This window comes from Fragaria vesca, linkage group LG2 (genome assembly GCF_000184155.1).
Source record: "Fragaria vesca subsp. vesca linkage group LG2, FraVesHawaii_1.0, whole genome shotgun sequence".
Classification (NCBI taxonomy): Eukaryota; Viridiplantae; Streptophyta; class Magnoliopsida; order Rosales; family Rosaceae; genus Fragaria; species Fragaria vesca.
The window spans coordinates 8,673,062-8,735,413 of NC_020492.1; the positions used below are offsets into that span (position 1 = coordinate 8,673,062).

At 39.1% G+C, this 62,352-nt stretch overlaps 8 protein-coding genes and 1 pseudogene across 9 annotated transcripts; 4 read left to right on the forward strand and 5 right to left on the reverse strand.

Annotated features, from left to right (window-relative positions):
* The first annotated feature begins 3,776 nt into the window (after positions 1–3,776).
* LOC101298081 lies at positions 3,777–5,082 on the forward strand. Its single transcript, XM_004290090.1, has 4 exons — positions 3,777–3,902; positions 4,008–4,229; positions 4,442–4,609; positions 4,773–5,082. The coding sequence occupies exons 1-4, from the start codon at positions 3,894–3,896 to the stop codon at positions 4,824–4,826; spliced, it is 453 nt and encodes a 150-aa protein (XP_004290138.1). The 5' UTR covers positions 3,777–3,893; the 3' UTR covers positions 4,827–5,082.
* A 1,631-nt stretch (positions 5,083–6,713) lies between these two features.
* LOC101295779 lies at positions 6,714–8,706 on the forward strand. The gene is made up of 2 exons (XM_004292289.1): positions 6,714–6,936; positions 8,388–8,706. The coding sequence occupies exons 1-2, from the start codon at positions 6,869–6,871 to the stop codon at positions 8,704–8,706; spliced, it is 387 nt and encodes a 128-aa protein (XP_004292337.1). The 5' UTR covers positions 6,714–6,868.
* Positions 8,707–21,046: 12,340 nt separating this feature from the next.
* On the forward strand, positions 21,047–28,508 carry LOC101298381 (HAUS augmin-like complex subunit 3-like). Its single transcript, XM_004290091.1, has 18 exons — positions 21,047–21,222; positions 21,304–21,340; positions 21,418–21,521; positions 21,905–22,100; positions 22,445–22,511; positions 22,727–22,830; positions 23,448–23,532; positions 24,110–24,164; positions 24,788–24,919; positions 25,029–25,098; positions 25,543–25,600; positions 25,714–25,769; positions 25,997–26,149; positions 26,383–26,494; positions 26,605–26,746; positions 27,489–27,564; positions 27,791–27,886; positions 28,126–28,508. Exons 1-18 carry the CDS (start codon positions 21,047–21,049, stop codon positions 28,255–28,257), a joined length of 1,851 nt encoding a protein of 616 aa, XP_004290139.1. The 3' UTR covers positions 28,258–28,508.
* Positions 28,509–31,040: 2,532 nt separating this feature from the next.
* Positions 31,041–35,029, reverse strand: LOC101298666. The gene is made up of 5 exons (XM_004290092.1): positions 34,702–35,029; positions 34,399–34,559; positions 34,264–34,294; positions 31,983–32,082; positions 31,041–31,458 (listed from the first exon to the last, which is right to left on the reverse strand). Exons 1-5 carry the CDS (start codon positions 35,005–35,007, stop codon positions 31,352–31,354), a joined length of 705 nt encoding a protein of 234 aa, XP_004290140.1. The 5' UTR covers positions 35,008–35,029; the 3' UTR covers positions 31,041–31,351.
* A 157-nt stretch (positions 35,030–35,186) lies between these two features.
* On the forward strand, positions 35,187–38,181 carry LOC101298955 (UPF0361 protein C3orf37 homolog). Of its 2 annotated transcripts, none has more exons than XM_004290093.1 (8): positions 35,187–35,281; positions 35,397–35,556; positions 35,676–35,761; positions 36,223–36,335; positions 36,523–36,588; positions 36,847–36,956; positions 37,032–37,097; positions 37,662–38,181. In XM_004290093.1, exons 1-8 carry the CDS (start codon positions 35,187–35,189, stop codon positions 38,064–38,066), a joined length of 1,101 nt encoding a protein of 366 aa, XP_004290141.1. In that variant the 3' UTR covers positions 38,067–38,181. The 2 variants fall into 2 exon arrangements, with proteins under 2 accessions (XP_004290141.1, XP_004290142.1); XM_004290094.1 differs by having other exon boundaries at positions 35,273–35,281; positions 36,490–36,588.
* A 1,403-nt stretch (positions 38,182–39,584) lies between these two features.
* LOC101299433 (F-box/WD-40 repeat-containing protein At3g52030-like) lies at positions 39,585–40,981 on the reverse strand. Its single transcript, XM_004290095.1, has one exon. The coding sequence runs from the start codon at positions 40,938–40,940 to the stop codon at positions 39,852–39,854; it is 1,089 nt and encodes a 362-aa protein (XP_004290143.1). The 5' UTR covers positions 40,941–40,981; the 3' UTR covers positions 39,585–39,851.
* A 1,445-nt stretch (positions 40,982–42,426) lies between these two features.
* On the reverse strand, positions 42,427–44,410 carry LOC101296065 (F-box/WD-40 repeat-containing protein At3g52030-like). The gene has a single exon (XM_004292290.1). The coding sequence runs from the start codon at positions 44,408–44,410 to the stop codon at positions 43,034–43,036; it is 1,377 nt and encodes a 458-aa protein (XP_004292338.1). The 3' UTR covers positions 42,427–43,033.
* Positions 44,411–45,200: 790 nt separating this feature from the next.
* Positions 45,201–47,683, reverse strand: LOC101296350 (annotated as a pseudogene).
* Positions 47,684–58,999: 11,316 nt separating this feature from the next.
* Positions 59,000–60,574, reverse strand: LOC101299723 (dCTP pyrophosphatase 1-like). Its single transcript, XM_004290096.1, has 2 exons — positions 60,247–60,574; positions 59,000–59,604 (listed from the first exon to the last, which is right to left on the reverse strand). Exons 1-2 carry the CDS (start codon positions 60,367–60,369, stop codon positions 59,290–59,292), a joined length of 438 nt encoding a protein of 145 aa, XP_004290144.1. The 5' UTR covers positions 60,370–60,574; the 3' UTR covers positions 59,000–59,289.
* Positions 60,575–62,352: the final 1,778 nt, after the last annotated feature.

The following is a 62,352-nucleotide window of genomic DNA, read 5'->3' on the forward strand; positions in this document are numbered from 1 at the left end:
TAGAGTGCGGCTATTGGGACCTTCAAATTTGCTCACTTGACCTCCTTTTGTTATGAGTTATTGAATGACAATTATCTCCTCTTATGTAATGATTATTAAGGACAATAATCATACAAAAAGAAATATATTTATTCTCTATAGACTTTTCAATTCGATGTTTAATTGATTGTATTCTTTATTATTTTCCTTATGTATTTTTAATTTCTAATTTACTATTTTCTAAATTTTATTACATATTATATATTTAATTAGAGCTAAAAGTATGATCAAAATCGACCGTGTGACATAAAATTTTCTACTATCATACATGTTAAAAGCATATATATACCAGGTGAAGGAATATATATGCAAAAATAAATCGATAATGAAAAATTAAATAACTATTGAAATAATTTCATGATATACATAAAATAGAGGGGAAAAAAGAACACACATAGTATACAATTGTTATCCTTGATCGTTGTTCGTTGTTTAGCAAGCACAAGTAAAATAGAAAAAGAAAAGCTAATTTATGTTAGAATATTTTCTTGTTGGTATATATAAGTTTTTTTTATCAGATAAACAACTAATATGCTACAATGAGTCTACTGTGAGTCGAACTCACGACCTCTCATTTATAAGGAGAGACGGTACTTGGCTGGTAAATATAAGTTTTTGAAACCCAATATTTTGTGTTATTTTATTTTTAAGGGAAAAATTGACGTCATTGGAAAAAATTTCTTATAAATTGATCAAATAATGGAGGTTTGGTGACATTCTATGGGAAATAAAAAAATAAATATCAAGAAATTGACGTCGTGAAAGAGGTTTGAACGAAAAAAAATCAAGGAACAGAGGTCTCGATGATAGCATACAAAAAGAAAAAAAATTAAAGAATGAGAGGTCTAGAGAATAAATAAGAAGTATAATGAGTAAATTATCAAGATATATGTGAATAACATACGTAAGGTTATTTTAGGAATTTGAAAGGAGGTCTAGTGAGCAAATGTTTGTAGTTAAAATTTAAAAGGAGGTGTAAAGAGCATAAGAGGTATACTGAGTAAATTTGAAGGTCCCGATAGCCGCACTCATATATATAATAATAAGAAAATAGACGTGGTATGTTAATAACAAAAATGGATGTGTTAATAGGAATACCAAAAAAGAAAAACCAAAACCAGACAAAAGACCTAAGCAAAATAATTAGAGCTGGTTGCATTAAACTAAAGATCAAGACGCACACTGCCCCTGGCCGGCCGTACGATTGCGGGCAGGACAACAAAGAAATATTGGATAAGGAATTTTTTCTCGACCAGCTCCCGAATCCAATACATGCATATCTCAACATGTCTCTCGAGTCTTAAAAGAGATAAGGATATTATTTGTCAATCGAACTTGGTCGGTAGAGCTATAAAGATATGAAATTTGTGAACACTTATACACAACTGCTCCAATGTATAGAGACCGAAGTCCATATATATGAGCATCACGTATACATATAGCGACTGATATTCACTCTCTAACTTGTTAGATTCTTGTTAATTACTTCGCAACTGTGGCTTGCATGAGGTGTTATAAAATCTGCTTCACCACCACCAATTTGATAGAATCCATCGAGTATTTCTTGCTCTACAAGATTAACCACATTTTGATCTTGTCCTCGAAAAATCTTCTTCATGTTGAGCAGTCCGATGAACAAATCAACTTCTTTTGTCTTTTGTAAGTTGCACACTCGAGGCAAATAAAGCCAAATATAAGACCAAGTAAGAGCTACAACTAATATATGAGAGAAAATGCTGTTAATTTCTTGCAAATGATGCCAACTAGGGATGGAAGACGGGGAGAGTGATGCAAATAGATAGTTGCATTTCTGTTTCAAACACTTTATAGTTTATAATTACAAATAAGCTGACTCTTAGGAGTAATATGCTTTTGATGATGATTGATTATTACTCTTTATTTCAAAATGAAATGTAGGTCCTAGATGATCATCATATGCCTTTGTGATCTCCCAATATACACAATATTATGCAATATTTTGGTTCATCTTGTGCTGCTTTGTGTTTTTCTAATAATATCAGAATCTAAAAATTTCAAAGGAAACTTGAATTGAGGATATCCTTTGGGATTCTAGGTTTCACTACCTTTCCCATGCATCAGAAATCCAGTATACCATTTTCTTATGCTTGAGGATGTTCAAAGAATGTGCTAAGGTTTTGAGTACCCAGCTTAGGTAAACAAAGATTCAGGTGTTGGGATATATGCCCATTTCCATTTGTGTAGGACCTCATATTTCTTTTTCTTTTCATGCAAAACAAAATTGCATTATGCATACAACAAACTTAAGAAGGTAAAAAAGAATCACTGTGACCCAATGGACAAGCAATGAGGTTCTTTTCCTCAATTCCAATACCTACAGAGACAGAGACTATACATGCAGTCTTCTAAACCTAATACTGAGCCATGTTGAATTGGTCAAATTGGCCTATACAGCTATTCAATGGGGTACCAAACTCCATCTAATGCATTCATTGATAAAGATTCATACAGAATTCGAAATTATAAATGCTTCTGGGTTCTGGTAGATGATGGTTTAAATGGAATTTGAAAACACAGAACAGAGAAGGGAGCAAGAAAGCATTTTACTTTCAATTCTTAGACCAGTACTGCCAAAACTACTTTCTTTGAGATAGAGGATTCAGGTATCTAAGAGAAGGGCCCTCTCTGCATATATCTCCTTTTGCTCTACTCTGGTGATTCTTGTAGGGTACGTTAACAGGTTGGCCAGAATCTCCATGAATGAAGAAAGTGGAGTTACCTAAGCTCCTTCACTCTTTGAAAAAATGAACAAAACCCATCAGCCAGATCAAGAGCAAAAACTGATTAGAGCAGTCAAAATCATATACAACCAAAACCATGAAAGTCCAAATTTTGGTTGAGACCAGAGCTTAAAAAGCCTGATATAAGCCACACCCTTTGACCTATACAACCTCTTTCCGATGCTGTTTGATTCATTTTCTTCTTATTCTATGCAAATAAAATTCATTATCCTCAGCAACCTTGTCTTCTGCTGCAAGTTTGAAACTTTAACCCAACTGCAATATCAACATGCTGCTGATGCTCACTGCTTAATGTGTTTGACCTCATAGCAAAGAAAAATAAAAACTGACAACCTACTATGACTTGTCTTAAATCAACTGTATAATTTCGATTTAATTACTCATGCTTTTAACTTTGCACAGAGCACCAAGCCTCTCGCTTCTGGGTACGCGTGTGGGGGGTGAAAAAGAAAGCAAAATGGCAAATGTGCCAAAGGCCCAAGCTCACATGCTTTGCTGTGAGATATTGAAGAACACAACCACACACACTTACCCTAGTATGGAAATTTAAAGAAAGCTAGGCCAATGGCAAAGACCCTTTTCCAGGCTTTGGAATATACAATATCTGATGTTAGGTCACAGCAGAGACAAGCTAGGCGAAGCAAAATTTAAGGCCCTGAAAAAAGCTAAAGAGCCAGAATTTCAAAAAGAAACCAAAAGCTACTTCTACAGTAGACAGTAGTCCTACTCTTTGCAATTCCCTTCTCCTGCCTTACCTCTCTGTCTCTCTGTCTGCTCTCACTGAGGCTTCGTTATCTATAGGGTATTCACTTTTCTTTCTTTTTTCACCGATACCATACCTAATTTTTATTGCCTTGCTTTGGATCCCCATACCCCGCCATTGCTTTTACTATCCACACTCCTCTCTCTCCACCCATTTCTTCTATATATAGGCTATATAAACCCACGCTCACATTCACCAACAGAAAAAGAAAAGAGTGAAGAAAGAAACAAAGCAAAGAAAGCAAAGAGAAAGAAGACACTTTGAAGCACCCTTTGAGGTTCTGAGGTCAATTCTCTGCAAGTTCAAGCTCAATGGATCAAGTAAGTTTGTTCTTTCACACAAACACTTTGATGGGTTTGTAAATTGTGTTTATCTCAGATGTTTATGGGATGTGATTTTTAACTTGTGGTGTTTTGTGAATATAGGGCTACTTCAGGAGGAGTCATCAAGTTCCTGCTTTTGGGAGCTGGGATTGGAACCAAGACCTTCCTTTCACTCAGTGCTTTGAGTCTGCACGACAAGCTGGGTTTCTGCGCTACACTACTTACTCTGATGAACATGATCAGGATAGGGATTTGTATGTCACCGGGGATTTGTACCAGAACGACATCGTCACTCCCGCCATGATCGTTGTTCCTCGCAGAAGGGTAAACCAAATTTGAATCCTTTTTCCTATGAAGCACTTTCATTTTCCAAAGTATGCAAAAATAGCCCAAAATGTTGGTTCTTTTTAGAAATGTAACCTCCCGGGTTAATTTTTAGGTCCAAATTCGGGTAATTTTTGGAAATTAACCATGGATTGAGCTATATTTGGGATGAGAATTTAGTGTTGATGAGTGCTTTTTGGTGACTAATGCAGAACAAGATGCGTCAACCGCAAGTGAAAGTAGCAAAAGAGGAGAGTTGGGTCATGGGTGATGTGAAGGAGCCACCAAGCCCACCTCCAAGGTCCAGGCCCAATCCCAAGCCTGTGGATGAAGATTTATACAAAATCTCACCAGAACTACTCTATGCTAAAGCCAAGAAGGTAACGTGATGTGACAAAAGTTACAGACTTACAGTACCTCCTCCAATAATCAAATTGCTTTTTACCCTTTTGTTTACCGCTGCTGCCTGTTCTTTTTGACCTTTGCCCTACTAAAAAGTTAAAGTTTCTACTTTTGATATGTTTTCTTCTTCCACTTTTGCAGAAGAGAGGGTTGGGTTTCTTTTCAAGCTGCTTGCTGCCAACATGTGTTGCATGAATCAATGAGCAAGTTTATGTGAGACTTAGTGAATATAAGACTTAATATGAGGAAAAAGTAAACTTGATATGTGTTCAACTTTGAGATTGTGAGCATATGTAATATATTTTGGTCCCAAAATTCCTATAATCCTTCATGTGGATTGTGAGGAGAGACTAGTTCATATTATTAGGCTTCTTAGCTTCTCTTTTGGCAATGGATTGGAAATGTATAACTTTATAAATCTATGGATCTTTATATTCATCAATGTGATTGGAAAGGAGATGCTAGCTTGCTAGGTTTTGTAAATGGAAAAAGAGTACTTGTGTGTTGGGATATAATTTGAATATTCATCAATTACATGCATGTCTTCAAAAGAAAAGATATAATCAAAAGTGGGGTATGTGGATTTTTCCTTGTCATGATAAAAGGAAAAGGAAAAAAAAAGAAAAGAGGAAAAAGAGGGCACTATAGAAATACCTAGATAAGTTGTTGGTTACTTTTTATGTGGGAAATTGAACATGACCTAACATAATTTGATAGTGAGATTCTTTATTTGATGGACTGAGATAGACATGGTTTTTGTAATTATGGTTGCTTTACAATCCTCCCTTTTCTTTCTTTCTCTAAAGTAGACTGCTTGTGGGGTGAGAGAGATATATATGAAGTGAAAGAAATTGATGTATGTGTTCAAACTCTGAAAGCACATCTGCTGATCTGCATATATCTGAATTTGTGGAAGGAAAGGAAAAACAGGGAAAAATTCATGTTTCCTTTCGCAGCCAATAAAGAGAAAACCTTTAATTCTGTAGGACTTGACAACACTCGAACAAATTCTACCTTAGAATAGGAAGAACCATGTAGAGGATAAAGTAATGTGACATATGATTATATGAGAGCCTAAACCGGAGAGTCAGTCAAGTGAGAGAGTGACTTTTGCCACTCTTGAGAAAAGAAGGTAAATGAAAAAGCTTGTTAACAAATTCATCTACAGGATTATTTCTTAGTTAATTTACAGCAACCTCGTTGTAATTAGTGTAGGAAAGGTGTGAAGGTTATTGAATTATCTTTGTATATGACAATTTATAATGTACCAAAAATATATAGGATGTTTTGAATTTAAGTATTTAACAATGATCTACTTTTTTCTATCAAACATGATGAATGATCGTTACGTTTACTGTACCGCAAGAGTTAAAATCCTTTAACCCATCACCCTACCCACCACACTATTACATGTGTCTATGATATTTGAGCTCATAACCTAAGGCTAGCTAACGGCTACTAACGACCACGAGAGTTATTTATATCGATTCTTATGCTTTTAACGTTTTAAAATAGGAAATGAAGTAAACTCAAAACTTCATCGATCTCTACAAATAATATGAAAGCATCCAATATGTTAAAAACCTTCAGAATTACTCATTTCTGTTCTTTACAAGAATCTACCCAAAAAAAATACGGTGATAAGCTTCAAAAGATTACTGCACTTGCGGAAGATCGAACCATCCGACCTACTATCCAGCTAGCTAATACCACGGCTGCACACGAAGCCCTTTTATCGCGGTGAGTCATTGGGCCAAGTCATCAAGACTAGTCATCACTGCGGCTTTCACTTCAGCATATCCGATCCCTGACTCCCAGGTGGAGTTGTATATTGAGATACAAGTGTTACGTCTCTGTGCGTTGCATGCATGAACGCGTTGCTCTCTCATTGGATCTTCTCCATCTTTCTCTGCAGAGTTTCTCTCATCCTCTATATGATTGATATTGCAGCACATCTCTATCTTTCTCCAATTCAATCATCCTAGCTAGTTCAGACATATCCATTAAACAAACAAAAACCTATCTCTACCAGGAGTTAGAGCGCCACAGTCGACCTAGAACCCTTATGTGTTCGTTATATACAGAGAGAGAGAGAGAGAGGTGCCGTCTTCAACAAATTAAGATATATATCATTTGCAGATCTGTCTTTGAATTCGTTCTTGGATTAATTTGAAGGAAGTTCTGGTCTATCCCACCATCCAAATCATCAAGTCGATCGATCGATATATGCAATAACAATGCCGACTGAGGTACACCACCAGCTGCCTGATCATCATGACTCCAGACCTATGAGTACTACTCTTTGGTACGTACGTTTAGTTGTTATTCTTATGATTGTGATCTTGATTGGTATTGGCATCTATGATTTTGCTCTATCATCTGAATTGGATTGGATTCTGATAAGGCTTTTCGTTAAGTGTCCTTGAAATCAAAGAGCATGGACTGCCCTGTGTCAATCTCTAATTAGAACCTAGAAATTAAGGATCGAACTCATTAAGAAGTATTATATATCTATACTTATAGTGGGAACTCTGTAGGCAAAACACTAACTGATGGGACACTAAATTTATTCAGTCTTTTCCAGCACTTGTGTTAGTTGTTCTGTGCTACTCAAGTCTTTAGTTGACAAGGCATGATAGCTAGACATATATAGCTGTTTCAACAGCTGTTGTTTCACAACGAATCCTTTGCTTCTAATTTCATTCGGGTCCATATACATATATAGAGGTCATATTTGTTAAACAGCAACAAGCGTGGCCCGTGAATCACATTGTACCGATATTGTCCTAACTTAACCACCTTTAAGGTGTTGGGTTTTAATCACAAAAAGCCTCGGTACAATTGGATAAGATTCATCCACATATAAGTTATATTTTATTTGTCACTTTTTTGATATGGGATCTCTTCTTCTCCAATACTTCTAATACGCCCCCTCACGTGCAACCTGACTCAAGGTCCGCACGTGGAATGAATCGGAACAGAACGAACCAAGGGACACTTGGTGACAATCCAATCGGAACATTCCGATGGTGAGATAAGAAGCCGAAACCGAGCGAGAGAATAGAATCTCGGACCGGATGAGAGAATGAAACCAAATCGGGCCCATGAGAATTGGAGAAGTAATTGGAGAGAGACCCGCTCTGATACCATGTTAAACAGCGACAATCGTGGCCCGTGGATCACATTGTACCGATACTGTCCCAACTTAACCATCTTTAAGGTGTTGGGTTTTAATTACAAAAGGTCTCAGTACAATTGGATAAGATCCATCCACATATAAGTTATATTTTATTTGTCACTTTTCTGATATGAGATCTATTCCTCTCTAATACTTCTAATAATATTTACATGTCTTTGGCAATTATCTTCCAGTAACCAAGATCAAGTTTTTGGTAAAGGTACGTTAACGTTGTCAATGTTCTCAGTGACAGTTTGATCATGCTATCAGTTTATTCTCCCCAAACATGATCACTATAGCCAAAATCTTGACCTTGGTCCTCAAAATGAGATTACCACGTGGCATACGAATTCACATGCATTTTCATCATCATGTGAACAAAATAACTGTGTCAAGTATTTCTTGCCTAAATTGAGTAACAATTGTTGATCTATTAATGTATTCTGCGATCTAAATTAGTGTATTCTGCATATGATCTATTAATTTGGAAATGTACCATGGTTCTACACCATACGATCGATGCGAGAGGTGTTTTAATGGAATACTGCTTACATTGTATTTATACACATCATTTCCAGGCTTGACAAAATGAAGGGTCTGTCTCATCAAGAAGATGAATTGGCCAAGTCAATACAGAAGAAGATTGTAAGGGAGAATTCGATAGCAAAGAAACCTGCTTCGAATCAAAAGAAGAGTTGCATATGCGCTCCAACCAACCATGAAGGTTCATTTAGGTGCCACCTACATCGAGTCAGAATAGAAGGACAACGTAAGTCGAACATCGATGTGAAGAATGCTCTTGATACTGATGGTAAACAGCCTAGGCTATCCAGATTCAGTAGGGATGCATCTGTTAGAGCATGCCATGACAACCTACCTTTAACGCACGATAACTGAGCAAGTTATGAAACGTTCTTTGGCTCTCTTCCATATATAGTTGAAACTGACAATAATAGTCTCAGACACGTTTTGCAAATAGTACGTACATCTTGAAGTTTTATTTTGTGTTTGTTCCGTTTGGCTCTAATTAAAGGACGTTTGTCAAGAGAATAATAGTCTCCGAAACGTTTTGCAAATGGGTGTAATTACGTACTGTTTGAAGTTTTTGGCCTAGCTTACGGTAATCGACTGATTGTACGTCATGCCCCATTATACTGATTGAACAGGACGTCTCAAAGTTTGAAGAAGAGAGAAACAAGAACTCAATAATTCGCAATAGTTTCCATACAAAAATTTATATAGTTATTAATATAGATGAGATTAACCCAATAACCACCTCCATTAAGACTATACCCTTAGGAACTACCTTGCTAGCCAATCTCTCTGTCCTGGAATAGATACAGACTATGTACGTCAATGCTTGAAACAACTAAGCTAGCAAACATATCAGATACAACTGTGGAGACCACTCAAAACACTTGGTTTCATTTTATTGGAGTACATAATGGTTTGCACACTTGGTTTCATCGGAGTACATAATGATTTGGGGGGCACACATGTGATTGCTTGAGCCCGTTCATCGACGGGCTCATATGCCAAAACACCATCATATATTTTTAGTTTACAACAATCAGTTAGATGATTCACTAATTTTCCTCCAATATCTAATTTTTGTTTTGTTTTGGAGAATATCCTCCAATATCTAATTATTCAAAATCAACTATTGTATGATAATTAGTTTGCATTCTAGAAATGCAACTACATAACCTTTACGGCATTTCCACTTTAATCCCCAATTCTGAATTCTTATACAATCTCATATACACACATATAAATGTAATATGAATGATGTTGAATGATTCATGTGGAATTCTACCCCTCATACATGGCCACAATGCATTTACATTTCAACTCAAAAAAGGTGTGAGGCGTCGTCAATCGTTGATGTATGAACTTATCATACATTTTAAAGGAACTGTCAAAATTGCCCAAATTCTCAGGAATTTTTTTTAACTTCTTTCCTCACATTTTCTTAATGGTGATTTAATCTTTTAAACGGTACACTGAGTTTACACGAAATATAAAACAACGAAGTAAACATAGAAATATGTACTCGAAACATTGATTTTTCTATTAGGTATTTTTCTGGTTGATCATAGTATCGAACTGTAAAAGCAGAACTTGTAGTCATCAAGTGAAAACCATGCAACCAAGAGTGAGAAAAAATTGAGTAGTAATGACAGTAAGCTAATTAATTATTGGTCAAAATGTCCCTTAGAGCAAATATACCCATTTTGGATAGGTTAGACTAATTTTCAACCCGGGTTAATACAATATTCATCCAAATCAGAGTGGCCTAGCCGGGGTCGGAGAGGGGAGCGGTTAGATCGTCGTCGCTAGTTCCAGGTATGGTGAGGGAGGCGTTGAGCCCAGAGGTGCCCCCATATAAAGAGGCAGGATTTGAAACCCTAATTTGTGTTTAGGGTCGATTGAACGTTTGACTGAGAAAATGTGCTTGGTTCTTGGGCCAGCTGCTATTAGGTCAAATGAAGTTGTTGGGTCAGATGGTTCTTGGGCTAGCTGGTCTTAGGTCATATTGTCATGGACTGAGTTTGAGTGAAGTAAGTCCATGACACAAGTCCAAGTCCATCATGCACGGTCCAAGCCTAAAGAGAAGCACTTTGGTATTCAAGAACATGGTGGACCTATCTAGAGAATTCTAGAACACTTTAGAATTCCCTAGCTTAGATATTTTCTTGTAGATACTTTGAGTACATTCTAGAACATGTAATTATAGCCATAGGATCAAATGAATCCTAGCCATCCATTGAGGAGGTCATCTATTGAGGAGGTGCTAGGCTATAAATTGGTGGTGCAGGCTCTTAGCCAATCCATCCTGGAAAGTCTTGTAAGTGTTCTCAACTCAATACAAAGTTCCTTTCTCCCACATTGTCTAAGTGTTTGTTTTGCTAAGTCTTGCACACTTAGTATACTTCTAGCATTCTTGCTCTCTTGTGTTGCTCTTGTTTCCGTTGCGTGAAGGTGAGGCTGACTTAGAGAGTTCGAGGAGGTGAACAACTTTAAGGCCGCACGGTTGGTAGAGAGGCGAAGTTCTCATCCCGTGACAAGCGGTATCAGAGCCTAGTTGCTCGCGCACAACACAAAGAGAAGGAAGATGTCCAGAGAAAGAGGTTCGAGAAGCATGACAAGTCCGCAAGCAAGACTTGGGAAGTGAAGTGCTACTTATGCGACGGCCCTCACATGATGTGCGACTACCCTCAAAAGAAAGCACTCAAAGCCATGACCTTGCAAGAGCCTAGGATCGAGGCGGAGGAAGATGATGCAGTAAGGATGGGATGCATCCGGCTGCTCAATGCCGTGAAGGCTAGCGTCCCTCAACCAAGGCGATAAGAGGAAGGTGGATCGCTTTACATCGATGTCAAGGTAAAAGACACGATGATTCGTGCCTTGGTGGATTGCGGAGCAACTCATAACTTCATGACGTCGGAAGAAGCAAGGAAGCTTGGCCTCCGAGTCACGAAGGAGTCGGGCAGTGTGAAGACGGTGAATACATTTGCCACACCCATTGTTGGGGTAGCAAGCGATGTGGAGGTTCACATCGGCGCTTGGAAGGGGAAAATTGATTTCACCATGGTCAAGATGGGGATGACTATGGCGTGGTAATCGGCCTTGAATTTATGGACAAGGTACGAGCATTTCCCATTCCATTCTATAACATCTTTTGCATTGTCGCGGATGGAGAATTGCCTTGCGTGGTGCCCGTGGTGAGGCAAGCAAGGGAGAAGACAAAGGTTCTATCAGCCATGCAACTCGCCAAAGCTTGGAAAAAGGGCGAGCCTACTTTCCTAGCAACCTTCAAGATGGACGAAGAGGTTGGAGGAAAGTCCGAACCTTTGCCAAAGGCAATAGAGGCAATCCTTGAGGAGTTTGGAGATGTAATGCCCAAGGAGTTGCCGAAGAGGCCACCACCAAGGAGGGAGGTGGATCATGCCATTGAGTTGGAACCCGGAGCAAAGCCACCATCAAGGTCTCCCTATAGAATGGCGCCACCCGAGCTAGAGGAGCTACGGAAGCAACTTAAGGAATTGCTTGATGCCGACTACATTCAACCGTCCAAGAGTCCATACGGCGCCCCCGTCTTGTTCCAAAAGAAGAAGGAAGGCTCATTAAGGATGTGCATCGACTACCGGGCGCATAACAAGATCACCATCAAGAACAAGTATCCCATCCCTTTGATTGCCGACCTTTTTGATCAATTGGGAGGAGCAAGATATTTCACCAACCTAGATCTTCGCTCGGGATACTATCAAGTAAGGATTACACCTGGAGATGAACCGAAGACCGCGTGTGTAACAAGGTACGGATCGTTCGAGTTTTTAGTCATACCATTCGGTCTCACCAATGCCCCGACAACTTTTTGCACCTTAATGAACAAGGTATTTCATCCTTACCTTGATAAGTTCATAGTAGTTTATATCGATGACATTGTGGTCTATAGCAAAACTTTGGAGGAACATGTCGAGCACCTTCGCATAGTGTTCCAAACCCTTAAGGAGAACGAATTCTATGTGAAGAAGGAGAAATGTTCCTTTGCCAAGGAGGAAGTGGATTTCCTAGGCCACAAAATCGAAGATGGAAGACTCTTGATGGAGGAACCCGTGCTAAGGCTACCGGACCTTAGCAAGCCATTTGAGGTACACACCGATGCATCAGACTTTGCCATTGGTGGTGTACTTATGCAAGAGGGACATCCGATAGCATTTGAAAGACGCAAGCTCAATGACACCGAGAGACGATACTCGGTGCATAAGAAGGAGATGAATGCCGTAGTTCATTGCTTGCGCACTTGGAGGCATTACTTGCTTGGTTCCCATTTCATAGTCTGAACCGACAATGTCGCCACAAGCTACTTTCAAACGTAGCAAAAGCTTACCCTTAAGCAAGCGAGATGGCAAGAGTTCCTTGCCGAGTTCAACTATAAGTTGGAATACAAGCAAGGCAAAGAGAACGTGGTAGCGGATGCCCTAAGTCGGAAAGCCGAGCTAGCACCCGTTGTGCTTACACCTCAAAGCAATCTCATGGGAAGAATCAATGAGGGACTATCCCATGACTCTCAAGCCAAGAACTTGGTGGAACTTGTCAAGAGTGGAACGACAAGGTGATTTTGGCTCGAGGACGAGTTGCTTTACACAACAGGGAAGCGGCTCTATGTTCCGAAATGGGACAACTTGAGGAAGGAGATATTGAAGGAATGCCATGACTCAAAGTGGGTGGGACACCCCGGCACTCATCGCACTTTGGCATTGCTTAGCGACACTTACTATTGGCCACATATGCGGGACGATGTGGATGCGTATGTGAAGACTTGCTTTGTGTGCCAACAAGACAAGGTGGAGCAAAAGCATCCGGGAAGGTTGTTGGAACCCCTTCCCATTCCATCAAGACTGTGGGAAAGTTTAAGTATGGACTTCATCACCAATTTACCCAAGTCCGATGGTTGTGGATCCATCTTCATTGTGGTAGATCGATTCGCCAAGTATGCCACCTTCATCCCGACACCCGTGGAGTGTACCGCGGAGGTAGCGGCATGTTTATTCCTCAAGCATGTGATGAAGTATTGGGGAGTTCCAAGGAGCATAATTAGCGATCGAGATGCTCGATTCACCGGAAGGTTTTGGACTGAACTCTTCAATTTACTAGGGGCAAAGTTAAACTTCTCTACGGCCTTTCATCCGCAAACCGATGGGCAAACGGAGCGCGTGAATGCCTTGTTGGAGTTATACTTAAGGCAATACGTGAGTGCCAACCAAAAGGATTGGGCAAAGTTGCTTGATGTCGCCCAATTCTCTTATAACTTGCAATGATCCGAGTCGACAAGAGCAAGTCCGTTCGAGCTAGCAACCGGACAACAACCCTTGACTCCAAGCACGTTGGTGACCGGCTACACAGGGAGTAGCCTTGCTACATATAAAACAGCCAAGGAGTGGCAGCAAGCCAATGAGCTCACTCGTTCGCAACTAGAGAAGGCTTCAAAGAAGATGAAGAAGTATGCGGACCGGCAAAGGTGACACTTGGAGTTCCAAACTGGCGACTTAGTGTTCGTGAAAGTTATTCCAACACAACACAAGGCGAACAAGGGACTTGACAAGAGTTTGCTATGGAAGTATGAAAGTCCATTTCCGATCCTCAAGAAAGTAGGCAAAGCGGCATATCTAGTGGAACTACCTTCTAACACCAAGCTTCATCCGGTGTTTCATGTAAGTCACTTCAAGCCTTATCATGAAGATGCCGAAGCACCCGAACGAGGTAAGTCCCAACGAGCTCCCGCTTATATGATCACTTCATTTGACAAAGAAGTGGATAGTATTGAAGCCAAGCGCGAGGTGCGGAAGAAGCGGATACCGAGGTATATCGAATACTTTGTCAAATGGAAGGGGCTGCCCGCGTCCGAGGCTAGTTGGGAGAAAGAGGAGTCCTTGTGGCAATTCAAGGACAAGATTGCCGAGTTCGAGCAAGAGGAGCTCGCAAGGGCGACGAGGACGTCGCCGACTTGAGTGGGGGAGAATGTCATGGACTGAGTTTGAGTGAAGTCCATGACACAAGTCCAAGTCCATCATGCACGGTCCAAGCCTAAGGAGAAGCACTTTGGTATTCAAGAACATGGTGGACCTATCTAGAGAATTCTAGAACACTTTAGAATTCCCTAGCTTAGATATTTTCTTGTAGATACTTTGAGTACACTCTAGAACATGTAATTATAGCCATAGGATCAAATGAATCATAGCCATCCATTGAGGAGGTGCTAGGCTATAAATAGGTGGTGAAGGCTCTTAGCCAATCCATCCTGGAAAGTCTTGTAAGTGTTCTCAACTCAATACAAAGTTCCTTTCTCCCACATTGTCCAAGTGTTTGCTTTGCTAAGTCTTGCACACTTAGTATACTTCTAGCATTCTTGCTCTCTTGTGTTGCTCTTGTTTCCGTTGCGTGAAGGCGAGGCTGACTTAGAGAGTTCGAGGAGGTGAACAACTCTAAGGCCGCACGGTTGGTAGAGAGGTGAAGTTCTCATCCCGTGACAATATGCCTCTAACCTGGGTTTCTTGGGCCGGAAGGCTGAGGAAGGATGGGCTGTAAATAGGCTGGTTGGAGATGAAACTAAGGGACATTCTTTGAAGCGCTCTCAGGAGGAAATTTCGGCCACGCTATTGGCGGCTTGTAAGGACTATGGCAAGAGAGCTATTAAGCTTACTGAAAAAGCTTTGGGGCTCCTTAAACCTCTTATGAAGAAAAAGGGTAAGCGTATTGGAGCGAAGACCACAAAACCAAAGGTGTATGGTGAGGGGTGACTCCAACTTTGATCTACATTGTGAGCATTCTAGCCCTAATGTTAAGGGCAAAGACAAAATTTAATTTTTGACTGTATAGCCTAGTATTGTGCTCTATGTTGTAGTATATAGGATCCTGAATAAGTAAGCATGATTCGTTAAGTGAGTAGTTATGTCCAACATTCCATTGTAAGTTTTCCTTACTACTTCTTGTATATATGTATATGGTAGCGGAAATACTTGTAATGACTACTCTGGGTCTGATTATTGTCTCAATATAAAATCATGTGGTTTGCCTTAAAATAAATAAATATATTCATCGATCATTTGATAGACATTACAACTTCCAACATGAGAGTTGTTCGACTTTGAAGGTCCTAGAGGGAAGGGGGGGGGGGTGTTGAATAGGCCCTTACAAATTTTTTGCTCTATAATTAGGCTATCTTGGCTGCTATGAGAGTTAGTTGTAAATATACATATGTACTTTAAATTAAAGATATAACACCAGTACGTTTTTTACTTGCAGAAACTCTACACCCAAAGAGAAAAACGGCGTGCCTCTAACTCATGAGGGACAAACTTTTCCACTATTATAAACACACTTCTTTACAAGACTCACAATTCAAAGAATGACACAACGCCTAGCCATACTGCCTAGTCTACCTACTATCACTCAATTGAACTTGCTCTCTTGTCTCTCGAGTGTTTTACACATAACACTATTCTAAGCTTCAAAGCAGATCGTAATTAACACCTTTAGCTAATTCTCTACGACAACTTACTTCAAACTTCAAACTAGAACTTAGCTAATGTCTTAGCTAATTCTCTATGAAGCTTCACCAGGTTGTTGCATCACCTAGATAGCTTTCAAGGTATGCATGAAAATGATATGAGTTTGAAAAACGATTTTTGTTTAGCTCTAAGATTGACAATCACAAAGAATACTTAGAGCAAAAGAGTAAGTAGCAAAATGTTAGACTCAACATGAAGAAAATACAAATGACAAATTTCACAACCAAAGAGTATGAAGAGCATAGCTCCATATATATAGGTAAAATACCATCCATAAGAGGGTAGACACATCTACCAAATCAACAAAGCTTCTTTTGGACTATAGTGTTTGTCTCATCAAAAGTAGGACATATAAGATCAAAAGAATCCATCACGCCTAAAGACAAAGCAAGGAGAAACTTTTCTATATGGGAATGAAGCCAAAAGAAAGAGCAAATGATTTTGAAAAACTTAATCAATTTTAGCAAATGATAAAGATCACAAAACCCACTTGCTCTAAGAGGACACTTAGGCCAGCTGATAGGTTGGGCGGTGCATCACATGGGTCAGCTGCTGACTTGGTTTGTATATCACAAAGTCCAGTTGGACTCATGAGGCTCTATTCATGTGGTCACGGGTTGGCTTAACAACACAAACCAAGACTGACTTAGAGCTCAAGAACAACGACAAAAGTTTTGCTAAAAGGATTCGAAATTCAAACACTCAAAAACTGAAGCAAATACATTTAAATATGCACAAAGTCTGACTCAGCGATTAGGACAGATACAAGCTGGGGTATCAGCCAATCTAGGATGGCAAGCAGACAGGGACAAAGCCAGAATTTTAAAACTGATTAGGCTATTTAGACTTATCGTTTCTTAAACAAAAATTATTTATGACTGAAACGTTTGTATCGTTTGGGTTGATATAGAGAAAGCGTACGTAGCACATCCAAGAAATGACATCATATGATTGGAATATCACTCATATTAGTGATTTAAAATCTATGATCAATACTTAAGGTGGGATAGAAAATATGGGATGAAGTTTAAGAGTAATTAAGCATACATATATATACATATTAGTTAATTTGAAAATTTATGTCTGGGCTATAGCCCTTTTAGCGCTCAAGGAAGCTTAGTCCTTGCAAACAGAGCTGCCATCCTCGATGAAGTATATGTGATGCACATGCATGAACTACCTGAGGCACTTGAGAACGGTTAGGTCTTCATTCTTCACTTGAGCTATAATTATGCATTCAGTATATGAAGTGTCATTTGTCCTCTGTGTTTTTGACTATAAGGGATAGCCAACAATCCTTATACCAACACACTTGTTCAGTCTGTCATACATTTAGGTCTTCCATGGTTGAAAGGATCATGTAGGAAGGAAAAGATGAACCATTACATCTAAATGCTTCACGATGTAGATGTAGATCCATTTAAAGTTTCGATTAATAACTTAAAATCACCTTTCACCTTAACATAATGCAATATCATATAAAGAGCTTGAAAGCCATAACAAAGAAGTAACAAACATGAGCTTGAAAGTCGAGACACTCTGTTTAGGATTTGTTTTGCTTAATTTTTTTTTTTAGATTTCATTGTGTTTTGTAAATAATGAAAAGAGGTCCATGACAATAGTTTTTGGAAGCAAACTCAAGGTTGTTTTTATCTTTTTTTTGAATCAAATTGTCAACTCTTTATTAAAGAAAAAAAGCTATCAAGAATTACGAAAAATAAAACTCTGCTTGTTGTAGGGAACAAGCATGAGCTGCTAGAATGTGTGCAACAGTATTGGCTTTGTGACTTACATAACTCACACGCCACACACCATCTTCCTTCATTCTTGCCCAAACGTCCTCATATAGCCTACCTAACACAGAAGTGTTAGGCATACTATCTTCAGAAAGTTGTCTGCACACTTCTTGTGCGTCAGTATCCACCCACACCGAGAAGAAGACATGACTGAGAACAAAATCCACTGCCAATTTACATTACATGCTAGGAGTTCGGCATGTTCAGTTGAGATGAAGCCTGTAAGAGGCCCTGCACCACCTGCACTGATATTACCTGAAGAGTCTCTAATGACGAAACTCGCACCTCCCCTTCTTGTGACATGATTGAAAGCTCCATCAATATTCACCTTCCATACCCCACTTAGAGGAGCCCTCCATTTGACATGCTGAATTCTACTTGGTCTGTTTGGAGTAGATTGATTCCCACGAAACTCCAATAATCTTGCAGCAATGGAAATACTTAGATCAATGGCTCTCATGGATTTTTGATTCCATACCCTTTCGTTTCTCTCCTTCCACACACTCAAGAGAGAATAAAGTAGGTCACCAAAATTTTCAGTTGACATATTCATTAAGCATTGGATGAGCCATTCCAAAGTAGAATTATGTATCTCACCCCATCGATTGCACATATGATCCAAGACAAGATTAGTATGTATCACACTCCGAGTAAATACACAGTCCCTACATAGGTGAATTGTCGACTCACCAGCAACATTACAAAGAACACATGTAGTCGACTCCAATACAACTCTCGAAACTCTTCGATGTCAACGAGCCAAGAGAAGAAAGTATATCAATATAAAGTCTCCAAGCATGTACTCTTGCCTTATTTGGTATCTTTGTTTTCCAAAGTTTCTTCCAGAACTTACTATCCACAACTTGAGATATAGGAGAGTAACTAGAAGAATTATGAAATACATACCTGTAAGTTGAACGAATTGAAAACTTTCCATCTTTTTCCCACCTCCAACATAATCGGTCGCTGACAAGTCTACTGCTACGAGGAATTCTCAAGATAGATTCTGCCTCATTCACCAGAAATAATCTGTGAATTTTGCCCTCATCCTATCTATTATTCTGCAAAATCAACTCACTCACCACAACAGCTTCTGTCTCAGCTCTACTGCCACATGTAGGTTTACCAATTTCTGGGATCCAATGATCTGAGAAAATACTAATATCTGCACCATTACCAACCTGCCAATGAGAATTCTCTCTTAACACATATCACGTCCTAAAAATGCTTCTCTAAGAAAATGAAGGAGAGCTATGTTCAGTTGCTTCCCAAAAAGAACAATCTGGAAAGTAGCGAGCCTTGTAGATACAGCTATGAGAGAATGAGGATCAGACAATATTCTCCATGCCTATTTAGAGAGCATAGCAATGTTGAAATTCGATAAGCTTCTGAACCCTAATCCACCAGCTTTTCTCGGATTGCACATCATATCCCACTTCTTCCGGTGTATCTTATTATGATCCAAAGTGCTTCCCCATCAGAAACGTGCACACATTTGTTCCAAATCATCACAAAGCCCTATGTTAACCGGAAACACTCATAGCATAAGTAGGTAATATTTGTGCTACAACTCGAATCAAAATGTCCTTACCAGCACCACTAAGATATTTTCCTTGCCAACCAGCTAGCTTAGCTTCTAATCTTTCCTTTATATACCCGAAAGATTCTAATTTCTTCCTCCCTACATAGGTCAGTAATCCGAAATACCGTTCATGCGTCTCAACAACCTGCATTCCAAGCTTCCTTGACAAAGTATCATGCCTCTCCTCTGCAACATTCTTACTAAATGCTACTGAACTTTTTGCCATATTATCACCTGGCTTGTAGCTCTGCTATAGGTATCAATAACTTCTTGGATCGTAACACATGCTTGAACCGAAGCTTCAACATACAACATACTATTGTCTGCAAATAGCAGATGATTTACAAGAGGTGCATTGTCACATACCTCCACTCCAGGTAGAGAACCCTCAAGCAGCCTAGCTTGTAGCAATGCTGAAAATCCTTCTGCTCTCAATAGAAAAAATAAGGAGACAAAAGGTCTCCTTGTCTCAATCCTTGGGTGGAGATAAGTAACCCCGTGGACGCTCTCTAACCAGAAAAGAGTACCTGATAGTAGTCACACATTGCATAACAAGATTAATCCAGTTGTGGGAGAAGTCGAATTGCTTCATTACCCTCTCCTAAAAGTCCCACTCCATCCTATCGATCATAAGCCTTGCTATGATCCAGTTTCAATGCCATATAACCAACTCTACCTTCACATATGTTATGAATAAATTGTGCTACCTCATTGGCAACTAAAATATTATCTATAATTAACCTCCCATGATTGCCCAGGAACAAACGCACTTTGATAAAGAGAGATAATTGAGGGGAGAATCACCTTCAACCGGTTTGCCAGAGTCTTTGCACAAATTTTGTAAAGCACATTGCACAGTGCACAGTGCAATTGGTCTCAGATCAACCATTTTCTCCGGGTTATCAACTTTCATAATCAAGCACACATGATTATAATTGATTTGTTTCAGTATCTACTTGGTTTTAAGTTTTTTTTTTGAACAGCTAGCTGCAGTCACCTCAGGTCCAATTGTATCCCAGTAACGTTGGAAAAACAAAAGAGGCATACCAACGTTGAATAGTTCCTACACAACTGCTTGTTCATATCATCGGTCACACACGATTGTATTGCTACCAACTTTGTCTCTACTGCATCATAATCAATCACTAAAGCCTGAAACATTTTTGAGAAATAATCGGTTACCACTTCCTCCATTCCTGCATCATCGTCTTTCCAATTTCCATCATTATCAAAAAGGCCTTGTAAAGCCTTCTTCCTTCTCCTGCTTTCGGCTTTCTTATGAAAGAAACCAGTATTTCAGTCACCCTCTTTTAACCATTGCACACGAGATCTTTATTTCCAAAACAATTCCTCCTAATGCACTCAAGGTTGATTTTAGAAACAAACTTAAGTTGTATTTACTTTTTAAAACTCAAGGTCTTAACATCACTTTTATAAGTAATATTTATCAGATGTGAAACAGTTTTAATTCACATCTTGTCATTTCGACAACACATTGTTAACATTTTTTTTTTGGAAAGTCGCATCAAATCCCAAATAAACTCTGCAAAGAGCATTTCCAAATAAACTGGCGAAGGTAACAATAAACAATAAAAGTAAAACATCACTCGAAAAGAAACAAAAACAAAGCAAAGAAGGTAAAAAGTCAATACACTAGCCGGCGCCAAAACACTGCAAATTACAACCCCATTACCTTTCCCCTATCTATCTCTATCAGTCGCCAATTTGAAATTCGAAAAAAAAACCAACCGAGATCTGAGAGAAGAGAGAGACTCCGATCGGAAATGAGCGGAGCCACACTGTGCGCGCTGCTGTGCGAATTGGGGTACGAAGGCGCCGACGCATTGGACCCTGACAGCTTCGAATGGCCTTTCCAATACGACGACGCTCGACCTATCCTCGATTGGGTCTGCTCCAGCCTCCGCCCTTCTAACGTTCTCTCCCTCACTGAGCTCTCCCGGTAACCTCTCTTCTCTCTCCAACCTTCTATTCTAATCGTCTGCTCGAATTTCAAGAATTTGATATGAAATTTGTGGTTCAGGTACGAGCAGTTTTTACAGGAGGGGAAGCTATTAGAGGTAAAATTCGGACTTTTGTTTAGTTTGATTGAGCTTCCGAGTATGATGCATTGGTTGGTGTGTGTTTAAATTTGCAGGGAGAAGATTTGGACTTTGCTTATGACAGCATTTCGGCGTTTTCTTCCAGCCGAGATAACCAGGAGGCGGTTTTCGCAGCCGAAGAGGGACTCAAAGATATTAGGTAATTTGTTTCTATTCTCTATTTTTTGATACTAGAGGATTGGAATGATTTCGTTAAACTTGGTTACATTTCTTGGTTACTAGTGTAACATAAGAATGGTTATTAAACTAGGATCAGCAGTGACGAGGCTCAGTTGCTTGTTTGCATGTTTTAGCATCAGAATGTATCATATTTTGGAAGTTCGCATCATCTAGAGTTTTGTTTGGGTTTGGTTCTTTCTTCATTGCAATTTGAAAACCTGGTTTTAGGTTTGTGAAGATGATATATCTTCTCAGATGTACCAGTGATTAGTTCCTTAGTTCCATTTGAAGCTGTAACTTTTTCGGCTACTGATGCAATGTGTTATCCTGATCCCATTACTTATGCTCTTCTTTTATTCTTAGGGATGCAACTCTGGCATATAAATCTGAATCTCTGCAGTTGCAGAAGCAGCTTAGACATCTGCAGTCTCAATTTGACATGCTTACTGGTCAAGCTTCTTCTTTGATCCAAGGTAGACGGGCTCGAGTTGCTGCAACATCTACTATTAATGGACATCTTACAACCATAGATGACACCCTTTCTGCAAAAAATATGCAGGTATGTATAGAAGGCTCCTTAACTAGAGTAGCTTTATTTGTTCCATATATACTGTCACACGTGATCAATCTTGAGACAGATCTGGCTAATGTACACATTGGTTTGACACACATTATGGAAAATCTGCTACTATAATTTCTTCATGTCTTAGTAGTTTGTTTCCTTAGGTTTGGTTTTCAATACACAGACAACAAGTAGGTGGCTTAAACATCAATACAAATCAACAAAAGTATTAATTTGATGTGTGCAAAGTTTTATTTTTTATTTTACTGACAGACAAGTACTCATCTGTGTATGTTTTTACTAGATTCCTGAAGTTACTTAAATGTGTTACTGTGATTTAGATGAATGCAGTTCTCGGAAGGATTGCATCTACAGCACAGGAATTGGCTCATTATCACTCTGGGGACGGTATTAACATCTTCTGCCTTATAGAACTTGTGTTGGCATCTGAATATACATGGAAATTCTTTGCCTTGCCTTCCTTGTTATTTTATATTGCTTCATATTTTAATACGAAAATGATTGTGGAATCTATGCACAACTGGGGAAGTAATTAAGACCATTATCTTTATAGTTAGGGTTTCTTTCCTTTGCTGATATTTTTAGCACTACTGAAACTGCAGGGGATGGAATCTATTTAGCGTATTCAGACTTTCATCCGTACTTGCTTGGAGATTCATCCTGTATAAAGGAGCTCAATCAGTGGTTTGCTAAGCAGTTGGACACAGTATGTGGATAATTTCTTTCCCTTGAAGGAATTGCTAATCTAATGTCTGTTGGCATATGTGTGCGCCTTTATTGCCCTTTGAAGTCCTACTCTGCTAGTCTAATTCGGGATTCTGCATTTCAGTTAACACTCTTATGACATAGGCCTAGCAAGCTTTTCAGCAATCTTCCTTTTTGAATATTCAATATTTTTTTTTTTGCTGGAATACCTTCTCGAATCATCTTGGTAGAATATAATTCTTTGTGAGTTCAATTTTCTGCTGGTTAAATTTACGAGCTCTTATTTAATAAAAGATCAATGATAAAGTTCAGATTTCAAGCATGTGTTTTCACAATGCTCACCTCAAGTAACTTTATATAAGTTTTCATAGGCGTAGTGAGTGATATTGTCCTTTGCTAGGGAATGCTACCACTATATTCTTTTGAATGCAATGTTGAACTTTGTTTCCTCCTCGTCTCTTATATATTACTTAACTTCGTATTTCTTCGGTTATATACCTTCTTTGCCTCCACTTCTCCAGTGTCTGTGGATCTCTTGTTCGCTCCTCGCGTATCATGTAATCTATTCTTTGTTTAGTTATTGAAAAGGAAAAAGGTCTTATTAAAGGACATGTACAGGGGCCCTTTCGTTTAGTTGCTGAAGATGGAAAGTCCAAGTGTTCATGGGTGAGTCTTGAAGACATCTCAAATATCATTGTGAGAGGTAATGATTTCTCGCTACAGCTTGTGTTCTCACTTTTCACTCTTGTGGTTATTTGCCTCCCGTTCACATTAATCTTTCCGTATTCAATCTCCAGTTTTTCGCTTTTCCAATTTTCTTAGTGTTGCATATCGAGTGTGGTTGTTGGGATAACATAAGGATTCTGTTTAATGTCTCTGACAGTACCATACGCTATTTACCATTTGAAAATTCTCTTTTAAAAATCATGAATTTAATGACCCAATGAAAGGAGTGATAAATGCACATTGCTTCAGAGTTGATACTGTAATGCAATCATTCTGTATACCATAGAAGTATTTTCCTCCTATCGGCTGTGGGCTGCCATACTTTCAAAATGAAAATAAAGGCAATAGGTTTTCAGTTTTGACTGCTTCTTTTTCCTCCCTCTTTTTGTGTATTATTCTTGTGCTTAATACATGCTGGTGTCACTATGTCTTTGATGCAATAAATAACCGGCATTCTCTGGTTAGATTCTCTTTGTATTCAGATGTCTTATGTAGCTTTTCTTACAAAGAGTAGCACTATTGACTCCCTCTTCCTGGTCTTTTGGTTGCTGCAGATTTAGAAAAATCCCAGCATCAACGTGTCTCGGAATTGCAACGACTGCGTTCTATGTATGTAATGTCTTTTTCTTTCACAAAGTTGTATACTTATGCTGATTGGTAGAGATAATGCCCACTTATTTTCTGGGGACAGGTTTAGAGGATGAGTGACAGAGTCAGGATTATTAAAGTCGGGGTGTAATTACTAAGAAATAGGTGGAATTGCGATTGTATAAACTAGAAATGTGGTTGTATTAATTACTTCCATGCCTCAAGAACGTTAGAAAGAGTTCACCAGAAATTGATAGTTTTTTTTTTTGAGGGGAATGAATGTTACTTCATTGATCAAAATGAATGTTACTTCATTGATCAAAGATCATTACATTCTGATGAAATAATCGCCTCCATATGCGGAGGGGGAACAGAAGGGAATTCTAAATTGATAGTTAATTTTGAACTATTGCTGAATACTATTTATTATTGTTGTTGTTATTAATTTTTTTTTGGTAGGCTTGGGAGGTACAACATAGAAATTTTTCATTTCATTTTGGCTTATTTTTTTTTGCATCTTTATGTGTGTCTCTGTTCATGCAGATGTGTATAAAACTTGCATTTTTTTTTTTCTTCGTGTAGTTTATGCTGGAATTGTGTATCTTACAATTCCTGAAGATGTTGCAACTGTCTAATTTGTGCAGTTTTGGGACAAGTGAAAGACAATGGGTGGAAGCTCAAGTTGAGAATGCTAAGCAACAAGCTATTCTAATGTCACTTAAAGCTCAAGTTTCATCAGATGAAGCACACATTCATCTTGATCTTCATTCCCTAAGGTATAACCAAATTATGCATTTGAAATTTTCAAGCCATTACTGTTTGTTTATTGGCCGCTTTTAATGTTTTATACCAACTATTTTATAAAGTTTATGTTTGACACTACAGGAGAAAACATTCGGAACTTGTAGGAGAACTATCAAATTCCTATAACAAGGAGGAGAAATTGTTATCTGAGGTTTGTAGGGTCCGGGTTTACAAGTTTCCTGCACAGTACTGGCTGTAAACGAATGTTCTGACAAATGTTGATACCAATAGGAGTTATAGTTCTGAGTCTCGACCAAATTTTTTTGGAGGATTATGTATGTGATGAGAAAAGGATCATAGACCTGCAATCTACTAGTATTTATCTTCAAGTATTTCTCTGGTAGCTTATGGACTTTTCAGTTTAAGCATTAGGTTTTCCTTGCATGTTTTTTTCCTGTCTCACTTCTGGGCTTTTTCTCTTGTTTGGGGATGGGTGCATGCTCTGATTCTCGTACAAGTTTCTTCTGCTATTTGTGGTTCTTTCTAGCTTCAACATAATTTTACTCGTAAAATATCATGAGCTTTTATTTCAATCATTTAGTTTAAATTTTTTTTTAATACTAACTATGTCCCTTTATTTATTTAATCTCTTTAGACTATTCCGGATCTTTGTTGGGAGCTGGCTCAGCTCCAAGACACATACATATTGCAAGGTGTTGAGAGCTTACCACACATCTAAGATGAATGAATATCCGATTACTTTCCTTTTCTGCTTCAAGCATTTATTTTTTGTCTGGTTGATTAATCTTGCTTTATGAATTTGTAGGTGATTATGACTTAAAGGTCATGCGACAAGAGTACTATATCAACCGCCAGAAAGCGGTATGGTAACATATGAGATCTCCATTATCTCTGTCTTATGTGATCTTGTAAATGCTAATCTGATCTGAAGGTCCAAGTCCTGCAAGTTATATCTTGCAATATAGGCAAAGCATGAAAAAATGGATTTCAATATTATTCTTTTTGTAGCATCAATGGAAAGAGAAGTCAGTTAATTCCTCCAAGCGTTCTGATCTTCTAACATATGTTTTCTGAATTCCTTTTGGCAGTTTATAAATCATCTTGTTAATCAACTTGCAAGGCACCAACTTTTAAAACTAGCTTGCCAGTTGGAAAAGAAACACATGCTTGGAGCATATTCGTTGCTGAAAGTCATTGAATCAGAGGTGCAAGCCTACCTGTCAGCAACTGAAGGCCGTGTGGTATGATATATATCCATCTACTGCTTCTAATATCTCTCTCTCTCTCTCTCTCTCTCTCTCACCAAGTTCCATGATAACACATCTTAGTTTGATGCTGTGGTTATGAATTTGCTCAAAACTGTTATTCTTCAAATTTTTGTAGAAACCTTTCTTAATAGTGAATCCTCTCTATCCTTTATCTATTTCTTCCTTTTTGTTTCAATACGGCTGACATTGCTTTGTTATTGTTCTAGGGTCGTTGCTTAGCCCTCATCCAAGCTGCATCTGATGTACAAGAACAAGGAGGAGTGGATGATCAAGATCACTTTTTGCATGGCGTTAGAGATCTTTTGAGTATCCATTCAAGTAATGACAGTGCAATCTTTTTGGATAAGCTTATTTATGCATATAGTGATTGTTAGATTTTTTGTTAAATGATAGTACTCAGTCTCTGTTGTTTATCTGTCTATCGGTAGATGCTCAAGCTGGGTTGTCAACATATGTATCAGCTCCGGGTATTGTGCAGCAAATATCTAGTCTTCATTCAGATTTGATGACCCTTGAGTCAGATCTTGAGACTTCTCTTCCAGAAGACAGAAGCAGATGTGTCAACGAGCTGTGAGTTACCCCACTTGTTCTTATAAGATATGAATACTGATCAAACAATCATTGACTCAAACTAGAAATATCTTGTCAAAATGGACTGATTGTACCTATCATTGTATGGAGGACGTGTTAATACACTATTGGCTGGGGAAGGTTGCACAGATCATGTAATTGATTGGGACTGTGTCACAAGGTATGAAGGGGGGAGGGCTGGGGATTGGTAACACAGCGAGGAAAAATTTGGCTTTGCTCTGGCAAGTGGCTATGGGGTTCCCATTGGAAAGCCATTGTGATAAAAAGCAAATAAGGGTTTAAGGAGTATGGGTTGGATGCCAATCTAGTGGAAAGAGCTCTGAAACCCTTGGTGGGATATTTTTCATGGACTCCTTATGTTCTTGGGGTGATTTCAGGTTATACAGTGGGCAAATTGCTATAGAAAATTGGACAATAATGCTATTCGAACTATAATTTTTATACTGTAATCCTACCATAGCTAAAAGTTTACAAAAAGACGTTTCAAAAAAAGTTTACATAAAGAGACTTTGGAATTAGGTTTACATGAGACTTTGGAATGAGGTTTGTTGCTCCGACATCCCTGTAATTTGGTATGATACATGCATGGTATTTCAATGACTTTATGTTGGCAATCCAATGTCTCTTCTCCTCGACACTGAGTCTGACCTCTTTTGTGCAAAAGTATGCTGAATCATTTTTTCTCGGGGAAAGCTTCTTATCTCATTTGTTTGTGTATTAGGTGCACTCTAATTCAGAGTTTGCAGAAATTGCTGTTTGCGTCCTCAACAACTGCGCAACCAATACTGACATCTCGGGTATGAACCTTACTATTAGACTCCTGTAAATTTCTGTTGAATACAAGCCTGTGGTTACTCTGCATGAGTAGGTTATTCTAACTGCATCAAAATCATGTTATAGCAGGCATGCTACGTTCTTCTCACTTTTTTCTGATTCATGTGAATGTCTCGTGACTGAAGCTATTTATGTTAATTGTTCTGTTTTTTATTTTCCTTTGACCATTGATGTTTTTTGTCTTTCCAGCCATTGATGAAAGAGCTTGATGAAATGGAGAAGATAAATGCAAAACTCTCAGCTGCAGTTGAAGAGGTGACACTAGAGCACCGTAAGAAGAATGAGGTAAAGTTTTTTCTTTTTTCTTTTTCCACCGTCTTTCTCCTTGTTTGAGTTAGATCCACACTATGAAGCACAACTTAGGCATTGTGAGTATAATTTTGCTTTATTAGTTAAATCTATTAAGAAATTGAGTATGTTGAAAAACGTTCTTACATTATGTTGCATATTTGTTTATCTTAAGAAAACTTTTGGAACCGTAGTAGTGTTATTCTTAATGTAATTCTTACATATATGTCATGCAGATAGTTAAACACCACTCACAAGAAGTTAGGCTTCAACGGGGTGTTTTTGTTGATTTCTTCTGCAATCCTGAGCGTCTGAGGAGTCAAGTTCGGGAGCTAACTGCGCGAGTCAGAGCTTTGCAGGTTTCATAATTGTTGTAATTGTGTGAGAGAGAAAGAGTGAGTGAGAGCTGAATCATGGCATTTATCAAGCAATCCATGGTCAATCCGTAAGTTCAATGTATATGTGATTGTGTATTTAGTTGGAGTCTTAATTTTCTTTAGCATCTTGTACATAGACAAAAAATCCATTGTTTTTTACAAGGTAATTGTGTATTCTTGTTCTGCCGAATGTGGTCACCAAAAGTGTGTTCCATTAATTGTATTTTTGCTTTTAGTTTCATACCAAAGTTAAATTTGAGTGATTAAAGTGATCTAAAAGAACAGTCACCACTCACCAAAGTGTTGAATGAGATTCAGTAACCATTTTTATAATTCTCCCTTCTACTAAACGTGTTTCGTACTTTACTGATGACAATCTCGTCCATACTGAATAGCTTAGCCTAGTTTCGTTGGCACTCCCCAAGAATGACGAGAACAAGATAATGCTTCATTGCTTCTTGGTGTGTAGCTTTGTTATCTCACGACTTGATTCAGCTTCTAGTCTTCCTACTCTATTTCGATTAGAAAAATAATGAAAAAAATAGTTGGATACCAATTTTCCTTAGAAAGTGAAGTCTGATGCTCGATGATTGTCTCTGCTGGTTCTTACACAGTTGCACTACCAATTCTTACTGACTAATTATTAGCAATTGAAAATTGTTAACACTTTATTCTTTGAAAATATATATGTTAGAAAGGGACTGATGATTTTTGTTTGCTTCGTAATAGTGGTTTCTAACTTATGTTACATATTAAATCTAATAGGAGCGACATCAATTTAAGGACAGTTTTTTGCAAGTTATATTATGTCCGCCGCCACGTATGCTCAAAGTTCTGCCAATGCCTTTTTTTGGAGTACAGTTACACACGTATATGATATAGGAAAATGTGGCTGTACTTTCAAGATAGTATACCAGATCTTGCCAGTATGTCGTACTACAAAATGAATATGGAATTGTTTTTAGGCTGGTCTTTGTGACATGCGTTTTTATTCTTACTCGAGTTATATAAACACTAGGTAAATTATTTTAGTTTACTCTTTTATCCCATATTAAAGCCTAAAACAAATGACCATGTTCATTTCTAGTCAGTATTAGTTTTTTTTTTTTTGGATAATTCTATTCAGTAATTAGTAGTTACACGCCCAAAAACAAAAAACCATATTCATTTCTATACACTACGGAAATAAATAGGAGATAATCATCTGAGGAACAATGGCAATTAAACGCAGTGAACATGATATTTTTGATAACATATTTGTATGAGAAGATGAGCAGATATGGTAATGTTCCCTATGCTAACTAAGAGTCGAATTCATTGCAAAGGTATGCATCACTCACATATGGAGGATGCCTACCAAAAAGAAAAATATGCGGCAATAATGAAAATTAGAGTATCCAGTGTACTCATTACGTACGTGATGCATACACCGATCCTATCTATATTTATTTGATTTTCGATAAGATGTGAGGAATTCGCATGCACGAGATGTTCAAACCGTTTTTCCTCCTCTTGTTCACCTGAAGGACTAAAAGTCTAGAGGCAATGCAATAAGCTCGTCACAGTAGAAAGCAACCAAGTGTTTCAGATGGATTTAGGAAGAGTGGATGGGTTGGGGCGGAATTAAAAAATGCGAAGAGGGTTGGCAGCTCTGAAATATTAATACGTCTTATAAACTCCTGATTTTCATCCAAGGACATAAGATAAACTCCTAAACACCAACAGACACAAGTGAATTTGGATTATAAATTATGAAGAAGAAACAATATCTATCTGTCAAGTGTCAAGAAATGAAACAAGCCGAATCAAGAGAACTAATTAGACTGTAAGCGACTAGGAAATGTGCTGTTTGGTTTTGTGTTTTGATACGACAGTATGAGATGTGGTTAGTGTGAGAGGGAAGTACTCTTCTTAATAGCCGCCATCGACGGTGGCTGCTTAAAACTCAAAATTGCCGGGTCGCAAATCGTCACCATTATCCTGATGGGTACCTACAACCATATACGCATGTTAGCTAGTTCCTAGCTTTTTATTCCGGCCGCAATCCCTTGAGAAAGGAGACCACCTTTGCTCGTCCCAGGATCACAAAATATCATTTCCAACTCCCCATCTTGGTCTCCTTGACAGTTAAACTCACCCACCTCCATGTCCAGCCAACCTGTCTTCATGTTGAAATTTAACAAACTTGATTTCGTGACTTAACGATTCTCTTCAGTCCAAGGCATTCACAATGGAAAGACATAAGCTCTTGCGCCACCTATGACATTGACAAGTCAGTCCAGGGCCGATGCCCATTAAGTTAACTTGTACACCAGCTAAGCTTTATACGTTGAGGACGGGACAGATGCGCGTTTCAATTCTCTTGTGGGTTTCAAACCAACATACCTCACAATAAAGCTCAGACGCATCCTTAAACTTGTATGAATCAGAGATTTCTGTCTCCAATCCGGAGCACCATTATCCCAACCAATCTGGAGCCGCTTTGTAGCTATCATATAGCACTACGTGAAGTTATAGCTTTTCCTTTTACACCAGATCTCATTGCTTGATAAGATGACAGTCATGACACAGTTGCGAACGGGAATATATGAGAATTTAGATCCTTTCACCTGTATAGCAAATTTTGCTTCTTGGGCATAACCAGTGTGGAGCGACGTAACACTGCTTTACTGCTTTATAGGAACTTGTTTCGTTCCACCATGATTGGTTTTTTTTTTTTGCAATGCTGCTATATTAGATAGAAAACTACCTGTCTTTCTGAAAGAAGAAAAAAAGAAAAAAGAGAATAATAATAATATCAGACAACCTCATGTTCATGTAAACATCATGAGTCCTTCTCTCACTAACTTCCATCACCACATGCATTACATATATTTACATGTGTGGAGAATTCTATCATATAAGGGGAGACCTACAGAGAACTAGAGCTTTGTAAAAGTTTGAGAGTTCTTTAAGATTGCTCAAGTCCATCTTAAATTCTCCAAGGATCAGTTTAATTTAATAATTTTACTCGTACTCTTTCTAAGATAGAAAACAATGTCAGCTCTATCGTAATACCCAACAGATGGTTACCATCAATAATTCTTCACTCTCTGTCGCTTTCGGAAAAGTATCTCTGGCTGTCAAATGGCTGTCTTCTGGAGTTCATATCATGGATGTTAGAAGAAACTTCTCCATGCATAGGTGCAAATGCTGCAGCTCAAACACAGAAAACTAATTAGAACTGCACAATTAAACAATCTCTCGATTGAAAATACACTGACACTCTGGAAAATTGTAGACTTTAGCAATTAAATTAAAAAATTAGAGAAAGTGTTATTTCAGCAGCCGTTGGATTGTATAATCCTTTACAAACTTGAAAGGAACAGTCATTGCAGCATCATTTTAGTCTTAGTATACACAAATTCTAGTTCTAAAACACAAAGCTTGGATGAAACCTCTATAGATGCTTAGGTCATCAAACCACAGAAAATTAGAGGTTTTAGTCCAGTCACTTGAGTCCTTGACAACCAAACTAGCTAGATAGCTAACAATCATATAAGGCAAGCTTCTACCAAGTACCACCCATAATAAGAAAGTCTCAGTGCATGAAAGTTTTACGATTAATGGAACATCCACACGGAACCAACTCATCTATGAAATCATAAAAAAAACAAATAGAAATAAAAGAAAGACAAGTTCATAGCAGAAAATTTGTAAGAACCAATGGCACTGACCTTTTTCTTTCATCCTCCTTTCCCTGTCATACTCAAATTTATCCCTAATTTGGTTAACCTTTTCCCATGTATCGCCTTGCCTACTCCCAGAGCCATGGTCCTACAACAAAACCCAAATCAGTTGCATCCAATGATGACAGAGAAATAATCATAGTAGCACAAGGGAACCCAATTTATACCGTTAATTCATAGTATCATGTCTTATGATGCAGAATTAGGGGTTCATATAATTATTAAACAGCATACAAAAAAGCCTGCGAAAAACTGCCTTGTACAGACTGAGAAATCTGAGACAGACGGCCATAGCATAGATAGTGGCCAAATCTTATTTATGTTGGGCTACATTTTTCATCTCCAAAATCGTACTACAGCACTTTATTTGTTCTACTACTATCTCCATGTAAGCAACATACTTGTATTCATATTATAACAAAGCACACCATACAGGATAAGAAAGTCCACATATCAAAACAGTGACAATTAATAATGCAATACACAGAAGCATACCAATCATAAAGAATAGCCTTCTATGAATTAATAGTGAATTCTGAAGCAATCAATGCAAATAGAGATGCCCACGATCCAACCCTTTCACACAAAATACATGCCTCCTCAGTCATGCTTCTCTCATCCTCCAATTTCTTCCCACCAAAGAAGTGCCATAATAGAAGATATTTGCAGCTAAGTAATATGCTTACACAGTAGAGCACAACATGATAGGGATTATCCCCACTCACAATAGCCTCCAAATAAAGATAAAGCCTAAACCAAACAAAGATAAAGCACGGACAGTGAGGCAGCAAATGATTCAAACTTTCTGGATCATTTCTGTCCGTCTCACAGAATTTCAGTGAAACACAGCAAAAACTTCTGACCCATATCACAAGTAATCAGACCAGCGCTCGCACCTTTTCATGTACCTTTAGCCTTAGAAAGGACAAAAAAAGACAAGAAAGGTTCATACTTAAGAAGAATCCTGATGATTCCGGCTTTGCTCTCTCATATCCGAGCTTGATAGAAGCAGAAAATATTTCTAAACAGTCAACACAACCCCTGAACATTAAGATTCCTCCAAAACCCAAAACCAAGGACAAAAGATGAGAAATGAAATTATCACACAATCTTACAAGAGGGCATTCTGAAAATGAGTGGCTGTAACTCTGTATAATGAAGGGAAAAGGTTATAGAAAGTGTTTTCCCCACCCAATGTTCTCACAGAAACTCACTCTTTTCCCATTCCCATGCAGAATTGACAAAGAGGATAAAAAGAACATTGATGCATTGAGAGATATCCTTCCAAGGACAACAACTTGGACCTCTTGTCACAATGCAAGAATCCCACCCCTCTCCTGCAAACCCATAATTCCTATTAATGACAGCATATCAAGTCTCTCACAGTAATATTCGAGACCCTCCCCTCTTGTCACAATGCAAGAATCCCACCCCTCCTTTGCAAACCCATAATTCCTATTAACGACGGCATACCAAGTCTCTCACGGTAAAATTCAAGACCCTCTTCCCACATAAGTCTTCTGATTAGACTTTCAATCCTATCAGCCAGTGTCAGATATTTTTAACCAGTGAAACATAATAATCTGGCTAAGGAGCTCTTAGTCTCTTAGTTAAACAGTTTCAAGTAGCATGGCAAATATGGTTAACTAAGAGTCAACATCCCCTTCTTAATACCCTTTTCCTCCCCTCCATCCTTTCTAATCTCCGGATTCCCCACTACCCCCAAACCGTGAATTTCATGGGTCTGCCACTCTAACCTCACACCACAATATCCTTGATATATAGAAAAACTTGCAACGTGCACATGTAAATAGAAACACATATATCTAACCTTTAAAAATGTTACTTGATTATCCACTTCTGTTACATACTATGAAAGGCAGGTGCTAATAAGCAACCAAGTGACTAATCAAATGAACAAAACTAGCTTCTACGTAATTAAACAACAAATGCCAAAACGGAAAAGGGAAAAGAAAAGAAGATTCCAAAATCAAACTAAGAAGTAAGAACTCAGGCCCATGCTTGAACAAAATATAAGTCAAATTGTACAAGAGTGTGATCGTTGGGGCAACTATATCATAATATATTATGTAGAATTTAATTATATACACTGCTGTATAAAGTTCACTTGGAATAGTTCCATTTAACCAAGTCTGATTATAGAATATAATGTTGTGGGTAATAATAAACTTGGTGAAAATGTGGGACGATGCAGAGCAATACTTTCATCAGGTTATAAATTGAACTGTATCAGTGTAACATATCAAACCTTAAATTGCTCGAAATGAGATTGCTTGCTCCTGAAACACAAAAAAGCAGTGTCATCATACAATACAACAGACAGCCACACTTCACATCACCAGGAAAAGACAAGTTCTACAGAAATTTATACAAGCACACATACCGGTATGGAGAGAAGTCTTGATCATCATCTTCAGCAGACTCGTAATTAGCATGATCCTGCGCAAGCTTCTTCGAGTAACCTTCGTCCCAGTACAGCCTTTCCCAATTCTCTCTAAGCTCCTGGTACAGCTCCATATACTTTTTGCACCAAGGCTCATGCTCCTATCAACACATTCAACAAAAATCACACCACTACAAACCTCCAATTACCATCACACTATCTAAAACCCTCCACAAAATTCATCAATTACTGTAACCCTACGTAAAATTGAAACCAAAACCCGCAGGTGAAAAAGTCAGTTACCGTCTCCTTGAGAACGAGGCGAGTGCGGCGCATGAACTGTTCCCGGAGCTGCTTCCGGCGCTTGTTGGGGATGTTATCTCTCGGAATCACGAACCGCTCACGCGGCGGCACGTGGTCGCCGATTTCGTGCATTTCGCCGTCGACTATCCACCACTCCGACTTCTCCTCCGCCTTCCTCATCGCCATCGCCGGAGACCTGAACCGCCGCCTCGGCGACCGCGCCTCCGTCCGGATTCCCCGGAGTTGGCTGCCGGCGGCCTCCAAGCACCACGGCAACGTCTTCAGCCTTTTCGCGAGGGAGAGCATTTCGGAAGGAAACACAGTTCTTGTGACTGACTGACTGAATGACTCGCCAGTAGTTTAGTAGCAAAGTGAACCGGGTCCGGTTCAGAAATTCCCAAGGACACGTGTCGAAATAAAGTGAAATCAGACGGTTATAAGAGGCGTGCGGCCATTGGGTTCCCGCCTTGTTTCAGATTTCGAGGATGTGTGGGAGGGCAAGGTGTACTCTGAGAGCCGACGACATCTCTAGGGCTTGTTATCGGAACCATGGACCCGTCCGTTCTGTTAATATGGACCGGTGAGCACTGAATATGATTTATATATATATATATATTATTTTTTTTTTTGTTTGTTGTTGTTGAGATTTTTGGTTTTTTAATCGATTAGTTTGACTGATTTGAACTAATTTTCAGGTATCAGCCGAGGTACAATGTGTCGCCGGGAGCGAATTTGCCGGTGGTTCGGAGAGGAGACGGGGCAGATGGTGAAGACGGCGTCGTTCTTCATTGTATGAAATGGGGACTGATTCCGAGTTTTACTAAGAAAACGGAGAAGCCTGATCATTACAGGATGGTAATATCAAGCCCCATTTTGGTGCTTTTGGGTATTCAATTTGAAGTTGGAGTAGTTAAGCTTGGTTTTAACCTCTTTCGATTCAAATTAAGCAACATTTGTGTCGATGGTTTATGCAGTTCAATGCTCGCTCTGAATCCATTTGTGAGAAGGCGTCTTTTCGTCGTCTGGTTCCTAAGAGCCGCTGCGTGGTTGCAGTAGAAGGGTATGCTGTTTTTGTTATATGATTGGTTTCTCTTTGTTGTACAGTTTACTAATTTTACCATACTTTTTTTCTTGGGTCCTAATCTCAACTTAATTTGACCAATGGTTTGTACACTTAAATTTCGGTCAAGTGTTTCTGCTCTTTAATTTTCGTGTTATGAAAAGGAAAAATGGAAAATGATGTACAAACAATAGTGCAGGTAAATGTTTCCGAAATTTGGTACTGTCATGGAATTCTTTTAATTTTTAGAAACTAATGAACTTAAAATATGATTGGTTATGCTGAAAATATAATATTGTCCTCCAAGGTGTAGGCACTTATCTTTTATCTAGCAGCAGTTACTATACTATACTTCACGATGTGTGTTCAATTTGGTCGTACTGAAGTACACAAGTCTTTTCCATGTTTTCTTGTTACTAATGAATGTCAAACTGAAGACGTTGTGAAATTTGCATTTTCAGGTTTTATGAATGGAAAAAAGATGGTTCTAAGAAGCAGCCTTACTATGTCCATTTTAAGGATGGCCGGCCTCTTCTGTTTGCTGCTCTTTATGATTCATGGGAGAACTCTGAAGGTAGTTTATGTACAAACATTCTGTTTTTAAACCCTTTTCTGAACATCACAACTGTTGTTAGTTTGATTTTGCTTAATGTCTGTATTCCATTGAATTAACTTGATCTGAAAACTTTTGGTCAGTAAATACTTAGTTTTTTATTGTTTACATCTAGGTACTAATGTATATACTGAATGCGAGACTGCAGGTGAGAAACTTTACACCTTCACTATCATCACAACTTCTTCATCTTCAGCTTTGGGTTGGCTCCATGGTGAGTCCTGCTCATTCTTTTTTCATTTGTTTCTGTTTTTTAATACCTTGTTGGCTGTGGATACTCTTTTAGACTATGCAGTACTTGCTCAGTGTGTATTTTCTGTCTGAGGTTACTGGCAGTGTTACTATCAGTACATTTTTCCAGTTTCAATTGTTTGACTTGCTGTATGTTTAGTCCTTGTTAAGAGTGAAATGTGATACTTCCTTCCATTCTGACCTATACCCTAACATGTATTTTAATTATTTTCTACTACAGACAGGATGCCAGTTGTTTTGGGTGACAAGGAATCTGTTGATACATGGCTTGATGGTTCTTCGGCTTCCAATTTTGATAAGTTACTTAAACCATATGAAGGGCCTGATCTGGTACGTAATTCTTGAACTTTTAGAAGAGGAGACAGAATTTACTATTTCTTGGATGCTAAATCCCTTAATCACCAGGTATGGTACCCGGTAACACCAGCAATGGGTAAGGTGTCTTTTGATGGCCCAGAGTGTAGCAATGAGGTGCGACAGATATTCTGTATTCTTTTACACACATAAAGCATATCATTTGGTAATAGGAAGGTTTTAAACCCAATGATTTTAACCCAGATCTCCTAGTCAGAGTAAAATGGGAATGTTGACTTGCAGTCTTGAATCTCCGAAATGATTTTTCACTTATGCTTTTTCTTAGGAAGTTTCCATGGAAAAGATAAAGTTATGAAGATGGTTTCGTGGAGATTTGTTTTATAAAGGAGATTGTGCTGTGCCATTCCTTATTAAACCTGTTAAAGACTGGCTTTTGGTACCTTTCCGCTCAGATCATGATGCGTTACTCTGTCTTCTGTAGAGTACTATTATCTTAATATATTGAGTTTGGGTAATATTTTTAAGAAATTGAGTTTTTATGGTTTGGTAAAGTCTCTTAGTTGTCAGTGAGAGATTTGGAATTGAATCCTGTCTTCATTAGGGTCTGGGAGGGTATTAGGAGACATTTAGAGTTACCTTCTCTGGTAGGGTGGAAGATATATATTTATGTTTCATTACTAAAAGAATACCGCTACTGAATGATTGCATCATTTTCTGCAGATAAAATTGAAGACAGATGGCACTAATTCAATCACAAAATTTTTCTCAACAAAGGGAACCAAAAAAGAAGAGATAAACCCAAAGGATACAAGTTTGCATGACTCATCTGTGAAGACTGAGTTTCCAGAAAGCTTAAACGAAGAACCTGAAACCAAAGAGGAGAAGGTGCAACCATCCTCAACTGTGAAATGTGAAGATTCAAAAAGTAGTGTCTCTATATTGTCTCAAGAGGATGCATCTAAGGAGCAGACGAAGCGGGACTATGAAGAGTTTTTAGCTGATTCTAAACCGCTTCCTAATGAATCTGATAAGAAGTCTAGTGCTAGTCCGGCAAAGAAGAAGGTCAACCTGAAGACTTCTCATGACAAGCAACCTACACTATTTTCGTACTTTCGGAAAAGCTAGTTCCTTTTGCATTAACTTCAGACTTTCTTCGTCCGCGCTTCATGTGTATGGACACACGGGCTGACATTTTTGTTAGGTAGAAGTACATAGATGGAGCTGTTATTTTGCAGTCAACTTACAGTTGTACTGTGTAATCTCCAATGTTTCGCCTTTTGCGGCTAGGCAGTGTAGTGATCCTTTCTGTTGTATGACTTGTATAACTAAAACTTTTACTGGAACTTGTATCAAACTTCTGATTGTACAGAAAATTCAAGATTTCGGTGACTTCTGTAGTTGGATTTGTGCAATGCTTATGAACACAAAGATTTGATGTGGCATATGTTTGATTTTATGCGAGTTTGAAAGCCTGATATGTGAATCTAGAATTCTAGATGGCTGCAGGTGAAAATTCAAGCCAATACTAATTGTGCAATCATATGAACAGAACAAGTGCAATCCATATTTGAATTTCTCAGAACCACCCAAAATATCTGTCATTTCAATCAAACGGTTGCAGCAGCTCCCTTACAGATGTTGAGTCGAAATGAAAAACACGGCAAAAGAAGTTGCAGTTGCCAATTAACACATGGGAAATATTTGTGGACGTAAAATTGGCAAAGACCAATTATAAGCTTCTATCCACCTTCCATTAGGTACCATCTCCATGATGATCTTCCTAACCATCCGAATAGGACCAGCCATTGCCCCCCATTGTAGCACTGGACGTGAGCCTAGAAAGAACCTTCGGCGCTTATTCCCGAGCCATATTGTGCTACCTCTCCGCCTTCTAATCCGCCTCCGTGGCCGGCACCACCCAACCAACACAGTGGAGTCTGATAACATAGATATGGTGATAGAACTTCTCCTCAACATTGCTATTTGTAGTGTTGTTAAGTTGTTCAAGGTGTTTTGTGATGTTCTACCGAGTGTTTCTTATATAGTGTGATTAAAGATGAATTTCTCATGTTAATTGATGACAATCATAATGGGATCAATCATAACAATCATGTTTTTTAAAGGCCTGATGCTGGAGTGGAATAAAGTGATGCCTTAGGAGGAGCTTTTGTTGTTTTTTTTATTGTTGGGGTTGTGGTAGTCATGATCAAAAGAGATCTTTAAGATGAAAAGACAACCAGTTCAAATTAGAACTTGCAGGGTAGATCTAGTAGTTACCATAAAATTTGGAGTTTTGAGTATCCTTAATTAGCTCAGAGCTGTTAAACATATTTACTAACACATTTTTGCTTTGTGAAACTACATCTGTTTCTAAATTCACTGAAGTCAGCATGCTTACACTCGATTAACCAGCACTGGTGTAAAAATTTGATCTAGAGAAAAGGCAGAACAGAAACTGTATACTATGGAACAAGGACCACTGATAATTGTTCATTGGAAATCATTTTATTACAAGTGGTGATATACTTTCATTAGTTTCAGGTGGCATGCGGCGCCTGATCACCAAACTATAGATAAACTATTGAGATGAGTGCATAAACTTCTTTTCGAAGTTCTCTACCTTCATGCTTCACCAGCATAATCGATTCATTAGTTTTTATACCGGAAATGAAAAGCTAAGCAAAGTGAAAACTGTCGAACCAGCTTGTTCTATTTCAGGCAATGAAGTTTCATTAAAATACCGTACATCGCCAAGAAACTCTGCAACAGCTGCTCCAATACCGTGCACTTTACCAATAGGGTTAGGTGACGGATGTTCATAGACAACTTTGGCCGTTGTACATACAAAGGCGATATTTTACATATTGCATGTCGAATTTTGCTGTATCTAACAAAACGCACAGCAGAGAACTAGATAAATTTCCAGGTTCTGATGTAGTCGTTACCGTGAGTGGTGATAATTCTCTTCATCCCCACTGCCAAGCAGGTGATGGGAGGTGCAGGAATGCTGACAATCTTGGCATCTGGTGCAGTCCTTCTTCCTCTCAATCTCTGAATTACCATGTTTCGAGGACAACCACCACTTGAACTTGAAGCAGGTTTAGTACTTGACAGTACACAGTAGCTGGTGTCCAAGATAAATTTCGTAATCACATTCCCTGTGTTCTGATCCAGTAAATGAAGCACACCATCCCTTCCACCCACAACCAAAGTTGTTGCATCATTTCTCCTGTGCTGCATTGAACACACAGCATCCTGACTCAATTTCGTTTCCCACAAAAGTCCACATGTCCTCAGGTCCCAACTGTACACATATCCATTCCTTGATCCAGCAAACACTGTCCTATCATTGCCGCAAGGGTTGTAACTCAAAGTCTTTATTTCACCTGCCATATGCAGTTTTGCTGCGAACTCATGATCAGGGGTAAGTACAGAGGAAACTGTGATAGAAGAACCACCAGCAGCAAGAATGGACAACCGACTACCTTCATCACTCAACCCTATGCATGTCACTGGCACCTCAGGGTCATGCATTCTAATAATATGTGAACATTGGCTACTGTACATGTCAAACACTCGAGCAGTCCCGTCAGCACATCCAACCACAGCCTCAGGGTCACAGTAGCTCATGCATAAACCCTTTGGAAAGGTACCCTTGCACTTAAAGGGGTTCGATATCGTAGTCATCCCACTGCGCCTCCATATGCATATTCGACTATTCTCTGAGCCAACCAAGCCAACAATCTTGCTCTCATCAAAGTCAAAACCAACCAAAGGGCCATAGTCTACTGGAAGTCGATACTCTCCTTGAAAATCATAGTCACACTTATAGCTTTCTTCCACTGACCACAGACGCATGAACTTATCCCTTGTGCTGCCAGTGAGAAGCAACCCGTCCTTCATCCGGCATTGATCAATAGTACCAGAGTGACCCTTCCACTGATCAACATTAATCCGAGGACTTTGAAGTAATGCATCTCTATGCATCACCCCGGCCATCTCCTCGAAACAAACACCCCTCACAATACCCACCTCCCACTGCTTGCGATAAAGCACATTGAAACATTTACCTTTGGTGACAACCGTCCTCCAGGCACGGCAAACCAAGGAACAACTGAGGAGGTCACTGAGGCAGTCAAGAGAAGAGAAGACAGCCGAAAGGGCGTCAGGGTCAAGAGCATTGATCAGCGGAGGTCCTCTTCTCGGCCTCTTCTTGTTGCTGCTGGCCGGAGCGAAACCCCTCCCGGATGGGAAGGATTGTGATTTGTAATTCAAACAAGAAGACATCCAAACAGAGTTTTAATGTTGTTTCGCCCTGTGTTGATTAGGTTCAAAGTATATGTAAGAGAAGAACATCCATGTAAAATAAAGATAAGTCAGATATAATGACACTAGGATTCCTACAAGTGACCAATTTTCTAGTCCTGGCAGGAATGAAAGATTGATCAACTCACCTCTGTATTATTTGGGATTTGCTCTTCTTTGATGGACATCACCCAGCTGCTCTCGCACACAAACACAAAATTTGTAATGAATAGTGGCAAAGTTGAAATGCAAGAGAGAGTGATTGATTGCAAAATTGGGTGTTCCCAAATTGAAACGACATTAACTGGTGGTTGATTCTGATCATAAATCTCTGTTGATTGTTGTTGCTGAAACGATGGTCTGTTTTCTTGTTGTTGCTGGGCAGAGTGAGATATATGGGAATGAGCCCATTCGCTTTGATAAGGAATGAACTGTCAAGGAGAGTGATGAAGCCATTGTTGATATGGGATTAAATTGGTGAATGACAAGGCGACTCCTAAACAAAATAAAATTTCAATCCTACATTATTTTTTTTCTGAAACGTTCAATCTTTCATCAAAAGCGTTCCCCGAGTTTAATTTTTTTTTTCCACAACAAAGTACAAGAGATAACAAACAATTACAAATGAAAACCTCTAATCTATATATTATATTACAACAAATAATGTTTCCCGGATTTTATTATTCTTTATGTTTTCGATTGTAAAGTGAAATTTCGAGCTGTGAAGTGAAGGTAGGAGTTTCCATTGCTCGTAGAGAAGTGAAGATTCAAGCTCCAATATGGCAATGTTTCACTCTAGATGCTGCTTAGCCTGAAACCGCAATTTCAAAAAGTTCGTGTTTCACATCCAGTTATGGTTAGTTACTATAGTGATAAGCACAGCCTCTCTTCTCCAGCTCATAGTATATACAATTATAGATATCTTGATTGGAAACAGATCAATTAATATCGTATATGCCGCATTGCTGCTTTGACGATCTCAGTTAGTTAAATTTCCAGGTTCTGATGTAGTTCCTATTCTGTGTGGTGATCACTTTCTTCATCTAATCGCCAAGCAGGTAATGGGAGGTGTAGGAATGTAATCAACAACGCCTTCCACTGACAGCCTTCTTCCTCTAAATCTCTGAACCGGTGCACTAGTAGTACTACAGTACTAGTGCTACTTGGCAATGCACAGTTTCCAGTGTCCAAAACAATTCTCGAAATCACTTCCCGTGTTGTGATCCACTAAACGAAGCACCATCCGCTCCACCCACAACCAAAGTGGACGCAGCATTCCTCAGCTGCTGCACTGAACACACAGCATCCCGACTCACTTGTGTATTCCATAAACTCTTCCTTGTCCTAAGGTCCCAGAAATACACATATTCACCAGTCTCAATCATGAATCTTTGCTAGCTTCAAAGCCCAAAGCAGCAGAGGCTTCAGCATCAGTGCAGAATTCAAGTAAAAACGTAGTACCTGCAACAACCAAATCCTGATGATCTTTAGCAATAACTACAGTCTCTGCCATCCCTGTGCTATTTTCCCAAGCACCATACAATTGCGCTTAATTGTTCCAGGGTTTGGGGCACAGCACGTCTCCAGTTGCAGAATTGATATCAGCTTGAGGGACACCCGTAGAACAGCCAAGAAACTCTGCAACAGCTGCTCCAATACCATGCACTTTACCAATAATGTTAGGAGACGATGTTCATAGACAACTTTAGCCGTCATACATACAATGGCGATGTTTTACATGCTGCAAGTTGAATTTGGCCATATCTAACAAAAAGCACAGAAAAGGACTAGATAAATTTCCAGGTTCTGATGTAGTCCTTATCGTGAGTGGTGATAATTCTCTTCATCCCCAACGCCAAGCAGGTGATGGGAGGTGCAGGAATGCTGACAATGTCGGCATCTGGTGCAGTCCTTCTTCCTTTCAATCTCTGAAATACCATGTTTCGAGAACAACCACCACTTGAACTTAAAGCAGGTCTAGTACTTGACAGAACACAGTAGCTGGTGTCCAAGACAAATTTGGTAACCACATTCCCTGTGTTCTGATCCAGTAAGTGAAGCACACCATCCATTCCACCCACAACCAAAGTTGTTGCATCATATCTCCTGTGCTGCATTGAACACACAGCATACTCACTCAATCTCGTTTCCCACAAAAGTCTACATGTCCTCAGGTCCCAACTGTACACATATCCATTCATTGATCCAGCAAACACTGTCTTGTCATTGCCGCAAGGGTTGTAACTCAAACTCTTTATCTCACCTGCCATATACATTTTTGCTGCAAACTCATGATTAGGGGATAGTACAGAGGAAACTGTGATAGAAGAACCACCACCAGCAAGAATGGACAACCGACTACCTTTATCACTCAGCCCTAGGCATGTTACTGGCACCTCAAGGTCGTGCATTCTAATAATATGTGAACATTGGCTACTGTACATGTCAAACACTCGAGCAGTCCCGTCAGCACATCCAACAACAGCCTCAGGATCACAGTAACTCATGCATAAACCCATCGGAATGGTACCCTTGCACTTAAAGGGGTTCAATATCCTAGTCATCCCACTGTGCCTCCATATGCATATTCGACTACTCTCTGAGCCAACCAAGCCAACAATCTTGCTCTCATCAAAGTCAAAACCAACCAAAGGGCCATAGTCTACTGGAAATCGATATTCTCCTTGGAAATTATATTCACATTTACGGCTTTCTTCCACTGACCACAGACGCATGAACTTATCCCTTGTGCTGCCAGTGAGAAGCCACCCGTCCTTCATCCGGCATTGATCAATATTACCAGAGTGACCCTTCCACTGATCAACATTAATCCGAGGACTTTGAAGTAATGCATGTCTATGAATCGCCCCGGCCATCTCCTCCAAACAAACACCCCTCACAAGACCCATCTCCCACTGCTTGCGATAAAGCACATTGAAACATATACCTCTGGTGACAGCCCTCCTCCAGGCACGGCAAACCAAGGAACAGCTGGCAAGGTCATACATGCAGTCAAGATAAGAGAAGACAGCCGAAAGGGCATCAGGGTCAAGAGCATTGTTCAGCGGAGGTCCTCTTCTCGGCCTCTTCTTGTTGCTGCCAGCCTGAGCGAAACCCCTCCCGGCTGGAAGGGAACGTGATTTGTTTTTCAAACAAGAAGACATCCAAACAGAGTTTTAATGTTGTTTCGCCCTATGTGTTGATTAGGATCAAAGTATATGTAAGTAGAACATCCCATGTAAATAAAGACAAGTCACATATAATTACACTAGGATCTAGTCCTGGCAGGAATGAAGGATTGATTAACTCACCTCTGTGTTACTTGGATTTGTGCTGCTCCTCCATCGTTGTTGCTCAGCTCTTGTTTGATGCACTTGACCCACCTGCACAGCTGCACTCACACACAAACACAAGATTTGTAATGAGTAGTGGCAATGTTGAATTGCACAAGAGAGTGATTTATTGCACAATATTGGGTATTGCCAAATTGAAACGACATTACTTGGGTGATTGATAGGATCATAAGTCTCTGTTCTTCGTTCTTGCTGAAACGTCGTTCTCTTTCGCCGGGCAGAGTGAGATATACGGGAATGGAATCAATGGAATCAGTAGGCTTTCGAAAAGGTTGTGGGTTTTGTATTCGGATGAATCAGAGTAAACTGTACGATGGAGAGTGATGGCCGCTTTAGGGTTTGGAATTGGATAGAATCAGCACCATCTTTGTCTAAAACGAAACGACGTCGTTCCATTCCCGCATAAATATATACATATTTTTCTCATCGATTGTAAAGTTGTATTTCATCGTAAAAAAACGAAGAAGGCAGAGATCGGGAAAAAAAAAATATTGGATTAAACAATCTGTGATTGAAAACCGATAGATAAAAAAACACTGAAGGAGATCAATATCAACAAATTAAGAGCGATCGACGTCTAGCTGCGGCATGCCTGGCTATCTCAGTCAAATTTCCAGGTTCTGACGTAGTCTGTATCGTGTGTGGTGATCACCTTCTTCATCCCAACCGCCAAGCTGGTAATAGGAGGTGGACGAATGTCGTCATCAACAACGGCATCCGCTGACAGCCTTCTTCCTCTGATCAATCTCTGAACCGGTGCACGAGTAGTACTACTAGTGCTACTTGGCAATGCACAGTAGCCAGTGTCCAAAACAATTCTCGAAATCACTTCTCCTGTGTTGTGATCCACTACACGAAGCACACCATCCGCTCCACCCACAACCAAATCCGACGCAGCTGCATTCCTCAGCTGCTGCACTGAAAACACAGCATACCGGTTCACTTTTGTGTTCCATAAACTCTTCCTTGTTCTGAGGTCCCAACAATGCACATATCCACCATTAGATCCACCAAACACCATCCAATGGTCATCGCCGCTAGGATTGTAACACAAAGTCCTTACGTAGCTTGCCGAATAATTCGTGCTTAAACTTGCTACAGGATCGCCTACAAGTCCAGACGACATTGTGATATTAGAACGACTACCAGCGAGAATCAACAAACGACTGTCATCATTGCTCAACTCTAAACATGTCAGCGGCCCGTAATTGCTATTCATTCTACGAATTTGAGAACATTGGGAGCTGTACATGTCAAAAACAAGAGCATTGCCATCACCACATCCAACCACAACATTAGTCACAGTAACGCATGCATGTACCCATCGTAAGGGGGTACCCATCATCATCCATTAAGGAATTTATTACACCAGTCATACCATTGCGGCTCCATACGCATATAAATCGTCGACTATTCTTTTCGACCAGGCCAACAATCTTGCTCTCATCAAAATCGAAGTCAGCCAAATGGCCATACTCTAAAGGAATCTTATATTCTCTTTCGAATGTATATACAGATTTATGGCTGTTCACTGACCAAAGCCTCATAACCTTGTCACGTCCGCCGGTGAGAAGCAATGCGTTCTTTTTCAGTTTTTCCGGCACTCATAAAAACTAGCAGCGTGAGCCTTCCATTGATCAACATTAATCCGACTGCTTTGTTGTAACGCAAGTCTATGACTCCGTGATCATCTCCTCCAAACAAAGACCCTTCACATGACCCATCTGCGCTGCGAGCAGCTTAGACTTGGTGATGACCGAACTCCAGGTCTTGCAGACCAGGGAACAGTTTATGAGGTCGAAGCAGTCGTCGAGCAAAGAGAAGATAATGGAGAGAACGTCATCGTCGAGAGAGTTAATCGGCGAAGGTCTTGTGATTCTTCCGACGGGCGTCTTCTTGTTGCTGTGGCCAGAGTCATGAGATCCATTCCGGCGTGGAGGGGATTCAATTTGTGACTGTCGATCGGTTCAAATAATCGTTCCTCTATACTGAGTGTTATCAAACCTATATACATTAGGAATGTCATCACTGAGATCTCATCGAATCTGGGACAATTTTATTATCTTGCCCATATACATTAGGAGACGGAATTTATTAAAGGACTATGATTACGAGACGACTTTAGCTTTAGGGGACGAACTCTCAGCTTTTGGAGACATGCAAACTGATTTTGTCCCTGAATGATCACACTAGCTACTAGTGTTTGGCAAACACTGTTTGCCCTTTCAAGGTACAAATTTTAATTCCACTTATAGATAGAATAAATGTACAGTGCCTCACTTAATTACTTTTGGACTTAGACAGTATATGCTACTGTGTGCTTTTATTTTTTATGGCGTTATGGATGAATTATTTGGTTAATTGTTGTCGCATGAGTTTGATCTTATTTGTTGAACTTGATGGAATGTATGGACTTCCCATTGTTGATGTTTGTTACTTGTGTAGATGTGTTACTCAAGTTAGTTGTCAATTTGTCATGGACTACTACTTTCAGATATTGTCTGTTGTTTCGCCCTACGTGTTGATTAGGATCAAAGTATATGTAAGAGTAATGTTTCACTATGGACACGGAAGGCCATACAAACTAGATGCTGCTTAAGCTAGAAACCCCAATTCCAAAAAGTTCGAACAAATTGAGAGGGTTGACTAGAGTTTACAATAGATACATTAAAGCCTTTCAGGAGTTGCACCACAAATTAACTTCAAACTTAGAAGTAAAAACTAGCTGGCTCGTGTTATCACATTGAGATATGGTTAGACACTACAGTGACATGCATAGCCTCTCTTCATCAGCTCATAGTATATATATACAACTCTAAATATCTTGAAAGAGCTCAATATTATATATGCGACTTGCCATCTCAGTTGGTTAAATTTCCAGGTTCTGATGTAGTCCCTATTGTGTGTGGTGATCACCTTCTTCATCCCAACCGCCACGCAGGTAATGGGAGGTGTAGGAATGTCATCAACAACGGCATCCGCTGACAGCCTTCTTCCTCTCAATCTCTGAACCGGTGCACTAGTAGTACTACTAGCTAGTACTAATGCTACTTGGCAATGCACAGTAGCCGGTGTCCAAAACATTTGTCGAAACCACTTCACCTGTGTTGTGATCCACTAAACGAAGCACACCATCCGCTCCACCCACAACCAAAGTCGACGCAGCATTCCTCAGCTGCTGCACTGAAAACACAGCAACCCCGCTCACTCTTATGTTCCATAAACTCTTCTTATACACATATCCACTATTTGATCCAGCAAACACTATCTGAGGGTCGTCGCCGCAAGGACTGTTACACAAAGTTCTTCTCTCTTTTAGCGATACAGGTACATTGGAATTTACTTCTATAATATTTATTTGTATATTATACCAGTCATATGACTTGCTTGCTACTTTAATTTGATTCTTATTTATGAAAATCACAGGTTGGATAATTAGCTGATATAGTTGATATGTACAATGAAGATCTTTACACCTTGTGTGATAGGGAACTATCATGTGTGATGTTATATATCTTCTTTATTTCTTGATCATAAATTGATTATATACATTATATATGTATTATATATAAATATATGTGTTTGTGTGTGACGTGCTCTACATCTATAACCAGCAGTCATGTATAATTGATGACATATGGGGTAAATAGTAGCTCTAGTAAATAGTGCTCTACAACTATAGTTTATTGTTTTTAACTATTCAAATCGGTATTTTCTCTGGACAAAACAAAACAATTGAAACTTAGGTGCATAGTTAAATTCAATCCTTTCTGACTGAATACTCTTGGTACCTTTTCTACCATACTGAGATAACTAATGTATGCTCAGTCGTTGTCATGCCATATAAATTTTGCTGCTCTAAGAACTTATACCTCTCTATCATGTCTTAGATTCATTGTTAGTATTTCAATAGCTGAAGTTCAAACTTCCCCAATATTCAGTCTAATAGATGTTATAACTGAATTTTTCCTTTCAGGTTTGACAAAGGTGCACGTGGTCATATGTATTTGAGATAGTCGTGATGTTCAAGATATATATGACAATGATGGAAGCCAAGCAGTAGCTATTAAAGAATCCCTATTGCTGGTATAGTGATATACAATTGAAACTTTGGTTCTGGAAGCTTTGGTTTAGTTGGTTGCACTTAGTTGGTTTTGTGCTTGTGTCAAGAAACTAATTGGTAGAAACACTTAGAGCTTGATATGCTTGTATTGATAGTTCTGATGTAAGATTGGTAATAATTTTGAGACATTTAATTCAGTGTAACAATTCTTTTTCTAATATGTTTAATTTCTTTTTGCACAGCTTTTGTCCAAAAAAACAAAAAAAAATGAAAATTTAGCAAGCTAATATGCTTAATTGTCAGATAAATTATTTTTTTTAATTCATAAATACAACTTTGCGACGGCTTTTGCAGTCGCTGCATGTCATCGCCACCATTTGTCGACAGCTCGTTGCCGTAGCTAAAAGCAAAGGTCACGCCCTTAACGGCGATGGAAAAATGTCGTAGCTAAGCCGTCGTCGTTGCTCTTTGGCCACGGCAAAGTGATTTTTGGCGACAGCATTCTGCCGTGGCTAACTGAATTTTTTTTTTTGTAGTGATGGGTAGTGCTGGTCTTGGAATTATAAGACCAAGTCCAAGACCAAGACTAGAGGCCCACATAAAATTGGCTGGGACCGTGATGCTGCAAATGAGACGCACTTTTCTGGAGACGAAAGTGGACGTGCGTTTTGGGAGAGAGACAAATGACGGGATGCTCGGGCAATTCGCGTGTTGTTTCCCAATTCTAGCACGTGGGCCCCTTGACTGAGCAGCACATCATAATGGTAAGAAACTAATCTGATGGCCTAGATTCTCTAAGTTAAAATCTCAATGGCCAGATTAAATTCATCCTGATTAATTTCATTTTGACCTAAAAAAAAATAATAAAAATGTCAGAAATATTAGAAAAATTAAGTGATCCATTGGGATTTTTTTTTTACTCAAGTCTATAAATAGGAACCAAAGATCTCACAAATTCCTCACACCAAAATAATCTTCTCAAAAATAAAATAAGGTTAACGTATTATTTAATATAATATACTCAATGAAGTTTTATTTAATTAATAAGGTTAATATATTACTTAATATAATATTTATAAACATACCACCCAAAACTTATTTTAACCAACTAAATTGAATATATGACATCATATAGGACTCATTGTTGGAGATGAGAAAATGAGTGATATATGAATAGTGCAATAAGAGGTCTTATAATGGATCATGAGTAGTGTTCATATGGGCACCTAATGACCAAGAAAATCATGGTTAATCACCACCGTTGGATATAAATCTAATGGTGGAAAACAAAATAACTTAACCTTATTGCAACGATGATTGACCACCCTTGAATAAAATAATACTTCCCACCCTTGAATTTACCTCCAACGATGATTGACCATAATTTCCTTAGTCACTAGATGACCATGTGAACACCACTGTATGGGTAAGGCTATGATGTGTTAATGCATGTCATGCATCAACTATGTCATAAAGTTGTAAAATGAGTCTCAAGTAATAATATTAGTCCTCAAAGTTGTAATGTAAGTCCTTAAAGTTGTAAAATTTTAGTTTCAACATTAGTCCTCATGTGTTGTTAAAATGGTAATTGAGTCCTCAAAGTTGTAACAACTTTCTTTTATCACTTTGAAGACTCAATTATCACTTTAAGCACACATTTTACCACTTTAACAACACATGATGACTAATGTTGTAATTAAGTTTTTTACAACTTTAAGGACTCATATTACAACTTGAAAGACTAATATTACTACTTTGAAGACTCGTGTTACAACTTTATGACAGAGTTTAACTCATTGTAGAATTTTCCCCACTGTATAATGGATATAGGACTCGATTTATAAGATTATGGTTGGTATTGCCAGTCTGGTTGGGTCTTTCCTCAAAGAGGAATAGTTTTAGTACTTCTCATTCACTTTCTTAGTTTCATTTCTCAAGTACTGTCCTTGATGGATATACAGAAGGGCAAACAGTTAACAACATTGCTCTGTGCTGGGAAAAGAGCTAAGGTAGTTGGGACTTGGAAGGAGAAGAGAGACCATAACTTAGATGTGGGCCTGTGGCTCTATATATAAACTCCATGCTCTTTTTGTTTTCTTTTTCTTCCTTTCTTCTGTAAGATCAAATTAGTATGGCTCACCTGTTCCTTTTGACTGTTGGAAATGCATGTTGAGTAATAGAACACTGTCCACCTTTGTGGACAGAATGTAATGAGACCGGAGTCGATCGTGGGACTTATGCATGGGTTAACCAGATAAGACTAGACTAGGTTATGATGGTCCAGTGACTAGTTTAAGTTACATATATGGTTAAGTAAGTCAAATAGGGCTCAACTTTTAGGCACCGAAAAAACCAAATCCAGCCTCAACCTCACTAGATATAGAAATTATGTAATTTTTTTTTTTTGATAAAAGAAATAGATTACAAACAATAACCTCTAGAACATCCTAAGTTAAGAAAGTCAAAACGAAAAGCATTTTGAGCAGCGGATGGTAGTGTATCAATCCAACTGGTAGTTCCAACATGATGGCCAAGAGTGGCTAAAGCGTCCGTGACGAAGTTTCCTTCTCTCCAAATATGAGTGAAGCTGATTGAAGTGAATGACTAGCCAAAACTTGAATATCATGAACTAGAGTGAACAGCTTCCAAGGCACATTGATTTTGTTGTTAATGTTATCAATGAGAATTTTAGAGTCACCTTCAACTTGGACATGTGAAAATTTATGTAGTAAAGCAACTTGTAATCCAACTCGAAGGGCAGCAGCTTCAGCTAGTGACGGAGTCAGGATTCAATTTCAAGTGGGACACTCACAATATATCATAACTCTATAGAAGAAAGAAAAAATCCGAACTAACTAAAAGAAAGAAAAATGGCTAAATTTTATCCAAGTTAAATTTGAAGTATATTGACGTTTCTGAAAAGTACCTTAAATTAAATTAGTGCTAATTCTCATAATATATATTATATAACTGAACTTATTTGTCTAGAACCAAAGAAACAAAAACAAAAATAAAAAACAAAAACAAAAAAAAACCCACCAAAAACAAAAACTACCTATGGTCAGTTGTGCTCAAACTTGTGACCTCACTTTGGCAATGCAAATAAGCTTTCATTAAGCTAAACAAGTTAGATTGTTATTGGGGCACACTAGCAGTTAATACAAGTCAATAGGACATAGGACCCACTAGGTCCCTAAATGCCTCAGCCACTGGCTTCAGCACAGAGGACATCTGAAATACCTGATCGCTTCGAAGAAGCCACCACTAGGTGTCCTTGATAAGTTCGGATAACAAATCCTGCAAATGCATATTTGTTATGTAAAACAGAACTATCAAAATTCAATTTAACAAAATTAGATGGTGGAGGATGCTAGTGTATTAAAACCTCTTAGTTTACAGGACTTAGGAAGTTCAAAACTAGGGGAATAATTTTTAAACATAGTAGCAGCAGCAGCATAAGAAATCTGGATAGCATCTTTAATTTTATTTCGGAAGATCAGATCATTTCTCGCATGCCAAATACTATAACAAATAAATCGAGACATATTAGAGATACTTGAAGGGGAATCATAAAAAGATAGCCAGTCAATGAATTTATCATTCCAATCAGTGGAAGTAAACGAAATACCAGAATGAGTCCAAACAACATTAGTAAAAGGACAAAGAAAAAATAAATGGTCCATAGTTTCTAAATTAGTATGATAGAAAGGGCAAGAACGATCGTGAATACGAATGGACGTTATCCCTAGTAAGTAAGTAGTCTGCCTCTAATAAGTTGCCAAGCAAAAACTTTGATTTTCGTTGGAATAGGGAGTTTCCACATTCTATTCAAAAGGATAGTTTTAGCATGTGTGTATGAATGTGAAATTAGAAGCTGATTTGATTATGAAATTCCCATGTCCAGTGAAACCCTAAACAAATTGACCTTGAAAATGAAAATGTGAAATAGGAATCCCAAATATAACATGCAAAGTTTCAGATGGTAAAAGTCCCTGCAAGCAATCCAACTGCCATCTTCCTTGACGATAGAAATTATGTAACTTAATTATTTCAAATCACAGTATAGTGTATACAATATAGATAGGCATAGTATTGAAGTCTCTGCACCACCAATTTTGTTAATTTGCTTCTTTTCAATTCAGAAATGATATAGAATAGATGACGTTAGAGATTGAAGAACAGGTCGGTCGAAACAAGTCCAAACCCGGTTTGCTCCAAATTTGGCGTTCGGTATCCGATTGACCATTATGCTACCTTTCTGGAAGCGAAACGGGCCAACGAGACAAACTTGTTGCTATGCCATGACGTATGGGCTTTTTCGGCCTTTCGAGTCCGTTTAAGCATTCAAAATGCATATTTACTTGTTTTCAGCAATTATTTTTAATAGTTTGTTTTGGATTTGGTTTTCTTTTAATCCATGGGCTTTTAGGCTTTGATGTTAGTTGCCCTAGGGTTTATTTGCTCCTATATAAGGAGCCTCTATCGGTTCTAGTCGTCAGCTTTTGATTAATAAAAACCTTTGAGTTTATCTCAATTCTCTGGTGGATTCCAGATTCTCTCGTGGATTCGAGAAAACTAGACTTGTGGATTCAAGTCGCCATTGGTGGATTCCAGCGTTTATATTTCCGCTGCATCAATTGGTAATCAGAGCAGGAATTTTTTTTCCTGGTGGTTATCAACCTGTGTTATGGGTGACGAAGCTCCTATTACCCGAGCAGAGTTCAATGCTCAGAATGAACGTCTCAATGCTCAGATGGGAGAGATCCGACAACTGTTGCTTGGCTTGAGCAACAACAACAACAACAACAACAATAAGAACAACAACCTCAACCGTCGGGATCGTGGAAGGCAACCACAACAATGTGTTGTGGAACGTGTTGTGGAGAATGATGAATCGGATTCAGAGGAAGAGTTGTCAGTTGCTGGTGACGATCAGATTAATCAATCTGATTACAAGATGAAGGCTGAAATTCCAACCTTCTCAGGACATCTGAAAATTGAAGAATTCCTTGATTGGCTGGTGGAAGTTGACAGATTCTTCGATCTGATGGAAGTGCAGGAGTCAAAGAGAGTGAAGATGGTCGCTTTCAGGCTGAAGAGTAGTGCTGCTGTATGGTGGGATCAATTGTAGCAAACTCGTCGAAGACAGGGAAAGAAGCCGATTCAAACATGGCGGAGGATGCAGCAGATGTTGAGGGACAGATTTCTTCTAGCAGATTACGAACAACTGCTCTATCGCATGTACATGGATTGTGTACAAGGCAATAGAACGGTAGACGAGTACACGGATGAGTTCTTAAGGTTAGTAGAACGCAATCAATTGGGAGAGTCAGAGGCGCAAAAAGTGGCAAGGTATCTGAGTGGATTGAGACCTTCGATTCAAGAGAAAATTGGTTTACAAACTGTGTGGACCATTGCTGAGGCTCAGAATTTGGCCTTGAAGGCAGAGCTAATGGAGAAAGCAAAAAGGACTTATTCCAATGTTGAGAGAGGAAGGCAGATTTCTATTCCTGATAGGGTTTCTACCCCTTTCAAAAGAGCAGAAAACAACAGCAGTAGCAGCAGCAGGGTTAGTGAAAATACTGAGAACCCTAAACAAAACCTGAAGCCCAACCCTTATGCAAAACCCACTGGAGACAAATGTTATCGGTGCAAGCAACTTGGACATCGTTCCAATAATTGTCCAGAACGAAAGTAGGTGAACCTGGTGGAGACGCAAACTTAAGGAGATGTCAATGAAGATGAGGAAGATAGAGAAGACGATGACTATAGTGGCGTTGAGTTTGCAATTGAAGAGGGTTTGGATAGGGTGACTTTAGTGATGCAGAGGGTCATGTTGGCGCCAAAAGAAGAGGGACAACGCCACAATATATTCCGTTTGGCATGCTCTATGTTAGGTGATTGTGGATAATGGGAGTTGTGAGAACTTTGTGTCGGATAAACTGGTGGAGTTTTTGAAGTTGCCTATAGAACCTCATCCTAAGCCTTATAAACTAGGCTGGGTGAAAAAAGACCTTAAGCAGAAGTGACCACAACATGCAGGGTGCCTATTTCCATTGGGAGACACTATCGTGACGAGGTGAGTTGTGATGTTGTTGATATGGATGTCTGTCACATATTGTTAGGGAGGCCTTGGCAGTATGATCTAGATGTCACTCATAAGGGCAAGGATAATGTGATGTTGTTTACATGGAAGGAGCACAAGATTGCTATGGCTCCGTTAAGCAATTCTGAAGGTCCCAAGAAAGGCAATTCGAGTTTTCTCACCATCAGCAACAACGATTGTGAGTTGAATGAGGCCATAAAAGAATCCAAAACCATTTTTCCTATAGTGGTTAAGGGTTTGATGGCAGTAGAGAAGCAAGGCGGAGAGATTCCGAAGGAGCTCTGGGAGTTGTTAGAAGGATTTAAGGAGTTAATTGCTGATGATATTCCTAATGAGCTGCCACCCATGAGAGACATTCAACATCAAATAGACTTCATTCCAGGAGCTAGTCTACCTAACCTGCCACACTACAGAATGAGCCCTAAAGAATGTGAGATCTTAGGGGAGATTATTGAAGATTTGCTAAAGAAAGGGTTTATTCGAGAGAGTATGAGCCCTTGTGCGGTTCCTGTTTTGCTGGTACCTAAGAAAGGAGGAACATGGAGGATGTGTGTGGACAGCAGAGTCATCAACAAGATAACAATCAAGTATAAATTTCCTATCCCACGCCTTGAAGACATGCTTGATGAGTTGAATGGTTCCAAGTGGTTCTCGAAGATAGATTTGAGAAGTGGATATCACCATATTCGAGTCAAACCTGGGGATGAGTGGAAAACTGCGTTCAAGACCAAAGATGGGTTATATGAGTGGTCGGTGATGCCTTTTGGGTTGTCCAACGCTCCTAGCACCTTTATGAGACTTATGAATCAGGTTCTTCGTCCTTTCATTGGAACCAGGGTTGTTGTTTATTTCGAAGATATCCTTATTTATAGTAAGCAGAAAACCGAGCACCTAGAACATGTGAGGCAAGTTCTTGAGGTGCTACGGGATAATAAGTTGTACATCAACCTGAAGAAGTGTACTTTTTGCACCAATAAGCTGCTGTTTCTAGGCTTTGTGGTTGGAGAGGATGAGATTCAGGTTGATGAAGAGAAGGTACGTGCAATTAGAGAGTGGCCAACTCCTAGAACAGTTTCGGAGGTAAGAAGTTTCCATGGTTTAGCTACTTTCTATAGACGGTTTGTGAGGGATTTCAGTACCATCACTGCACCAATTACTGAATGCATGAAGAAAGGCAAGTTTCATTGGGGTGAAGAGCAAGAGCAAAGTTTTGCACTTATCAAAGAGAAGCTTTGTACCGCACCAGTTTTTGGCTCTTCCAGATTTTGACAAGATATTCGAGGTCGAATGTGATGCTAGTGGTGTTGGAGTGGGGGCTATCTTGTCCCAAGAAAAGAGGGCAGTGGCTTTCTTTAGCGAGAAGTTGAGTGAAGCTCGCCAAAAATGGAGTACATATGACCAAGAGTTCTATGCAGTAGTGAGAGCTTTAAGGCAATGGGAGCATTATCTGATCCAAAGAAAGTTTATTTTGTTCACTGATCATCAGGCTTTGAAGTGTCTGAACAGTCAGAAACATGTAAACAAGATGCATATCAGATGGGTGACGTTTCTGCAGAAATTTCCTTTTGTGATCAAGCATAAGTCGGGAACACTCAACAAGGTGGCTGATGCGTTAAGCAGGCGAGCTAGTTTGTTGGTTACTTTATCCCAAGAGGTAACTGGTTTTGACTTTTTGAAAGAATTATATGAAGCAGATGATGATTTCAAGCAGGTTTGGGAGCAGTGTGTTAGCAAGAAACAACCATTTGCTGGTTAATTTCCTTATCCATCTAGTTTGTTGGTTACTTTATCCCAAGAGGTAACTGTTTATCCTGATGATATTTGGCAGGATGTTTCTATGGATTTTGTCTTGGGTTTACCTTGGACCCAAAGAGGAGTGGATTCTGTGTTTGTGGTGGTGGATAGATTTTCTAAGATGAGTCACTTCATCGCTTGCAAGAAAACTGCAGATGCTGCAAATATAGCCAAACTGTTTTTCAGGGAGGTTGTTCGTTTGCATGGGGTGCCTAAGTCCATCACTTCTGATCGTGATACAAAGTTTTTGAGCCATTTTTGGTTAACATTGTGGAAGTAATTTGGGACAGCTTTGAAGAGGAGTACTACCGCTCACATGGACAAACTGAAGTCACCAATAGGAGTTTGGGAAATATGATCAGGAGTGTCTGTGGTAATAAGCCGAAGCAATGGGACCTTGCCTTACCTCAGGTAGAATTCACTTACAACAGTTCTATGCATAGTGCCATTGGTAAGTCACATTTCTCTGTGGTCTACATTTCTCCTCCACGACATGTCGTGGATTTGGCAAAGTTGCCAAGAGGACAAGGAGTTAGTGATGTTGCAATTAAAATGGCAGAGGGAGTTCGGACAATTCAAGAAGAGATAAAGGCAAAGTTGGAGGAGACAAACGCCAAGTATAAGGCTGCTGCCGACAAGCACAGGCGTGTGAAGGTGTTTCAGGAAGGGGATTCGGTCATGGTTTTCCTCAGGAAGGAGAGGTATCCTGTTGGCACATATAACAAGCTGAAACCCAAGAAATATGGACCATTCAAGGTATTGAAGAGGATTAATGATAATGCTTATGTTATTGATCTTCCTGCTTCTATGGGAATTTCAAATTCTTTTAATGTTGCTGATCTGCATGAGTTTCATGAGGATGATTTTCTTTTAGGTGATAATAACTCGAGGTCGAGTTCTTCTGAAGTGGAGGAGACTGATATAGAAAGATGGCGTTAGAGATTGAAGAACAGATCAGTCGAAACAAGTCCAAACCCGGTTTGCTCCAGATTTGGCGTTCGGTGTCCGATTGACCATTATAATACCTTTCTGGAAGCGGAACGGGCCAACGAGACAAACTCGTTGCTTTGCCACGATGTATGGGCTTTTCGGCCTTTCGAGTCCGTTTAAGCCTTCAAAATGCAGATTTACTTGTTTTCAGCAATTATTTTTAATAGTTTGTTTTGGATTTGGTTTTCTTTTAATCCATGGGCTTTTAGGCTTTGATGTTAGTTGCCCTAGGGTTTATTTGCTCTTATATAAGGAGCCTTTATCGGTTATAGTCGGCAGCTTTTGATTAATAAAAACCTTTGAGTTTATCTCAATTCTCTGGTGGATTCCAGATTCTCTCGTGGATTCGAGAAAACTAGACTTGTGGATTCAAGTCGCCGTTGGTGGATTCCAACGTTTATATTTCCGTTGCATCAAGAAAGAAATTAGAAAATGCATGTGTAACTTGCACTTTCAAGTTGGAACATTGGTCGCCCACCTCAATTATTAAGTTGATCCGTTTATATCATTGACTGATTGACCATATCATGTCATCTCTCTGAATTCCAATTAACAGTACTTTTGTGTCCAGATTCATATTCCTGGTTAACGAAGCCAAACAATGAAAAGATAAAATCGTATGTAAAACAGGGAAGCAAAAGCTCCAACAGTTTCTTTAAAAATAAATTAAAATAAGGAATCAAAAGTTAAAATCTTTTTTTAAAAAAAATTGCTTTAACTTCAATAGCTTCCCCATTTTAAAAATTTTGACATTTATTAATGCAATTAAATATTCTACTTCATTATTAATTATAATAAAAAAGAAATAGGGACAATTCTATATCTTATTATAACAATAAAATACTTAATAATATATTTTTACTTTTTTCTTCTCATTGGAGCATATGAGGAATTAATAACAATGTTAATTTCAATAATTTGAGGAAGAAAAACTTTGCTGCAAATTTAGAGAATAAGTGCTTCTCTTTTTTCTCCATCCCTAAGAATAGGATGAGAAAATTGTTGAACCTAAAAACAACTATATATTTCTTAAAATTGAGAAGATAAAAAAAATGAGAAAGCTGTTAAACCACCGTAAATAGTGTATTTAATGCTTTAAGTCCTACCACGAGAACTTCATGATATGGAACTCATAGGCCATAAGTCATGGGTTTGAAAACTAGTGTTGTTTAAAGTAATTGCTAAATTATAAACGTGGTCAAAAGAGAGGCTGGGTTTGAAAGCTGGTGTTGTTTAAAGTAATGGTTGAATTATAAACGTGGTCAAAAGATTGGCTGCAATGTCATGCTGGCTATCCAGCCCCCAACGCTTAGTTCTTGTGCCTAAAAGCCTTTAGGATACCATGAACAATCTGAAAGAAGGGTGTCAAAAAAAGCAGTATGTAAAACTGGATAACATAACAGTGATGGAGGTAAAATACAAAACTGGAGAAAAGTGCAAGTCAGCAATGAACAGGAAAGGAAAATATATTCGTTTCAAGACCGTATCTCACAACTGCCAGAGGATTCGATTCCCAGAAGCCAAAAACACTAACAAAATATGTGAGAATAAATGCCCAACACACCACCAACACTAGTCTGACTCGGGCAATGAAGGCCATCCCCCAAAAAGCTACACTCCTATGCCCAAACCAGCATAGCCCTTACAAAACCTAATGCACCCAAATATAGTAGTAGTATTAACATCAACCTTGCAGAAAGTAAAAGATGTGATGTGGTGGCCCATCTGCCATTGAAATCAACCAGTGATTTCCTCCGTGTGGTTATTACCATTGCTGGTGTTGATGGTGGTAGTTGTGTTGGGGCTGCTGGTGCCATTGGTCTGGTTCTGTTTCTGTGAAACTGGGTACTTGATGGCATTGAGTTCAACTTTGCGCAGAGCAGCTTTGCCAAGATCAACACCACAAATGTCAGAGAGCCTGACCAGATACAGCAGAACATCAGAGAGCTCTTCACCCAGGTGTTGCTTTTCCTCTTCTTCCCAACCAGGAAGGCCCTTTGGAACTTCTCCTTTCCATTGAAATATCTCTGAAAGCTCTCCCACTTCACCCACCTGAGATTTCACCAAAAGTCCAAACCTTTTACATCAACAGTTCAAAACCCATCATAAAAAATTACACCTTTCTGGTTGCTATGAAATTCATCTTATTTTGCCTATCCATGTGACACAAAAGCAAAAGTAAAAGCACTGAGGGAGCAGGAAAACACAAGAAAGCTTTGTTTCGGGAGATTTCTCCATGACAAGAACATAAAGGAAGATCTGCTTGCACTGAAGTCAATTTTGACTCCCCCTGGTGAAAAAGTTAAAAACTTCAACTATTTGGGTTTTAAGGAGGTGATATAGAATTAAAATAGCTTAAAAATATACCAACTTGAATGCAAGCATCGCATGCAATAGAAAAATCAAGCCAACAAACCCCAGAATTTGTTAATAGAGTTCAGCTGTCTATGTGTTTGGTCAAATCTTCAAAACTCCATGAAGAAAACGAAAGCAAAAATATGATAATAACAAACAGAAATCAAGCTTATATTTAGATCCTCCCGATTTCATGGATCACAAAGATTAAACAAAACAACTGATCGTGGCCATCGTTTAACAAAGCAATCCATCAAACACGTTCTGGGCACAACTAGAACGACACCGAAACAAAATAAAGAGAAAAGCTTTCATGGGGTTTGAGAAAGGTGCACAAACCAGAGCCAAGAGCAAGTTTCTGGGGCTATGGAACTGGTCCCAGTTTCTCTCTCTAGCAAACTCAGCCATCATCGTCTTGAGCAGGTCAAGAGTGACGCTTTCAGCTTCAGAAAACCCAGTCATCTTCTCAGAGTTTCAAACCAAGTCTCAAACAGAGAGAAATGGAGAAAGAAGGAGAAAGAAAGGAAGCAATTTTGGAAGAGGATAAGAGGGAGAGGAGTGTAGAGAGAGAGAGACTTGAAAACCCAGTAGGCTCTCTCTGTGTGTGAGGCGCAATAACTCGATGGGTCAGGGACTCAGGTCTCTCTCTGTCTCAGGGTCTTTAAATAAAAATAGAGGCTTTTTTTCATGGGGAAGATAAAAGAGTTGCTTTGGAATTTTGGAAGATGATTTGGCTACGGGCGACAGCCGGTTGCAATCGTGGAACACGTTGAACCTATCACGTATGAGGGGAGAGTGACATGTCGGTTACAGGGATTGTCGGCTTGATACGTGGATGGGGTGGAGTAGGGATTGGCTGGTGGTTTTCTACTTTTTTATTTATTTTTTTCGATGAGTCTATTTTATTTATTTTTGCTCCTTGGAAATTGGCTTTGTCCTTACTGACTAGCCCTCGCCGTAGCCGCCGTGGTGAGAGGCGCCGAAAGCCCTGGGATTTTTTAGAAAGGAAAATTTACAAATCATACCTCAAATAAAGACTATTCATCAGTTTAATATACCACATTTAAAAACTATCATATTGACGGTCAAACAATAAAAAAAATGTTTAGAATATTCTCTATATGTGCCTTGGCTTTATGCCAATAGGATATGTTGTTAGACTAGATCTATGTATTCATATCCTTACCATATTGGTATTGTGTAATTCCCTATCTAAAGGGCTCCTATCAATGAATAAGATGACTCTCTTGCTATCTCTTTGTCTCTACACTTTATTCTTCATCACGTTATCATGCACTTTGTTCTAACCCTAGAGCCAATAGCCCACCATTTTTTTCCAAACCCTAAAAACCAAAACCCTAAAATCAGGCAGCCTTGTTTTTCCCGATTTCCGACCAAAATTCCGACTGCCCTCCGCCGGAATTTTATATCCCCAGAAAGCTCTTTCCGTCACGGATCCAACGCCGTCGGCCTCACCCTGAGAACCGGCCGGAAAGTCTCCGAACCGGCCGCCGGAAAATTCCAGACCGCCGCCGCTACCGACCACAGGTTCACCACCTTCTCTTGCTCCGATCAACCTGAAATTTTGACAGAAGCTTCCCCATCCAGAGCTGCTCCTCCTGTCAAATTTTCAGCCCCAAATTCGAAGTATAAGTAGGCGAAACGTTATTTCTCCTCTCGGCAGCCTTTAGAAAGGTATGTTTTGAAACCTTAAACTCTTCCAAGTTCAATAACTCGGGGAGGATAAAATCCTTTCCTCCCTTCTCCATCTCCATTCTATGCTTGGGATTTTGTGTGTGCAGGTACCAAAAATCCCGGAATTTTATTCGCGGGTCAAGAGTATGTTGGATCACTCTTGTTTCTTTGTCCGGGTTGTGTTTGATCAACCCTGACCTTTCACCGGATTGTGTTTGATCAATCCGAGGCCTTTTTCCGAATTGTGTTTGATCAATTCGCGGCTTTTCCGGATTGTGTATGATCAATCCGAAAGACAAACCATTAAAAGCATCGTTTGTGACCTCTATCGAGTCTCATAACAGCTTGGTTTTGTATGCAAGAGCAATGTAACATTCTGCTCCTTTAAGTTTTGACGTACTAGATGCCTAAGGCGGATCTTCGCTTGGTATCTGTGGAACCTTTCATTGGAAAGGATTAAACCACATGTTTTGACCCCCAGGCTAACAAGCCTAGATGCCGAGATTTCACATCTCATGCGCTCAAAGTTTTTGAAGCGCCACATCGACAAAAGCCTTCAATGGCAACCTGTGCAAAAAGTAATGACCACAAAGTACTGTGGAATGCACTCATGGAGCATTTCTCGAAACGTTCATATAACTCTACTTGTTGAGTTATTAGTCAAGTGGATTGCTTACCACCTTAATTGACTACATATTAGTCGATGATCTTTTGTGGCATCATGATCCATAATCTTTAGCGGATTCGATC

Coding starts and splice junctions, on each gene's coding strand:
- LOC101298081 (XM_004290090.1), top strand. Junction 4,230..4,441: donor TCGTTGTTCCTCGCAGAAGG/GTAAACCAAATT, acceptor TGACTAATGCAG/AACAAGATGCGTCAACCGCA. Junction 4,610..4,772: donor TCTATGCTAAAGCCAAGAAG/GTAACGTGATGT, acceptor CCACTTTTGCAG/AAGAGAGGGTTGGGTTTCTT.
- LOC101295779 (XM_004292289.1), top strand. CDS start 6,869: ATGCCGACTGAGGTACACCACCAGCTGCCTGATCATCATGACTCCAGA. Junction 6,937..8,387: donor CCTATGAGTACTACTCTTTG/GTACGTACGTTT, acceptor CATCATTTCCAG/GCTTGACAAAATGAAGGGTC.
- LOC101298381 (XM_004290091.1), top strand. CDS start 21,047: ATGAGCGGAGCCACACTGTGCGCGCTGCTGTGCGAATTGGGGTACGAA. Junction 25,099..25,542: donor AGGAGAAATTGTTATCTGAG/GTTTGTAGGGTC, acceptor TAATCTCTTTAG/ACTATTCCGGATCTTTGTTG. Junction 25,601..25,713: donor AGACACATACATATTGCAAG/GTGTTGAGAGCT, acceptor ATGAATTTGTAG/GTGATTATGACTTAAAGGTC.
- LOC101298666 (XM_004290092.1), bottom strand. CDS start 35,007: ATGCTCTCCCTCGCGAAAAGGCTGAAGACGTTGCCGTGGTGCTTGGAG. Junction 32,083..34,263: donor CTCATTTCGAGCAATTTAAG/GTTTGATATGTT, acceptor GTTTTGTTGTAG/GACCATGGCTCTGGGAGTAG. Junction 31,459..31,982: donor AAGGAGGATGAAAGAAAAAG/GTCAGTGCCATT, acceptor TTTGAGCTGCAG/CATTTGCACCTATGCATGGA.
- LOC101298955 (XM_004290093.1), top strand. CDS start 35,187: ATGTGTGGGAGGGCAAGGTGTACTCTGAGAGCCGACGACATCTCTAGG. Junction 36,957..37,031: donor CATATGAAGGGCCTGATCTG/GTACGTAATTCT, acceptor CTTAATCACCAG/GTATGGTACCCGGTAACACC. Junction 37,098..37,661: donor GCCCAGAGTGTAGCAATGAG/GTGCGACAGATA, acceptor CATTTTCTGCAG/ATAAAATTGAAGACAGATGG.
- LOC101299433 (XM_004290095.1), bottom strand. CDS start 40,940: ATGGCCGGGGTGATGCATAGAGATGCATTACTTCAAAGTCCTCGGATT.
- LOC101296065 (XM_004292290.1), bottom strand. CDS start 44,410: ATGTCTTCTTGTTTGAAAAACAAATCACGTTCCCTTCCAGCCGGGAGG.
- LOC101299723 (XM_004290096.1), bottom strand. CDS start 60,369: ATGACTGGGTTTTCTGAAGCTGAAAGCGTCACTCTTGACCTGCTCAAG. Junction 59,605..60,246: donor GAAACTTGCTCTTGGCTCTG/GTTTGTGCACCT, acceptor GTGAAATCTCAG/GTGGGTGAAGTGGGAGAGCT.